Here is a 72089-nt window from a genome sequence, read left to right on the forward strand (position 1 = left end):
TAATGCCGAAGAAGTGTTGGAGGGTTCGTGGTCCTTCTCGATTGAACTCCCACATGCGGAGAGGCCTACACAGGCACGACAAAGCTCGGCGGACTAGCATTACTTGAATCACGTCGACAAGATCTATGTCCTTCTCAAGGAGGGTTCAGATGCGGCTCTGTAGAGTATGCACTTAATCGACTGACCCCCAGTCCAGCCCTTTTATTGATCCATGATGCAAGCTGTAACGGAGGACCAAAACGGAATGCGGGTATAGCTTCCCACTTGGTGCTACGGGGTTCCGTGATGTAAAACCACTCTCGCTGCCATTGGTTGGAAGTTTCTGTGAAGGAGCCTTTTGGCCAGAGAGTGTTGGTAAGCTTGCTTACTACAGCACCGCCACACTCCGCCTGTTCCCCATCGAATACCTTCGGCTTCACACTAAAGGTCTTGAGCCATAGGCTGAAGTGTGGGGGGATTCCGAGGAAGGCCTCGCACGTGATGATGATAGCCGAGACATGGAGGAAAGAATCCAGAGCTAGATCGTGAAAGTCTAGTCCATAATAAAACGTTAGCCCCTAGACAAAGGGGTGGAGAGCGAACCCTAGCCCTTGAAGGAAGTGAGATATGAATATGACTCAATCGCCAGATCTGGGGGTCGGAATAACCGGTCCTTGAGCAGGAAGCCTGTGGGGGATCTCCGCGGTCAGGTATCTGGCCGCCCGAAGCTTTGCGATATCCTCCTCTGTAACGAAGGAGGCCACCCATCGACCTTGAGGGCTGGGTCTGGACATGATGGGGAAGCTTGGAGAGATGGAGTCGAACCTTGGGTGCTAGAACTTGAGGTAGGAAAGACTGAGGAGAGGCTTTGCATAAAAAGACGGCCCTTGGTTCCTTTATAAAGGCACCAGGTATTGAACGCCTCCTCCTGAGCCTGAAGACTTGCCTATCCCTAAGGAATCTTTCCAACAGAACGGTTGGGTTACCCATGGTCGTATTGATGAGAATCCCGCAATAAGGGGACACGATCTCTGCTTCAACAGGACGTGCCAATAACAACCATGCCTTGAAACGTGGAATGGTGGGATAGGAAACGGTTCAAAATAAATAGCCGGGCGAGCGTGATGTCACGTCATAAAAATTATCAGTATATTGGACTCGTAAAATAGTATGCTCTATGGCGGCGGTTCTTATGTTACAGGTCCGGACACGATCATTACGTTCAAAGACTATCTTGGAGTTCGGAAGAAGGAACCCGCCTTGCAATGCCGGAGACAGATATACACGCCGGATACCTTGTCATTGAAGCCAGGTTCAGGGGCTACTGAGGGAGTCCTGGACTAAGGGGTCCTTGGGCGTCCGGCATGTTAGCCATGGGCCGGACTGATGGGCTGTGAAGAACACGAAGACCGAAGACTCCACCCGTGTCCGGATAGGACTCTCCTGGGCGTGGAAGGCAAGCTTGGCGACCAACTATGAGGATTCCTTTCTTTGTAACCGACCTTGTGTAACCCTAGATCCCTCCCATGTCTATATAAACCGGAGGGCTAGGTCCGTAGATAGGCTGAATCCTGATAATCGCAGCTAGACTATACTTTTAGGGTTTAGTCATTACGATCTCGTGGTAGATCAACTCTTGTATTACTCATATTCATCAAGATCAATCAAGCAGGACGTAGGGTATTACCTCCATAGAGAGGGCCCGAACCTGGGTAAAACATTGTGTCCCCTGTCTCCTATTACCATCGATCCTAGACGCACAATTCGGGACCCCCTACCCGAGATCCGTTTGTTTTGACACCGACAGTTGGCACACATTTTCGCCTTGAATCTCCGGTAGAAACTTTGGGGCACTCTTTGATGTTCTTTGTGTTGGTTGAATAGATGAATCTGAGACTGTGTGATGCATATCGTATAATCATACCCACGGATACTTGAGGTGACATTGGAGTATCTAGGTGACATTAGGGTTTTGGTTGATTTGTGTCTTAAGGTGTTATTCTAGTACAAACTCTATGATAGATTGAATGGAAGGAATAGCTTCGTGTTACTTTACTACGGACTCTTGAATAGATCGATCAGAAAGGATAACTTTGAGATGGTTTCGTACCCTACAATAATCTCTTTGTTTGTTCTCCTCTATTAGTGACTTTGGAGTGACTCTTTGTTGCATGTTGAGGGATTGTTATATGATCCAATTATGTTATTATTGTTGAGAGAACTTGCACTAGTGAAAGTATGAACCCTAGGCCTTGTTTCAACGCATTGCAATACCGTTTGTGCTCACTTTTATCATTAGTTACCTTGCTGTTTTTATATTTTCAGATTACAAAAATCAATTTCTACAATCCATATTGCACTTGAATCACCATCTCTTCGCTGAACCAGTGCACCTATAAAATTTACCATTGTATTGGGTGTGTTGGGGACACAAGAGACTCTTTGTTATTTGGTTGCAGGGTTGTTTGAGAGAGACCATCTTCATCCTACGCCTCCCACGGATTGATAAACCTTAGGTCATCCACTTGAGGGAAATTTGCTATTGTCCTACAAACCTCTGCACTTGGAGGCCCAACAACGTCTAGAAGATGAGGGTTGTGTAGTAGACATCAAGCTCTTTTCTGGCGCCGTTGCCGGGGAGGTTAGCACTTGAAGGTATATCCTTAGATCTGGCAATCAAATCTTTTAGTTTCTTGTTTTATCACTAGTTTAGTCTATAAAAGAAAACTACAAAAAATGGAGTTGACGATACCTCATATGCTTCATCTTTTTTATGTCTTTCGTGAAAATAAGGATTCCGATAATTGTGCCAAAGTGTTAGAAGAAGAGTGTACTGAAATGTTTGGCACTAAATATTTGGATGATGAGCATGATTGCAATGTTGTTAGTATGAATTCCTTGAATATCTATGATGCTAATGTATGCAAAGCCACAAGCTTGGGGATGCTATGTTTGATGAAGATGATATTTTTTGTCCCCCATGTTTTGATGAGAAAATTTATTTTGATGATAGCATGCCTCCTATTTATGATGATTATATTGATGAAAGTGGGTTTGGAAGAGTGTCAACTTTAAGAAGTAATGATCCCACTAGTTTGGAGGGTGTTGAATCTTATTATGATAATTATGAAAGTGGGTTTGGAGAGGTCATGACTTTAGTTAATATTAATCCCACTATTTTGGAAGAGTGTCTGTCAGCGTTCTGGGAACGGGGGTCCCCAGACTTGCCTGCCTAGGGCCTGCGGCGTGGCTCAAAGGGGGGCCCAGCACGGCCCATCTTCACCAACACAAACCCAAGACCCTCGCGAGGGGCCAAGCCTCGCGGGGCGTACGACGCGGAGCTTCCTCAGGCACGGCCTCATCAGGATGGCTCACGAGGGGGTGGAGAGATCAAGGCGGGGTACCTCACGAGGTGCCCTGACGCAAGCCATGATGATTCAGGGCGCCAGGCGGGTGCCAGCCCGCGCAGCGTCCTCCTTCCCTCTTTGGTGCTACGGGGGCAAGCGCAACCGCGGAGTACCAAGGCATCAGGCAAAGGTTGCCATTTCGGTGCAACGAGACCAAGACCAGGAGGACTACGAGACGGAGGTCACCGTGGAGCCCAGGACGGCGTCATCACCAGAGCTTTGCACAGGCGAAGACTGCTTTTGTCAGGATAGCTGATACTTGTTGTCCCCCTTCAAATTAGCCCGCCATTGTTGGCTCCCTTCCCGCTCAATATTTGGGGAGAGGACCATGGCCTCTATAAATAGGACTAGCCACCCCCAGGGTAGAGAGGATCGAGAATCAGCCAACCCAGAGACAAGCTGGGGTCGAAATCATGGTCGGTCAGTTGGAGGAAAGCAGAGAGAGAGAGAGAGAAAGGTGATAGAACTCCTCCGAGCAGTTCATCGCCCCAGCCAAGAACATACCCTCGCGAGGCTGTTCTTCCTTGTATTGTTCATCATCATCAGCCCAAGGGGCAATCCACCACACCACACACTGGAGTAGGGTATTACACCACAACGGTGGCCCGAACCAGTATAAACCCTGTGTCTCTTGTGTTGTTCTTTCCTTAGTTTAGATCCTAGCATGGCGGAGGGGTGCAGGTAGGTAGGGGGCGAAATCTCCGTGCGCACCCCAGTGTTCGAACCTCAAGTGTCTGCCGGAACCCGAAATCCGACATTTGGCGCGCCAGGTAGGGGTGTGCTGGAATTCGTCTTCCACTGCCCCATTCTCCTCCGACCGTCACTCCCATGTCTGACGCTCATCGGGCCCGCGTCGAGCGCCGGGCCGCACTTGCTTCCCGCGTCGCCCAGACGGCCCCTGTCGGCGGGCATCCACGCCGTTCCCCATCACCTGCCGTCAACGCCGCCACCGGCCCGACGGGGGACGAGCGGCAAGCATCGTCCTAGCATCCGTCCGTGCGGCAAGACGGCCGCACCGCAACTCCCTCGCTCACCCCAGCTGGTTCTTCGTCCCGCGCGCTCCGCGCGCCCATGGAGGCTCGAGCTGCACTCACTGCGGCAAACGAGCTCCTGCGCTACCGTCCCGTCGACGACGTCTACGAAGAATGGCTCGACCGCGTCGCCGAGCTCGTCCGCGCCGCAGGGGGCTCTCCTGCGCCGTCCGTTCCACTGCACAGCACCCTGCCCCGCGCGGGTGACGAGGCTCTGGTGGCGCCCCGGCCGCCTCCTCCTGAAGAAGACGCCATGGCCCCAAGGCGCGTGGCCCCTGGGGGGAACTCGCTCCGTCAGGCGCCAACACGGCAAGAGCAGAGCTGCCAGGAAGTCCCTCGCCCGCAAGAAGCTGTCCGGGCGCTCCCTGCTCCAGCACGTCTCGACCATGCTCCTGCTCCCGCGCGTCAAGACCCCGCGCTGCTCCTAGCTGCAGCGCGTGGGGACATGCAAGACCAGGCTCTCCGTCACCCAAGGCCTCCCGTGGCCACAGCAGGCTGCCACGCCTTCACCACCGAACTATGCAGCGTAGCGTGGCCCGGCAAGTTCAAGCCAGACCTGACTCCACGCTACGATGGCACGTCTGACCCTGTAGAGTTCCTCCAGCTCTACGAGCTAGGCATCGAAGCTGCCAACGGAGACGAGAAGGTCATGGCGAACTGGTTCCCCATGGCACTCAAGGACGGGGCCCGCACCTAGCTCCTGAACCTGGTTCCAGGCACAATCTCCTCCTGGGAGGAGATGCGCACCCGCTTCATCGCCAACTTCCAAGGCACTCGCGACCGGCCACCCGCCGTGAGCGACATGCGCCGGATCAAGCAATAGCCCGGGGAAACCGTGCAGAAGTACATCCAGCGCTTCAACAACGCACGCCTCAAGATTCCCAAGGTGACTGAGGAGGCCATCATCTCGGCCTTCTCCGACGGCGTGCGCGACGTCAAGATGAAGGAGGAGCTGGCGATGCATGAAGACCTGTGCACTTCCTTGGAGCTGTTCAACTTGGCAAACAAGTGCGCCAGGGCTAAGGAAGGGCGTCTCTCCCTCCTCGAGCTGCCTGCCACGGACCCATAAGAGAAGAAGCCCAAGGCCAAGGACGTGAAGCGCAAGGGGGCTGTCGTGCTCGCGGCAGAGCCAGACACCAAGCAGGGCAGAGATCAGCCCGAACCCTCCAAGGGCAGCCGGTACTGTGTGTACCACGACCTCCACACCCACAACACCAACGAATGTCAAGAACTCCGAGCCGTGCGAGAAGGAAGGATCGGCCGTCGCCCCGACCGCAGTGACCGGGGCTACGGCCGAGGAGGGGGAAGAAATGCAGGACGCTGGGAAGTCCGTGGGCCGCGCCAAGGGTGGCGCGACCAATCTCGCGAGGATCGCTGGCAAGACCCGCCTCGCGAGAGAGGATGGAGGGATCAGCCTCGCGAGGGAGACTGGACGGATCAGCCTCGCGAGGATCGCCCGCAAGGCAATGCAGGCCTCCCACCGCTGCCGCCGCAACAAGGAGAAACGAGGACCGCCACCAGGATGAGGAGGCTGGGGGCTTCCAGGAGCCGCACGCGATCGCTTGCATCTTGGGCGGAGCACAAGCCCCAGCCTCTTAGCGCATCTTCAAGCAGTTCGCCCGCGAGGTGAATGAAGTCCTCCCCAGGCTCAAAGCCACGCGCCCATCAGGTGGTCGGCGTGGGCCATCATGTTCAGCTCAGCAGATCAGCTCAAGTGTGCGGCTACAGCCGGAGTCCTCCCGATGCTTTGTTCCCCAATCATCAGCAACGTGGTGGTCACCAAGACCCTCATCGATGGAGGGGCAGGGCTCAACGTCCTATTCGTGGAGACGTTCAACAACCTCCAAGTGCCCTACAACCAGCTTCAGCAAACTAAGCCCTTCTCCGGTATCACTGACGGCTCCATGGTCCCGATTGGGCAGGTCCGCCTCCCTGTCACCTTCGGGGCACGCGACAACTACCGCATCGAGTTCATCGACTTCGACGTCGCTCACATTCGCCTGCCGTACAACACCATCCTTGGGTACCCAGCGCTGGCCAAGTTCATGGCCGTAACTCACCACGGCTACAACGTCCTCAAGATGCCAGGAAGCAGCGGAGTCATCATGGTGCCCTGTGAAGAGAAGGACGCGGTGTGTTCCCTGGAACGAGCCTTTCAGGCTGCGTCACAGGAAGACCCGGATCGTAGAAGCAGGAGGCCTCCCGAGACCACCCCTAAGAAGAAGAAGACATCGTCCGGCTCGACCACTCAGGAGGCAGGCCCCTCTGGGCCCGCGCCTGCCCAGGGGGAGCCTCCCTCCATCGCATAGGAAAGCGCGCCCGGCGCACTCCTCAGGCAGGGCTCGGGGACTCTCCCCTGGAGGGCCACCGACCTAGCTAGGGTCGCAAGGGAGGCGCTTGGGCACCACATGGAGGCGTGTTTTGAAGCACGTTTCCCTCGAGAAGGAGCAAGGCAAGGAGATCCAGATCCTCAAGAGTTCGTCAGCAAGGCCATTCAGGAGCTACATGAGTCAAGAGTCATGAAAGGCAGCCGCCGCTTGCCAGCAGTGCCCCCCCATCCAGGCGAGGATGGTGGGCTGAGCATCTGCATCGACATACTAGGGCTCAACCGAGTCGCCTCTCTAGAGCGTCGTTGGCCCTCGCGAGTGGGGCGCTGCAGAGGTCCACCCCACAGCTATGTTCGCATGCCTTACGGCTTGCCAAACGTGGCTGACGCGTACCAGCGCCTCATGAGGGGCATCATGGAGGCACGAGAGGCCAGGCGTCCCGCAGCCCTGGCAGAGATGGAGATGGCCCGCGAGGAGCCGCCGGCGCCGCCGGAGCCTCCCGAGGCCCCTGGGCCTGGGGGCTCGTGAGGATCGGCTCCCGCAGCCCACCGAGCCTGCTACACCAACACCCCTTCGTCCTCAACATCATCAGGTGACATCTTTCGAGTTTTACTTCCAGCTGGGAGCGCCCCCAGGGCTGCATTATTCCCAGGCCGCGTGGGTCCGTCCCTACGGCGTGTATCCCTTTATTCCATGTTGTTAGCTTACCTTGTTGGGGGCGCCCCTCAGGCTGCATGATCCCCAAGCCGCTCGGGCCAGGCCTAGTGGCATGTATCCCATTTGCGTTTATTTCCGATTATGCGTTAGACCCATCATGCTTGATTATTTGATGTCGGTCCACGGCACCTCTTCTCCTCCATGCCGACCACTTGCACGTTAAAGGGGGGGCACCTGAGCATCGCGACTCAGGGCTCTTACTGGCTCTCCAGCCCTCACCCTCTGGCCTTGTCCATGGCATCGCGACCTGGCATACCAGCGACGACTGAGACCAGCTCGAGGGCCGGGACCCGAGGACGTAGAGTGCCGACATCTAACCAAATTTGCAGGGACACATCACAAGATAAGGCCCAGTGCCAAGCGCAACCCGCCTAGAGGTAGGGCCCCGTGAGTCCCGCGTTGGCTCATGGGTGCCCAAATACACCTCGCCAGGCCCTACCGTGCCAGCCACATGTCAAGGCGGGGCTGTACACGCCCCGGGGGCTCCTCCCGGAGGGGGGCCCCCTCCCACGTACCAGTGGAAGCACCATGCTCCGCGCTGGCTGACGACACTGCTGAGGAGCGGCTATGCCCGTACGCATACGGTAGCACTATGCTCCGCGCTGGTGATAAACAACTGAGGGTGGCCCCCGGGCCGCATCAACCTCAGGGAGCCCAGAGCTCAGTGTCTAGCCTCATCGTAACGCCTCCCCTCGGGAGTGCCGCGCGAGGGGGCTGGGCACGGGGGCTGCGCCTGGGTCACACCCAGACGCACGCCACCCAGCCAGGTCCCCCCGGGCCTGGTTCGTCGCGCGTCTCTCCCCGAGCGGAGCCAAGGTATGAAGGCCGTTTGAGCGTCAAGGGGGACTGCTGCGCATCGCGACTCAGGAGCCTAACTGGTCACGTAGCCCCTCACTCTGTGGCCCCGTCCTGGTTTCCGGTCGGGACCATCGCTGGGTGAGGCACGCGCGCGGCCGGGCTCTGCAGACGTAGAACGGTAGATCCACCCGCATCACACCTCCCTACTTGCTGTTCGTGCGCCAAGCGGGACTCCTGAGCATCGCGACTTAGGAGCCTAACTTGTCACGTAGCCCCTCACTCCTTGGTCCCGTCCTGGTTTCCGGTCGGGACTATTGCTGGGTGAGGTACGCACGGGGCCGGGCTCTGCCGGCGTAGAACATAAGCAAGTAGGAAGGAACAACACTAATTTCAAGGAATTCAAAAGCAAATATTACAGTCCACTCTGTTATCTCAATGCCAAACACAAGTTTAAACGCCTCCCCGAGGCATGATACGTGTGCAGGAATTAAAAGCAGGACAGGAGCCATGACGGAGTCACTTGGCGGCGGGGGAGCAGCGCGGAGCGGGTTCGCCTCATAGAGCGGCGGGGTCGGCAGCGCCTTGCTCCGGCTTGGTGCTGAAGGCCCGGAACTTCCCCAGCAGAGCCTTCGCGTGACCCTTCATGGCCTCGGCAGCGGCAGTGGCACGCTCACCACTCACTGGCTCCAGCAGGCTGTCGAGGTCGACGCTGGGATCGCGAAGGTAGATGTGGGTGAGGACCCGCGTCAGTGCTGCAGAAGACAGGACACGCGCCTCGGCCTCGGCCGTGGGGCCAAGGCGAAGGGCGACATCTTCAAGCGCGTGAACCAGGAAGGGAAGCAGCTTGGCGGGGCCATCCTCGGCGCCAGCCAGCGGGCTCTCCAGGCCGCTGTCGTAAAGCGCCCTCAGCGAGGAGCGAGCCTTCGCCTCCAACTCCGTGAAGGCCGCGCGGTCCTCGGCAAGAACCAGGGCCTTGCCGTCCAGCTTGGCCTTCCTCGTCCCCAACTCCTGCTCCAGCGCGCCTAGGCGGTCACGACGCTTCCTGAGCTTGGCCTCCCGGCCCTCGACGGCTACCTCGCGAGCCTTCACGCCTTCTTCCTGCTCTTGGCGAAGGCGGACATCTTTCGCGAGCTGATCCCACAGGCCTTGCAGCTCATCCTCCAGCGCCTTGCAGCGACCGCGGACGTCGACCATCTCCCCCCAGGGCTGCATCACGAGCAGCCTTCGCCTCCAGGACGACCTACTTCTCCTTGTCGCATGCTGTCGAGGCCTGGACCAGCGCCGCCCGAATCAAGGCGTCGGAGCGAACCCATCCAAAAGCCAGCTCCAAACGCCCGGCCACCAAACGGGGGTCGGTGCCAAGAAGATCCTTCCGCAGTCGGTCCAGCTCAGCAACACCACGATCTAGAACGGCAGAAGGAGTCGGAGAGACAGCGGCCGATTGATTAGGAGGAGAAGGCGGCAGCGCAGCCGCAACATCCTAAGGCGGAGTCTGCCGCGCCCGACAGCTGTAGTGGTGGCGGCAGGCAAGAGCACCTCGGGAGCCACTTGGGCCATGGGGGCTGAGCTCGCCCCAGCCGGCTCAGCCAAACCTCGCGAGGACGACCGGGCAGGAGAAGCCTGTGCGTCGCGGTCACCCTCCTTCGTGGGCAGGAGCGCCGCCACGAATGGAACCTCGGGAGCCCCCTTCGGCTTCTTTGCTGCGGGCGCCAACCTATCCAAAGATGCGGACGTCAAGCCTCAGAAGCAGAGCAAGAGATAAACACAAGAATCGAATGCTTACGGGTCATCGCCAGTGAGCTCAAGCGGCCTCCAGCCAAATTTGAAGCCTGAAAGCCGGCTGGAAGGGTCAACCTCGGGAAGCTTGGAGGCGGAAGGTGCGTCTGCGGTTTGCCCCGGGGCCGGGCGAGACCCGCGAGAGATCAGCCTGGTCCTGTCCTTCTTCGGGATCGGGGGCGAGCTCCTGCTGTCCTGCTCATCGTCATCCTCATCGTCATCGTTCGGAGAGAGGCGGAGAACGCGGGACCTGCGCCGGGGGAGGGGACCCTCGACTCCCCGTCAGTCGCCTCGGAGTCAGGCCCTTTTCCTCGCTCCCCTCCTTCTTCCTCTTCGCTGGAGTCGCCGGAGGGCACGTCCACCGGTTCCTCGGGAGCTTCCAGGGGCACTGGCCCATCCCCGTTGAAGACGGGCATGGACTTCACCACCCGCTCCCAGTCGTTGCGGAGGAACAAGGGCGTAGGAGCGCCCTCCAACCTCGCCACATTGCCCCCGACCAGAGATTGGAGAACCGCAGCCAGGTCTCTGTCGGCCAAGGCCGCGGGGCTCGGACGGGGCCTCCACATTGGAAGCGAGTACTGCCGAAGCCGAGCCAGCCGGTGCTCCAGGAACTCCCTCAGCAGCGACGCGCCGGTCAACTTCGCCGCCGCCATGTCGGTCGGCCTCAGATCCGCGTCCATCTTCTCCAACAACATCTTCATGTGGGGATCCGCGAGCTCCGCTCGACCCCAGTCGCTGGAGCTCGTGGGCTGCTCCGTGGGCAGGATCAGCCGAGGGTGGATGCGCCCAGCATCCACCAAGATCCACTTGCTCCTGAAGCCCTCAATCCTCTTCCCAGAGTTCGAGATGGCAATGGCGCCGCCGTACGCGACGAAGCTCGCGCACGCGGAAGCAGTCCCACGAGAGGTCTGGAGGTAGAAGTAGTGGCGCAGCAAGGCCACTGAGGGCTGCACCCCAACATGTGCTTCGCAATAATAAGCAAAGATTGCCAGGAGAAGGACGGAGTTGGGATGGAGATGCAGAGCCTGTAGCTTGTAATGGCGGAGGACAGAGAAGAAGAACTCGGAGAAGGGAGGCACCAAGCCAGCAACAATGGCACTTACGAAGAGCGGATAGAAGGTGCTCCTTTGACCCTCAGGGGTGGCGGAGCCGGCCTTGAACGCCTTTGCCCCGTCGATGCCCCACGTTGTCGCCACCCGGCGCAACCGGGCAAGGCCCACCTCCGACACGTTCGGCGAGTCTAGGGCAGACGAGTACCAAGCTGCGGCTGGGGGCTGACGAGGCGCCATGGCTCCCTAGGTCGCGCGGTCAGAGCAGACCTGGAAATCTCGGAGGAAGGAAGGAGAGGCGCAAGAAAGGGGATCTGAGCAGCAATCGGAGAAAGCAAGAAGCAGGGCCTAGGCAGATGCCACTCCTTTATCAACTCGCGTGGTTGCTAAGGCGCCCATGTCCAGTCAACCGCCACGCGGCGCCCAAGGCCGCAGGCTGTTAGGGCCCGCGGCGCTTCGCTCTTGCCCTTCCGCCTCCCTGCATGGCCAAGTCCGGGCGCACCTTGGGCCCGGGGGCTACTGTCGGCATTCTGGGAACAGGACTCCCCAGACTTGCCTGCATGCGGCCTGCGGCGTGGCTCAAAGGGGGGCCCAGCACGGCCTGTCTTCACCAACACAAACCCAAGACCCTCGCGAGGGGACAAGCCCCGCGGGGAGGACGACGCGTAGCTTCCTCAGGCACGGCATCATCAGGCTGGCTCACGAGGCGGTGGAGAGATCAAGGCGGGGTAGCTCACGAGGTGCCCGTGACGCAAGCCATGACGATTCAGGGCGCCAGGCGGGTGCCAGCCCGCGCAGCATCCTCCTTCCCTCTTTGGTGAAAAGGGGGCAAGCGCAACCGCGAAGTACCGAGGAATCAGACAAAGGTTGCCATTTCGGTGCAACGAGACCAAGACCAGGAGGACTACGAGACGGAGGTCACCGTGGAGCCCAAGACGGTGTCATCACCAGAGCTTTGCATAGGCGAAGACTGCTTTTGTCAGGATAGCTGATACTTGTTGTCCCCCTTCAAATTAGCCCGCCATTGTTGGCTCCCTTCCCACTCAATATTTGGGGAGAGGACCAGGGCCTCTATAAATAGGACTAGCCACCCCCAGGGTAGAGAGGATCGAGAATCAGCCAACCCAGAGACAAGCTGGGGTCGAAATCAGGGTCGGTCAGTTGGAGGAAAGCAGAGAGAGAGAGAGAGAGAGAGAGAGAAAGGTGATAGAACTCCTCCGAGCAGTTCATCGCCCCAGCCAAGAACAGACCCTCGCGAGGCTGTTCTTCCTTGTATTCTTCATCATCATCAGCCCAAGAGGCAATCCACCACACCACACACTGGAGTAGGGTATTACACCACAACGGTGGCCCGAACCAGTATAAACCCTGTGTCTCTTGTGTTGTTCTTTCCTTAGTTTAGATCCTAGCATGGCGGAGGGGTGCAGGTAGGTAGGGGGCGAAATCTCCACGCGCACCCCAGTGTTCGAACCTCAAGGGTCTGCCGGAACCCGAAATCCGACAGTGTCAACTTTGTATACATGTGGATCGTGTTAAGAATAAGTTTTGTGATAGCTATATTGTTGAATTTTCTTATGATCCTACATGTAATTATTATGAGGGAGGAACTTATGCTTGTAGGAATTGCAATTATATCAAGTTTCCTCTCTATGTGTTGAAAATCTTGAAGATTTGCTTGTTTTACCTTCCTATGCAAGTTGATTCTTGTTCCCACAAGTTGTTTTCTCACAAAATCCCTATGCATAGGAAGTGGGTTAGACTTAAATGTGATAGTCATATTCTTCGTGATGCTCTCTTTACGTTTCAATTGCTATCTTTTATGTGAGCATCATTGAAATCAACATGCCTAGCTAGGGGCGTTAAACGATAGCACTTGTTGGGAGGCAACCAATTTTATTTTTGTTCCTTGCTTTTTGTTCCTGTTTAGTAATAAATAATTCATCTAGTCTCTGTTTAGATGTGGTTTTATGTTTTAATTAGTGTTTGTGCCAAGTAGAACCTTTGGGGAGACTTGGGTGAAGTCTTTGTGATCTTGCTGTAAAAACAGAAACTTTAGTGCTCACGAGATTAGCTACCATGTTTTACTGGAGAGTGCTATTAAGTTGATTCTTTTTGAAGATGACTAATAGACAAATTACTCATGTCCACCAATTTATTTCAGAATTTTATAAGTTCCAGAAGTATACGTTTGATACAGATTACTACAGATTGTTCTGTTTTTGACAGATTCTGATTTCTATGTGTTGTTTGCTTATTTTGAGGAATCTATGTGTAGTATCGGAGGGTATGAACCAGAGAGAAGTTGTAATACAGTAGATATTACACCAATATGAATTTAGAATGAGTTCACAACAGTACCTCAATGGTGATTTATTTTCTTATACTAACGGAGCTTACGAGTTTTCTCTTAAGTTTTGTGTTGTGAAGTTTTCAAGTTTTGGGTAAAGATTCGATGGACTATGGAATAAGGAGTGGCAAGAGCCTAAGATTGGGGATGCCCAAGGGACCCCAAGGTAATATTGAAGGACAACCAATAGCCTAGGTTTGGGGATGCCCCGGAAGGCATCCCCTCTTTCGTCTTCGTTCATCGGTAACTTTACTTGGAGCTATATTTCTATTCACCACATGATATGTGTTTTGCTTGGAGCGTCATTTTATTTTATTTTGTTTTTCTTTATGTTTGAATAAAATACCAAGATCTGAAATTCTTAAACGTTACAGAGTCTTCACATAGTTGCATAATTATTCGACTACTCATTGACCTTCACTTATATCTTTTGGAGTAGTTTGTCATTTGCTCTAATGCTTCACTTATATCCTTTTAGAGCACGGCAGTGGTTTTATTTTGAAGAAATAGATGAACTCTCATGCTTCACTTATATTATTTTGAGAGTCCTTTAGAACAGCATGGTAATTTGCTTTGTTTATGAATTTAGTCCTAATATGATAGGCATCCAAGATCGGTATAATAAAAACTTTCATAAAAAGTGCATTGCATACTAGGAGAAGTTTGATACTTGATAATTGTTTTGAGATATAAAGGTGGTAATATTAGAGTGTGCTAGTTGAGTAGTTGTGAATTTGAGAAATGCTTGTGTTGAAGTTTGCAGGTCCCGTAGCATGCACGTATGATGACCGTTGTGTAACAAATTTGAAACATCAGGTGTTATTTGATTGTCTTACTTATGAGTGGCGGTCGGGGACGAGCGATGGTCTTTTCCTACCAATCTATCCCCTTAGGAGCATGCGCGTAATGCTTGGTTTTTGATGACTTGTAGATTTTTTCAATAAGCATGTGAGTTCTTTATGACTAATGTTGAGTCCATGGATTATACGCACTCTCACCCTTCCATCATTGCTAGCCTCTTCGGTACCGTGCATTGCCCTTTCTCACCTTGAGAGTTGGTGCAAACTTCCCCGGTGCATCCAAACCCCGTGATATGATACAGTCTGTCACACATAAACCTCCTTATATCTTCCTCAAAACAGCCACCATACCTACCTATTATGGCATTTCCATAGCCATTCCGAGATATATTTCCATGCAACTTTCCACCATTCCGTTCATCATGACACACATCATCATTGTCATATTGCCTTGCATGATCATATAGTGGACATCGTATTTGTGGCAAGGCCACCATGCATAATTTATCATACATGTCACTCTTGATTCATTGTCCTTCCCGGTACACCGCTGGAGGCATTCATATAGAGTCATATTTTGTTCTAGTATCGAGTTGTAATCATTGAGTTGTAAATAAATAGAAGTGCGATGATCATCATTAATAGATCATTGTCCCCAAAAAAGGAGAAAGGCCAAATAAAAAAAGGCCCAAAAAAGAAATAAAAAGAAAAATAAATAAAAAGGGACAATGCTACTATCCTCTTTTTCCACACTTGTGCTTCAAAGTAGCACCATGATCTTTATGATAGAGAGTCTCTTGTTTTGTCACTTTCATATACTAGTGGGAATTTTTCATTATAGAACTTGGCTTGTATATTCCAACAATGGGCTTCCTCAAATGCCTTAGCTCTTTGTGAGCAACCAAGCTGGATGCACACCCACTTAGGTTCTTTTGTTGAGCTTTCATACATTTTTGTCTCTAGTGCATCCGTTGCATGGCAATCCCTACTCCTTGCATTGACATCAATTGATGGGCATCTCCCTATCCCATTGATTAGCCGCGTCAATGTGAGACTTTCTCCTTTTTTGTCTTCTCCACACAACCCCCATCATTATATTCTATTCCACCCATAGTGCTATGTCCATGGCTCACACTCATGTATTGCGTGAATGTTGAAAAAAGTTTGAGATTACTAAAGTATGAAACAATTGCCTGGCGTGTCATCGGGGTTGTGCATGATGAGAGAATTTTTGTGTGACAAAAAATGAAGCATAGCTAAACTATATGATTTTGTAGGGATAAGCTTTCTTTGGCCATGTTATTTTGAGAAGACATAATTGCTTACTAATTATGCTTGAAGTATTAGTATTTTTATGTCAATATTAAACTTTTGTCTTGAATCTTATGGATCTGAATATTCTTGCCACAATAAATAGAATTACATGGATAAATATGTTAGCTAGCATTTCACATCAAAAATTCTGTTTTTATCATTTACCTACTCGAGGACGAGCAGGAATTAAGCTTGGGGATGCTTGATAAGTCTCCAGCATATCTATAATTTTTTTATTGTTCCATGCTATTATATTATAAACCTTGGATATTTTATATGCATTTATATGCTATTATATATGATTTTTGGGACTAACGTATTAACCTAGAGCCCAGTGCCAGTTTCTGTTTTTCCTTGTTTTTGAGTTTTACAGAAAAGGAAAATCAAACGGAGTCCAATTGACCTGAAACTTCACGGAACTTATTTTTGGACCAGAAGAAGGCCATGGAGTAAAAGAGTTGGGCTAGAAGTGTCCCGGGCTGCCCACGAGGGTGGGGGCGCGCCTCCCTACCTCGTGGACAGCCCGGAGACACCCCTGACTTGTTCTCGACGCCAAAACCTCTTATATATACTGAAACTTCCAGAAAGAAACCTAGATCGGGAGTTCCACCGCTAGAAGCCTTCACAGCCACCAAAAATAAATCTAGACCCATTCTGGCACCCTGCCAGAGTGGGGAATCCCTCTTCGGTGGCCATCTTCATCATCCCGGCTCTCTCCATAATGAGGAGGTACTAGTTCACCCTCGGGGCTGAGGGTATGTACCAGTAGCTATGTGTTTGATCTCTCTCTCTCTCTTGTGTTCTTGATTTGGCACGATCTTGATGTATCGCGAGCTTTGCTATTATAGTTGGATCTTATGATGTTTCTCCCCCTCTACTCTCTAGTAATGCATTGAGTTTTACCTTTGAAGTTATCTTATCGGATTGGGTATTTAAGGATTTGCGAACACTTGATGTATGTCTTGCATGTGCTTATCTATGGTGACAATGGGATATCACATGATCCACTTGATGTATGTTTTGGTGATCAACTTGCGAGTTCCGTGACCTCGTGAACTTATGCATAGGGGTTGGCACACAATTTCCCTTCTTGACTCTGCGGTAGAAACTTTGGGGCACTCTTTGAAGTTCTTTGTGTTGGTTGAATAGATGAATCTGAGATTGTGTGATGCATATCATATAATCATACCCACGGATAGTTGAGGTGACATTGGAGTATCTAGGTGACATTAGGGTTTTGGTTGATTTTCGTCTTAAGGTGTTATTCTAGTACGAACTCTATGATAGATTGAAAGGAAAGAATAGCTTCGTGTTATTTTACTACAGACTCTTGAATAGATGGATCAGAAAGGATAACTTTGAGGTGGTTTCATACCCTACAATAATCTCTTCGTTTGTTGTCTGCTATTAGTGACTTTGGAGTGACTCTTTGTTGCATGTTGAGGGATTGTTATATGATCCAATTATGTTATTATTGTTGAGAGAACTTGCACTAGTGAAAGTATGAACCCTAGGCCTTGTTTCAATGCATTGCAATACCGTTTGTGCTCACTTTTATCATTAGTTACCTTGCTGTTTTTAAATTTTCAGATTACAAAAACCTATATCTACCATCCATATTGCACTTGAATCACCATCTCTTCACCGAACTAGTGCACCTATACAATTTACCATTGTATTGGGTGTGTTGGGGACACAAGAGACTCTTTGTTATTTGGTTGTAGGATTGTTTGAGAGAGACCACCTTCATCCTACACCTCCCATGGATTGAAAAACCTTAGGTCATCCACTTGAGGGAAATTTGCTACTGTCCTACAAACCTCTGCACTCGGAGGCCCAACAACGTCTAGAAGAAGAAGGTTGTGTAGTAGACATCAGCCATCCTCGTGAGGCTGGTTGTGCCTGCCCTGACGAGGGTTGCGGTTGTCCCTGCGGTCTCCTCCACGGCCTAAGCCTCGGTCGCCACGCTCGGAGAAGCGGCCCAGACGCTCGTCCTGGAGAACCCTGAAGTCCTCACAGTCGTTGATGTTATGGGTGTGAACGTTGTGGAAGACACTAAATGGGCGATTATCCTTGGCGGGCTTGTCGCGATCACGGTCACGCTTCAGCTCGGGCTCTGCTGCCAGCATGGTGGAGCCCTTGCACTTCGCTTCCTTGGCTTTGGCCTTCTTGTCTTCAGGGTCGATGTTATGATGCTTGAGGAGAGAGAGGCGGCCCTCTTCGGCCCTGGCGCATCTGTCCACCAGGTTGAACATCTCCAGGGCCGTGGACAGATCATCGTGGATGGCGAGCTCCTCGCTCATCTTGACGTTCGTGACGCCCTCGGTGAACGCCGAGATGATGGCTTCGTCCAAGGCCTTCGGGATCTTGAGGTGAACATTGGTGAAGCGCAGAATGTACTTACGGAGGGTCTCACCCAGCTGCTACTTCAAGTGCCGCAGGTCATTGATGGTGAGGGCGCGTTCATGGGTGCCTTGGAAGTTGGCAATGAACCGCTCACGGAGCTCATCCCATGAAGAGATCGAGCCCTCCGGGAGGTGCAAGATCCATGAGCGCCTGCCTTCCTTGAGGGACATGGGGAGCCAGGAGCGCGTGCCGTCCTTGAGGGCCATGCTCAGTGAGTAGAGCTAGAGAAACTTGAACTTGCTTGTCGGTGTCAAAAGCGGCGGATCTCAAGTAGGGGGTCCCGAACTGTGCGTGTAAGGCGGATGGTAACAAGAGGTAGGGGACACGGTGTTTACCTAGGTTCGGGCCCTCTTGATGGAGGTAATACCCAACGTCCTGCTTGATTGATCTTGATGTTATGAGTATTACAAGAGTTGATCTACCACGAGATCGTAGAGGCTAAACCCTAGAAGCTAGCCTATGGTATGATTTTTGTTGTCCTACGGACTAAACCCTCCGGTTTATATGGACACTAGAGAGGGCTAGGGTTACATAGAGTCGGTTACAAGGGAGGAGAACTACATTTCCGTATCGCCAAGCTTTCCTTCCACGCCAAGGAGAGTCTCATCCGGACATGGGACGAAGTCTTTATTTTTGTATCTTCATAGTCTAACAGTCCGGCCAAAGGATATAGTCCGGCTGTCCGGAGACAGCCTAATCCAGGACTCCCTCAGTAGCCCCTAAACCAGGCTTCAATGACGATGAGTCTAGCGCGCAAAATTGTCTTCGGCATTGCAAGGTGGGTTCTTCCTCCGAATACTCCATAGAAGATTTTGAACACAAGGATAGTGTCCGGCTCTGCAAAACAAGTTCCATATACCATCGTAGAGAGAATAATATTTCCAAAAATCTAATCTGCCGACACGTTTTAGCAACATGACATCATGTCATGGCCCGGTCATTATTCGAACCATTTTCCTCAACCAGCACCGCGCATATCGCGAGGCGGTTTTCTTGACACGTCTTGTCGAAGCAGAGATCATGTCCCCTTATCACGGGATTCTCATCAATATGGGTATGGGTAACCCAACCGCGCCATGAATTACGGCGCTCGGGGAATAAGCGATTTTACCAGGTAAGTGGGGAGGCGCATCGCCTCCTCCACCCTTATAAAGGGACAAAGATTCACCCTTTTTACCCACGCCTTCTTCCCCCTTGCTTATCCATTCTCATGCACTCGAGCTCCAGCGTCCAAGTTCACGTATTTCTCCTCAAACCACTCCAATCATGTCCGGAGCGGGAGGCAAGTGGATGGTCTCTTCCTTCACGGAGGAGAACATCACAAAGCTACGGGAAGCCGGATATCTGGCCGCGGACATCGCGCATCGGCTGCCAGATGTGGGGCAGATCATTCCTACGCCCAAACCCTATGAGAGGTTAGTTTTCCTTACGCACTTTGTTCACGGACTAGGATTTCCTCTTCACCCGTTTGTCCGCGGGCTCATGTTTTACTATGGGCTGAATTTTCATGACCTGGCCCCCAATTTCATGCTCAACATCTTGGCGTTTATCGTCATGTGTGAGGCCCTCCTCCGCATTCGGCCCCACTCAGGCCTGTGGCTGAAGACCTTCAATGTTAAACCGAAGGTGGTGGTCGGCCAGCAAGCAGAGTGCGGAGGCGCCATGATGGGCAAAATGCCTAACGTCACCTGGCCCGAAGGCTCCTATGTGGAGACCATAAAGGGGTGGCAATCGGGGTGGTTCTACATCACCGAGCCGCGCGACACCAACTGGGTGGCGGCCCACGAATTTCGATCCTGTATCCCCACGCGGCTCACCTCCTGGAAAGAGAAGGGCCTATCCTGGGGTTCCTTGATAGAGCTGACCGGACTCCAGACCTGCATCAAGAACATGATGAGCAAGAAAAACAAGCTCTTCAATGTGGTCCAGGTCATGCTCTTCCACCGGATCCTCCCGTGCCAACGATGGGTATTCAATTTGTGGGAGTTCGACCCGACCAAGCACCAGACGCTACGAGAGCTCTTCGACACGACGCACAAGGAAGTCTGGAAGGTGCTGTTCAAGGGCGCCGAGGTACCTCCTCCCCTTACCGAAGACCGCAGACTCAGCGCCAAAGCGCCATGCCAATCCGGTAAGTTTCTATATCTCGCAGGATATTTATTTGCCCAGTCTAATCATATGCGGAATCTAAGTTTCCATGCCATTAACAGGACTGGGTAGAGACAGCGGAGCAGATCGATTGCCCAGCCCCCCTGCCCGAAGATCCTGCAGATTCTCTCCTAACGGATATGTTGGTTGCGGCGCCTTACGAGGTGCCGGTGAAGAAGGCCAAGAAGAAGGCCACGGGGACCCGAAAGGGTCTCCGGTGCAAGGTTATATCGGACTCCTCATTTGTTAACTCCGAAGCGCACTCCTCCAACCAAAATGAGGAGGAGGAAGAGGAAAGTTCTGCCCCCCCCCCAGCCGGGGGAGACAAGAAAAGGAAGGCCACCCCAACCGGGGAGGTCGAAGGGTCCAAGAAGGGAAGTACCCTCCTTCCGGACTGCTCCACGACGGTCGCCCACAGCGATGATGAGTGGTTACCCAGGGACATGCCCCTAGCGAAGTTGTAAGTATCCGGATACCATAGTAATTCATGGTATGTTTTATTGCACTGCTTCTCCTTGCGCCGAATATGATTATGTAGTCCATCTCGAGCCCGTATCAATGTATCCTCGTCGGACGGTTCTTTGGACTCGTCGGATATGAATAGCGATTCACTTCCGACCGCCTCCACCCCTTTCCCTACGGACAATGTCGAGGTGTTGTCTCAAAAGGCACCGAGTCGAGGGGAGGTAGTCCTGGGGGCGCCTCGAGGCGACCGTACGGACCCTGGGCGCCAAGGGAGCAAGACTCCCACGGGCTCCAAGTTCGGCCCCCAGCCGAACACTGCGCCGGAACCTTCAGTGGTTCCGGACTCCGGCGGGCGATCCACCGTTAAGAGGGGCAAGCCACCCATGCCAGTGGCCTCTGTCCATCCAGAGGCACCGGATAACTTGCTGGAAGCGCTTCGCGGCGCTTCCATCGACGAAGAGCACCGCACTGTCATGAGTGCGATTATCGAGAAAGTTCAGTCCGCCAAAAACTGACTAACCGAAGCTTGTGCCAGCCTCCTAACAGCCTTTCAGGTAAGCAATCAAAATATAGGAGAATATTACTATCGGTGTCAAAATTGGTGGATCTCGGGTAGGGGGTCCCGAACTGTGTGTCTAAGGCGGATGGTAACAAGAGGCAGGGGACACGATGTTTACCCAGGTTCGGGCCCTCTTGATGGAGGTAATACCCTACTTCCTGCTTGATTGTTCTCGATAATATGAGTAGTACAAGAGTTGATCTACCACGAGATCAGAGAGGCTAAACCCTAGAAGCTAGCCTATGGTATGACTGTATGTTGTCCTACGACTAAAACCCTCCGGTTTATATAGACACCGGAGGGGGCTAGGGTTACACAAGGTCGGTTACGAAGGAGGAGACATACATATACATATTGCCTAGCTTGCCTTCCATGCCAAGTAGAGTCCCATCCGGACACGGGACGAAGTCTTCAATCTTGTATCTTCATAGTCCAACAATCCGGCCAAAGGATATAGTCTGGCTATCCGGAGACCCCCTAATACAGGACTCCCTCAATTACCGCATAGACAGTAGCCCCTGATGCTCTGTTTGGCGTTCGTGAAGAAAAGCCGAATAGAGGATCAAATAATGACCCAGGAGTCTAATCAGAATATGTCTATGTGCATATGCAAGGACCTTGAGCGGTCCGAGGACGAGCTCATCCTTACTGTCGTGGGTTAGTCACGGCAGATGTCCTTGTGAAAGGACTTAATCGTGGAGCCATCGCAACATGTTAGCTTAAAGGGGTTAAACCGGACAAGGGACACGAGGGATTTTATACTAGTTCGGCCCCTTCGATGAAGGTAAAGCCTACATCTAGTTGTGATTGGTATGGCTAGGGTTTCGATGACCAGGGAGCGAATCCGCTTTGCCTGGCTCTCGAGTTGTTGTCCGTCCTCCCTAAACCGCAGTCTGGCCGTCCCTTTATATACATAGGCTGACACCCACCGGTTTACAGAGTCCCGAGGCCGGATCATAAACGTGTCCGGCTTGGTCTCTATTCCTCTAACTTACAATACAAGTTACATGAACGAGTCGGTGTACATCTACAGGCCTTAACCCGCCTTTGGGCCTTGGGCCTTCGTAAAGCACCACCATCCTCACATCTTCATGGGCTTCTATCATCATGGAGCTAACCCGGCCACTCCTAGCCGGTTTACCTCCAGTAATCATATCCCCAACATTAGGCCCCAAATTGATTTGAACTTGTTCATGTCAATCTTTAATACTTAGAAAAAATTCTTGCCCTGGTACCTTCGCATGAATCTGGTAAACGGTCGTGATGTCATCCTTTAGATCCGTAGTAAACCGTCATGACGTCATCTATCCGTTGAAGCCGAAGATACCCTTCATTAATGAATATCCAACCCTCGAGGCGACATCCTTATTAACTATCCATTTTAAGCTCCTCGATTTCCGCACTTGTCACTTATCGGTTCATCTTATAAATAGGCCCACGGGCCATTCTCTTTTTTTCCCCTTCGCCTCCTTCGCTTCTTTCTTCCTCCATGCAACGTCTTTGCACCTGAGCGCCACCGCCGTCGCCGAGCTTCGCCTCCGCCTCTCCATTGGCCACTGCATCAACCTGATTGCACCAGAGAACTACAGCGTGCCTCCATTGCTTCAACAGTCGCTATAAGTCCCTTCCTTTCCCCCTTTGTAGATCTGTCTAGGGTTTCCTTGTTCTTCGCAGTTCATCGATGTTCATTAGGGCTCCAGTGCTTATCTTCCCTGTTCCTCCTTAGTCTATGGATAAAAAACCTCAAGCTTGATATATTCCGCGTAATGGTTTATCTTCCGCTACCACAACAAACCTTTGTATGCATAAAACCTGATCTGAACCTTTATGAACTGCTTCAGGACCAACCCTTTTAGGTCAAAATATTTTTGCTTTCCTTTCTTTCGGTAGATCCAAAATTTCCATGTCCCCTTGTGGAACCTATTTTACCTTACTTAGTTGTTTTTGCCTTAGATCTGTTTCTTCTGCATGACACAGATGGTTTACCCTTGTAAAAGGAAATCTATTATATACCATTAGTCCCCTCGTAAACCGGCAGTCCCTTTGTCTTTATCATCATACTCCAGTTTAATAGCATGTGTACACCTCTGCTTCTGCTTATTGCTGCCATTTGTAATTGTATCAGCCTCCGGTATACCAATTTCATATACTTGGACTCTTTGTTTTATTGTACCTTATGCATCACTATGAATAAATTGTAAATTGGTATTTCTCCGGTATACCAATTGCAACGGCCAAGCAGTTCTATTCCTACAACTGGGTCCCCTCCCGGGTTACAGAGGAGCAACCGAATGGAATGGTCTGGATCGGCACCTTACCAAAGAAAAATGAAATCCGGTGGCGTGCTCCTGGACCGGAAAATCCTCCCACCCCTAAGAAGGGTGAGGTAGTGGTGTTTGTTGACCACATAGGCCGTGGCTTCAAACCGCCCGGCTCAAAGTTTTTCCGGGATGTTCTTGCCAGCCTTCAACTCCACCCTCAAGATATTGGACCCAACTCGGTATCCAATATATGCAACTTTCATGTTTTCTGTGAAGCGTACCTACAGGAGGAGCCAACTGTTGAGCTGTTCCGGGATTTCTTTCATCTGAACCGGCGCACTGAATTCGTAGATGGCCCCAATACTAAGCTCGGCGGCGATACCATTCAGAAAAGGAAAGAGGTTGAATTTCCTCATGCCAAGCTGCACAGTCACCCAAAAAAATGGAATCAAACTTGGTTCTATTGTAAAGACACCTCCCCTAAAGATGAGAACCTCTATCGGGTTACCGTGCCCACCAGAAAAAAACAGAACACGAAAAAATATAACACAGAGCACTTACCTGGCGCCACTTACCTGGCCCAGCTCCATCTGGCCGGCCCAGCCCACCACTTCCCCCCCCCCTGTCGCCTTCCTCCTCGCGCCAGTAGGCGCAGGCGCGTGGCCGGAGCGCGCGGGCACACGCCCAGGCCACCTCCTGCCTCTCTGCCTGTTTCCCCGTCGCCCTGACGATGCCACGCACCCCCTGGACCGCTCTCACTCCCCCCTATTCCTTCTTCTCTCTTCTCTGGCTCTCTCACTGGCGCGACCGAGGACCGCCGTCGCCGCCGCTCGTCGCAATCGTAGCCACCACCGTCGTTCCACCCCACCAGAGTGACCAAAGGCTCCGTCTCGACGCCCCCGACCTCTCCATGGAGCTACGCAACGTCGGGAGCCCTGCATCGCCGCCCACGCCGTCTTCCCCATCTCCGGCCGCCCGGGATCGCTGTCGTTGATTCGTCGTCACCAAGCCATCCCCGAGCCCACTAGTCTGCTCTGCGAGTTCACCGTGAGCACCGGAATCTTTCCCCTCTCTCCCCTGCCTCGTTTGCACCGTGTAGCTATCAAATCCGCCGGAGCCGCGAGCTTACCACCGCCGGCGATGTCGCCGCCGCCGCGCTAGTCGCTGGAGCTCGTGTCCGAGCACTCCATCGTGCTCAGCACGCTCCCAGTAGCACATATCACCCCACCACCGTCCTCCCCGTGCACCCTAACGCAATCCTGTGCACAACCGAACTCCGGCCACCGCCTTTGAGCTCGTGGCCGTCCACTCCGGCCACCCCCGGCCCGGCTACTGCCACCAGCCGACGCGCTGCAACACCAGCTACCCGTAGAGATCAACCGCGGCTCAAACCGCTGTCTGTACGCGAAACCCGAGCAACTCCGGCGTGTTGCCGCCCCGGGTTTGGTCGCCGCCGGCTGAACTCCGGTGACGCCGACGTGCCGCACTTACTTAGTCACTAATGACCCTGCTAACAGCCCTATCTCTCACTGACATATGGGCACCACGCCCTTAACTAACCACGGTTAACCCCTGTTTAGTTTAAGTTAACCACAGTGGCCCCACGCGTCGGAGTTGACCTGGCTGATGTGGCCGTTGACCGGTCCCACCTGTCAGTGAGTGAAACAGCCCTGTGTCACTGACGTGTGGCCCCCACACGTCAGGTTTGACCAGCAGCAGCGTCTGCTGACCTGCTGACTTCACGGTGACGCACTACTGACGTAGTAAATGTTTCTGGAATTTAAATAATTCTTAAATGATTTATTATTTCAGAAAATGCCCTAAACTTCAATAATTCATAGAAATTCAACCGTAACTCCAAATTAAATAATTTATATATGAAAAATTATCAGAAAAATTCAAGGAATCCATCTGTACCATTTTCATGCATGTTAGAACAACTTATAGCTGCTGTTTAGCACAATTCAATTAAATGGCATTTGAATAATCACATATGGAGTTTGAATTTGAATCTTGTATTCAAACCAACTTCATTTAATCTGTTGCTGGTTGCATTAGCCCAAAACACATTCATTTTGCCATGTCATGATCATGCATCATATTGTGCATTGCATTGATTGTGTTCCCTTCTGTGTTGCCGGTATTTGTCCCCTCTCGATAGACGTGATACCGATGATGCGATCGTTGACACTGATGAAGACTCAATGCTATCTTCAGAAGTGCCAGGCAAGCAAAACCCCCTTGTTCATTCCGATAAAATCCCACTCTCTCGCTCCTGCTCTCTTTTACTGCATTAGGACAACAACGACATATTTGATACTTGCTGCGGTAGCTGAACCCCTTTATCCTCTGCATGACCTGTCATTGCCACAGTAAATAGATGAAACCCACTAGCATGAGTAGGAGTTGTTTGAGCCCTGATGTGCCTACTCATTCATGCTTATTTGTCATGCCTGCTACTGCTTAGAGTTGAGTCAGGTCTGATTCATCGGGGATGAATCAGAGGCGTGTGAACATGTCCTACTGTGTGTGAGCTAAGTGTGTGAACACGATTTGGTAAAGGTAGCGGTGAGAGGCCATGTAGGAGTACATGGTGGGTTGTCTCATTGCAGCCGTCCTCAGGAACTGAGTTCTGTGTTTGTGATCCATGATCAGTTACTACCACACATTGGGCTCCGGGCGCTCCAAGCTCTCTCGACTTATTAATCAACTTGATCTCTGTCCAGAAGTTGCAACTAGTTTCTGGTGTTTGTAGGTAGTGTTAGTAGTCTACCAAGTGGCACCCGGTACAGGTGGGCTTGGGACAGACTAGGCACAGTGGCACGGTGTACCAAGTGGCACCCGGTTGGTGGGCTTGGGAACCCTGCACACATCGTTTGGGGCCGTGAGCGACACCCCGGCCGGATCTCCTTGCGGATGGAACCCGAATAGGCGATAAACCTGGACTAGAGACTTGTTCGGTTAGTCAGGTCGTGGCCGACTCCCTCGCCCGGCTTCCACTTGAAGGTTGCCGAGGTACAAGACGTGTACAGGGCGGTAAGTGGCGAAAGCGTGTGTGAAGAAGTACACCCCTGCAGGGTTAACATCATCTATTCGAATAGCCGGATTCCTCGGATATGGAAACTTGGACCCCTTGTACAGTTCATAGACAAGTGAAAGTGGATACTCTAAAATACGCAAGATAAGCGTGAGTGCTATGGATGGCGTTCTCGTAGGGAGACGGGAGCGGATCCATAGTGGTGTATTGATATGGTGAATATGTGGACTCGTGTGCGCCACCTCAAAAGAGTTACTTGCAGTCGTAGTTCAGGTTAGCCACCGAGTCAAAGCTGGCTTGCTGTAGTCAAACTCCACCATCCCCTTTGTTGATAATGATGCATATGTAGATAGATCTGATGTAAGTCTTGCTGGGTACATTTGTACTCACGTTTGCCTATTTTATGTTTTTGCAGAGAGACTTCAGTCTCACTAGTAGTTCCACGTGGACTTCGACGTTTAGCTTGTTACCTCAGCTACGATCTTGTGCCCTCGGCAGGATCTGGTAGATAGTCAGGCTTTCAGCCTTTTTCATTATAGACGTCTGTACTCAGACATGATAGCTTCCGCTTGTGTTTTGATTTGTATTCTCTGAGTGTTGGGTCATGAGACCCATGTTTGTAATATCTCGCTCCTCGGAGCCTATTGAGTAAACTACTTGAGTCGTAGAGTCATCTTGTGATGCCATGTTGTATTGCACATATCGAGCATATTGTGTGTATGTTTGAAATGCTTGGTATGTGTGGGATCTAACTATCTAGTTGTTTATCTTTAGTAGCCTCACTTACCGGGAAATGTCTCCTAGTGTTTCCACCGAGCCATGGTAGCTTGCTACTGCTCCGGAACACTTAGGTTGGCCGGCATGTGTCCTTCTTCGTTCCTGTGTCTGTCCCTTCGGGGAAATGTCACGCGATGAATACTGGAGTCCTGTTAGCCCGCTACAGCCCGGTTCTCCGGAGTCCTGCTAGCCCAGTGCTACAGCCTGGATTCACTCGCTGATGACCGACACGTTCGATGCTGGGTCACGGATGCCTGTCCCTGTAAGTTAGTGCCACTTTGGGTTTACGACTAGCCATGTCAGCCTGGGCTCCTTATCATATGGATGCTAGCGACACTATCATATACGTGTGCCAAAAGGCGCAAACGGTCCCGGGCAAAGGTAAGACGACACCCGTGGGAATACCGTGCGTGAGGCCGCAAAGTGATATGAGGTGTTACATGCTAGATCGATGTGGCATTGAGTCGGGGTCCTGACAGCGTTGGTATCAGAGCTTGACTGCCTGTAGGATTATCAAGCCAAACTGGTCGAAGTTGAGTCTAGAAATTCTTTAATTATAAAAGGGAATTGATTGTGGGATGGAACGTAAGGCTCTTTTTACTCCTTATACCTTTTGCCTTCTGATCTGAGTCATCTTATCTTTCCTACGGGGATTAAGAACTAGGCTATCTCTTCTTTCTATCAGGATCACGTGTTACTAATCCGTAGACTTATAGATTGATGGATTAAGCCTCAGTTCAGTTTCTACCGCCGTATGTTAGCTGTTGATCTCGAAACCTTGATATTGTGCTTCTGAGTGGTTATGCCACCATTTTGTGAATGTCTCAAATCTGTTCTGAGCATTTACAGCTGTTATGTTGTCCGAGTCATCCCAGGTTTCCAAATAGTCGGATGCATTTGCAAATCCCTTCCTCCTGATTCCGATGTGCCTTTGGTCAGATTAATCACACAAATCAGTGAGTTGAGGTACTTTATTGCCTTGACATATATGTTGGAGCTAGTATTATGACCCTAGGTGTCTTAGGGGATCATCTAGTAATTTAGCCATGATTTGTGTTCCCAGTGTGATGATTCTGGCCATCATTCTCGAAAGCATCCCGTGATGCTACTTAGTAGTAGGTATTCTATTCCTGGGTTCTTGAACCCGAGATTCACTCTACTTACTTCATGTTGATAGTAATTGCTAGCGCCTTTAGGATATTAGTGACCTTTGCGATAGTCCTTGAAGTCCATGGTATCTTCTTCTTCCAGATACCATGAACTACTTATGGCAGAAGTTCCTCGTTGAACTGAAATATCACAACAGGATTATTCTTGAGGAGTTCTCCATTCATAAATCGTGACTCTGCCAGTTCTACCTTTCTGCATGGGTTATCCGGAAGAAATATGTTGAACTTGGTTCGACATACTAATCTATGCATCCACAACTCAGAAAATTATATGTTCCTTTGAGTTGTTCTCTTTAGTTGCATTCTGACCCTCGTCTGTCAATTGATAGTCAAGAGTATGTGTGCGTTCGTTTATCGATGCCTATTACTCTTGTGGTCCGTCAAGCCATTCTATCGCAGAATGACTAGGAGAAACAAACTCCAGTACCTCATCCATATCTAGGATTGGGTCAAAGTAGTTGTATTCCGCAGATCAAATGCCAATCCAGCTTTTGGTTTTGTTCTACCTTGGAGTATTACCCCCTTTATGTCAGAATTGTCATGAGAACTGCACCAACTCTCATGAATTTTGACGTAGTGATACTTCTCACCATCATTAGTCATTCCTCGGCCCTCGTGTTGATGCAACCGGAATACCGACAAATGAATTGTGATGTGTGAAATCAATACTCCCAGCAACCTCGTTCCTTGGTAGTTAAATGGACGATAACCTTATTCTTAGCGTGTTGGTTTTTGAATCATCCTTCTAAGACTAATCGTGCTACCTAGTCCTTATTTCGGTGCACCCCTCGATTGATGAGTTAGGATCTTGTCAAGTCCTCACTCATTTGATCATATCGTCTTGCCCTCAAAAGCGAGATTGTTCTCGAGCTTAGTAACATACCGGTGGTTCATGATTTTCTGAATATCTTCTCGGAAGTATCACCAGGTCGTCACCTGACCGTTATGTTGAGCTCGTGATCAAGTTGGTTTCTTGTGAACCACCTTCTCTCCAAGAATCGGTGTTAGATATCCCTGAGCTAGTTGGTTAAGCTAGACAACAACCTGGAGAGTTGGAGGATAAAAGCTTGCCTGACTTAGTTCGTTCCAAAGGGATAATCTTGTGTAGTGTGTGTTGAAGAAAGATGATATCTTCATCGATTGGTCCCTGTGATCAGTTGCTGGACTTATTGTCTTATCAATCCTTTGATTTGAGTATGGGCTATCATCCAATCAGACCAGAACCAACGATATTCGTAATGTTGTCTTACTCGTGGTTGATCCCTCGAGCATACACCATTATATCTTTTGGGTCTGACCAATGCTATCACTTGTTCACTTAACTATGAAATTCCTTTTAAAAGGAAACCCAGATGAATTGTTGTTGTGCCCATTGACAACATCCTTGTCTTCTCCATAATTTTACTGAACATTAAGCTAGTGTTGGAAACTTTTGAAAGCATTTGCTCATGCTAGCTCGTGAAGCATATGTTCGGATGTAAGAAGTGACTTCCTCTAGTTCGTGTGCATTTGATGCAAGTTGCCGCCGTGGACTCGAGAAAGTCAATGTTGCTTCCTCTGGAATCATCGCAAGTCAGTCATGCACATGTGCGAAGAATTCTGTGGTTTGAAGACTTGCAACCTTCAATCTATATGTATCCCTAGCACACCAAGCCACTGATTGATTTGTTCAAGGAGAAGAAGTTCCTTCTTAAGAGTATACCTTATGCAAGGATTTTGATATCCTCGTTGATGGTTCCCCACCTGAACTCGGTAGTGTTTTATTATAAGACTACCACGTGGTCATGCTTGTCTGGGACAACGTGTTCACATGTTTGTAGCAGAACCAGCTCATGTTTTGGAGCTTGCTATCATAGTTCATCTCCCGAGAATCCCGCAACGTCATCTCGTCGATTTGTGTTGCAAACTTTCATTTTTCTTCCTAGACTCGATGAGTCTGGAATATCCTGACACCAACCAGATCTGAATCTCAGGCAGATATGATGGTTGGAACATTTCTCCCAGAACTATAATATTGGTCCCTCGATAACTGGTAAAGTGGATGTCGTGGCCAGCACCACCCAGCCGAAAGACCTATTATTATAGTATCTTGATCAAAGAAGTTGGCCACCTCCCCATAAGGATTTCGTAGGGTTTACTTCCTAGTTGCCCCTATCGATTTTTGTGTTCCCGAAGTCTGACCTTTTACTTGATGTTCTAGTTATCAAACCATATTTATGAATGGGATACACTAGCACGTCAAGGAGAACATTAGAAGCGGAGTGCTAAATGTCTCTCGGCCGATCATCCAGATTTTATTTCCTTGGCCCTGCCAAGGGTGAAATCTGAGAAGGTGTTTTCTTCCTTTGCATCTGCATCCTCCATCACCATTCATCATGGTAGTAAGTTGTGTTACCGGACCCTTGACACGGATGTTGGTAAAACCTTGATGATTATGGAATTGCTCAAGTTCTTGAGAGCATGCACAAGCGCTAGGTATTATCGCCGGCACTAACCGGGATTGCTCCTAGTCTCGTCGGTTATGCTATAACCACTCCAACAGTGGATTCACTCTCTATTGTTGGGTTCTTCCCCAGTTACCAGAATCATTCCCATCATTTGCATTTTGTTCCCAGCTTGCACTGCCAATGTGCCATTCTACCATGGTTCTCTTCCATTTCCGGTGATAAGCAAATTCATCCATTGCGTTGTCTTCAACAAGGTAATCCACATCATCCAAGTCCGAGTATGCCATTCTACCGACCCCCTCCAAACGATCGTTGTGAATTGCCTTAGGCTGGTATGAAGAGTTTCAATGATCTTTGAATCAAAAGTAATTCTTTTTGCCACTTAAGGAAATAATCTACGAATCACCCTCCTCCAGGATGTTTCGTCGTGGTATCATAGCAACTCAACTCCTCGCTACGTTGACAATCGATTACCACCTTCTTAAGCGTGAAATTGTGGTCTACCTAGTGAACCTTCGTCATCTGCTTCACTCCATTCCTATGGATGTGTGCTCGTGTCTCAACCCGAGAGATGGTCCTATGTCTCATTCCGTGGGTTAATCCTGAGTTGTTCGACCTTCGAGAAGAACAATTCTTTTAGGGTCTTTCCTTTCCTCTCGTTGTCATGATAGTTGGAGTTCTCAGAGCAAGACATCAAGACAATGATGGTGAATGAATCAACGTTCAACTGAAGTGCACCCTGGGTCGTGAAGATTATACTAGTCTGCGTTACCCTTCACCTTACCCTACGCTTGAATCTCGAGACGAGATTCTTGTTTAGTGGGGGTGAGTTGTCACATCCCTGTTCCTGTTATGCACTAAGCTAGACCTCATGTGTGCATCATGTCTATATTTTCGAAACTTGAACTGAGGAATTTTTGGAAGCCTCAAAAACTTAAATAAAAGAGGGGCAAAGAACCCTGGAAAATGCATTCAATGTTTTCAAAATGGCCTTAAATAATGTTGGTTATATTTTGGCAAGGGTTTTGCACCAAACCAAAAATAATGAACATTTTTGAGGAATATTTTGAGCACTGAATTTAAATCATTACTTTATTTGCATTTGGAACTATATTCATAACTTATATAGAATATATTTCCAAATACCCTGAAACATTTTTATGTGCTTTTGGAAAAGTCCATTAAGCAGCATAAATATTTTCAGAGGAGTTTTTGGCATTGTTTGAATTATTTTTAAATTCAAAACAGTGGCAAAACAGATTAAATAAAATAAAACAGAACAGGAAAAAAATATAACACAGAGCACTTACCTGTCGCCACTTACCTGGCCCAGCTCCATCTGGCCGGCCCAGCCCACCACTTCCCCCCCCCCCTGTCGCCTTCCTCCTCGCGCCAGTAGGCGCAGGCGCGTGGCCGGAGCGCGCGGGCACACGCCCAGGCCACCTCCTGCCTCTCTGCCTGTTTCCCCGTCGCCCTGAGGATGCCACGCACCCCCTGGACCGCTCTCACTCCCCCCTATTCCTTCTTCTCTCTTCTCTGGCTCTCTCACTCGCGCGACCGAGGACCGCCGTCGCCGCCGCTCGTCGCAATCATAGTCACCACCGTCGTTCCACCCCACCAGAGTGACCAAAGGCTCCGCCTCGACGCCCCCGACCTCTCCATGGAGCTACGCAACGTCGGGAGCCCTGCATCGCCGCCCACGCCGTCTTCCCCATCTCCGGCCGCCCGGGATCGCTGTCATTGATTCGTCGTCACCAAGCCATCCCCGAGCCCACTAGTCTGCTCTGCGAGTTCACCGTGAGCACCGGAATCTTTCCCCTCTCTCCCCTGCCTCGTTTGCACCGTGTAGCTATCAAATCCGCCGGAGCCGCGAGCTTACCACCGCCGGCGATGTCGCCGCCGCCGCGCTAGTCGCTGGAGCTCGTGTCCGAGCACTCCATCGTGCTCAGCACGCTCCCAGTAGCACATATCACCCCACCACCGTCCTCCCCGTGCACCCTAACGCAATCCTGCGCACAACCGAACTCCGGCCACCGCCTTTGAGCTCGTGGCCGTCCACTCCGGCCACCCCCGGCCCGGCTACTGCCACCAGCCGACGCGCTGCAACACCAGCTACCCGTAGAGATCAACCGCGGCTCAAACCGCTGTCTGTACGCGAAACCCGAGCAACTCCGGCGTGTTGCCGCCCCGGGTTTGGTCGCCGCCGGCTGAACTCCGGTGACGCCGACGTGCCGCACTTACTTAGTCACTAATGACCCTGCTAACAGCCCTATCTCTCACTGACATATGGGCACCACGCCCTTAACTAACCACGGTTAACCCCTGTTTAGTTTAAGTTAACCACAGTGGCCCCACGCGTCGGAGTTGACCTGGCTGATGTGGCCGTTGACCGGTCCCACCTGTCAGTGAGTGAAACAGCCCTGTGTCACTGACGTGTGGCCCCCACACGTCAGGTTTGACCAGCAGCAGCGTCTGCTGACCTGCTGACGTCACGGTGACGCACTGCTGACGTAGTAAATGTTTCTGGAATTTAAATAATTCTTAAATGATTTATTATTTCAGAAAATGCCCTAAACTTCAATAATTCATAGAAATTCAACCGTAACTCCAAATTAAATAATTTATATATGAAAAATTATCAGAAAAATTCAAGGAATCCATCTGTACCATTTTCATGCATGTTAGAACAACTTATAGCTGCTGTTTAGCACAATTCAATTAAATGGCATTTGAATAATCACATATGGAGTTTGAATTTGAATCTTGTATTCAAACCAACTTCATTTAATCTGTTGCTGGTTGCATTAGCCCAAAACACATTCATTTTGCCATGTCATGATCAGGCATCATATTGTGCATTGCATTGATTGTGTTCCCTTCTATGTTGCCGGTATTTGTCCCCTCTCGATAGACGTGATACCGATGATGCGATCGTTGACACTGATGAAGACTCAATGCTATCTTCAGAAGTGCCAGGCAAGCAAAACCCCCTTGTTCATTCCGATAAAATCCCACTCTCTCGCTCCTGCTCTCTTTTACTGCATTAGGACAACAACGACATATTTGATACTTGCTGCGGTAGCTGAACCCCTTTATCCTCTGCATGACCTGTCATTGCCACAGTAAATAGATGAAACCCACTAGCATGAGTAGGAGTTGTTTGACCCCTGATGTGCCTACTCATTCATGCTTGTTTGTCATGCCTGCTACTGCTTAGAGTTGAGTCAGGTCTGATTCATCGGGGATGAATCAGAGGCGTGTGAACATGTCCTACTGTGTGTGAGCTAAGTGTGTGAACACGATTTGGTAAAGGTAGCGGTGAGAGGCCATGTAGGAGTACATGGTGGGTTGTCTCATTGCAGCCGTCCTCAGGAACTGAGTTCTGTGTTTGTGATCCATGATCACTTACTACCACACATTGGGCTCCGGGCGCTCCAAGCTCTCTCGACTTATTAATCAACTTGATCTCTGTCCAGGAGTTGCAACTAGTTTCTGGTGTTTGTAGGTAGTGTTAGTAGTCTACCAAGTGGCACCCGGTACAGGTGGGCTTGGGACAGACTAGGCACAGTGGCACGGTGTACCAAGTGGCACCCGGTTGGTGGGCTTGGGAACCCTGCACACATCGTTTGGGGCCGTGAGCGACACCCCGGCCGGATCTCCTTGCGGATGGAACACGAATAGGCGATAAACCTGGACTAGAGACTTGTTCGGTTAGCCAGGTCGTGGCCGACTCCCTCGCCCGGCTTCCGCTTGAAGGTTGCCGAGGTACAAGACGTGTACAGGGCGGTAAGTGGCGAAAGCGTGTGTGAAGAAGTACACCCCTGCAGGGTTAACATCATCTATTCGAATAGCCGGATTCCTCGGATATGGAAACTTGGACCCCTTGTACAGTTCATAGACAAGTGAAAGTGGATACTCTAAAATACGCAAGATAAGCGTGAGTGCTATGAATGGCGTTCTCGTAGGGAGACGGGAGCGGATCCATAGTGGTGTATTGATATGGTGAATATGTGGACTCGTGTGCGCCACCTCAAAAGAGTTACTTGCAGTCGTAGTTCAGGTTAGCCACCGAGTCAAAGCTGGCTTGCTGCAGTCAAACTCCACCATCCCCTTTGTTGATAATGATGCATATGTAGATAGATCTGATGTAAGTCTTGCTGGGTACATTTGTACTCACGTTTGCGTATTTTATGTTTTTGCAGAGAGACTTCAGTCTCACTAGTAGTTCCACGTGGACTTCGACGTTTAGCTTGTTACCTCAGCTACGATCTTGTGCCCTCGGCAGGATCTGGTAGATAGTCAGGCTTTCAGCCTTTTTCATTATAGACGTCTGTACTCAGACATGATAGCTTCCGCTTGTGTTTTGATTTGTATTCTCTGAGTGTTGGGTCATGAGACCCATGTTTGTAATATCTCGCTCCTCGGAGCCTATTGAGTAAACTACTTGAGTCGTAGAGTCATCTTGTGATGCCATGTTGTATTGCACATATCGAGCATATTGTGTGTATGTTTGAAATGCTTGGTATGTGTGGGATCTGACTATCTAGTTGTTTATCTTTAGTAGCCTCTCTTACCGGGAAATGTCTCCTAGTGTTTCCACCGAGCCATGGTAGCTTGCTACTGCTCCGGAACACTTAGGCTGGCCGGCATGTGTCCTTCTTCGTTCCTGTGTCTGTCCCTTCGGGGAAATGTCACGCGATGAATACTGGAGTCCTGTTAGCCCGCTACAGCCCGGTTCTCCGGAGTCCTGCTAGCCCAGTGCTACAGCTTGGATTCACTCGCTGATGACCGACACGTTCGATGCTGGGTCACGGATGCCTGTCCCTGTAAGTTAGTGCCACTTTGGGTTTACGACTAGCCATGTCAGCCCGGGCTCCTTATCATATGGATGCTAGCGACACTATCATATACGTGTGCCAAAAGGCGCAAACGGTCCCGGGCAAAGGTAAGACGACACCCGTGGGAATACCGTGCGTGAGGCCGCAAAGTGATATGAGGTGTTACATGCTAGATCGATGTGGCATTGAGTCGGGGTCCTGACAAGAAGACACTAAAGCTGTTAAGAAAATCCTGAATGAACCGGAAGCTACTTGTCGCCAAACCGGACTACTCCCATTTTACACGCAAACCAAGCCGCCTACTGTAAGTATTGTTCCTCCGCTTTACCCTTGATATCTTTAGACTGTACAATCCTTTGAATACCCATCCTTTTATTTTTAAACAGGGTGATGATCCATTTTGGAAGAAGAAACCTCAACAGAAAGCGGGAAAAACTTCCTGCCCTAAAACCAGAGCCGTCAAGAAGACCACAAAGCGGAAAGCCCCTGAACGCATTAGCATGGAACTGGACGATGAGCCAGATGAACCGGAAATTGACATTGCTGCTGAGGTAGAACTTGATTCACTTGGTTCCCTTTTCATGCATTTCATTGACAATGATACTTATCAGGAGGATGTGGAGGGCAGTCAAACTGACGATACAGAGGTAATTATCCTTTCCTCCGGTTCAGACTCTATGCCAACACAAAAAATCCGTCAAGCGGTCCGGAAAGTAAGCTTTTCTGATCCTCTTGCTGACTTGGACCCAACATTTATTTTGAAGACGCAGCAGCACGAAGCTCTCCGCACCACCTGGCACAGCGGCCAAAAGGTCACTTCGGCTGGTTTATCTGACACCCCGGTTTGAAAGCATCGATCTGAGGTCTCACCCACTTCTGACAATTCTTATCCCAAGGCAGGTTATTTCCTACAACCTCTTAATCCGTCCGATTCAAATTATCGGGTGACACCTCCCTCATCCTCTGGCGAATCAACAGCGACCCAGCTTCCTCCTCTCAAAACAGTAGCTGGGTAAGTATTTAAACCCCTTCCTTGAATGTTTCCATACTGTGTATGCTTATGCTTTAACTGTTGCATCATTTCCTGTTTTCTAGAGCCAAAGCCAGACCCAGCAAAAAGGCTCGGGTAAACAATCCGTCCGAAGACCAGGGGGTTCTTGAGCTGGAGAAAATGGCTGGACTGGGACAAACTGTTGAACCAGAAGGCCCCAACCCTGAAGCCACTTTTGATGAGCCACCCCCTCAAGATATTACTGTGCCTGATGCTGAACCGGCAGACCCAACCCGGGCTGATGATAGGTCTTCTAGTCCAGTGAGAGCCACTGACACCCCATCAACTCCAGAAAGGGCTGCCAGAGATAAAGAAAGCGATGTTATCATTACCAGTATGAGCCACAGCTCTCCTGGCCATCTTGTAATCTTGGCCAAACATAGTGCCAAGGAGGAGCGTATTGCCATGGCAGAAGGCAAATGGAGCACTGATTTGTCAAGCTATGCCCATCCCAGCGCTGAAGAACCCCACTCCGGTTTTCTAAACCGTCTGCACTCAAACCGTGATTATGAAGCCGGTTTGGTGAACCTGATGAAGGAACGTTATGAGGTATTCTCATCCCTTTTTCTTTCTTGATTCCAAAGTATAGACATCAGCCCAAGTAGCCCCCAAGGGCCGGCTTATGATGTTAATCGTAAGCCGGGACTTTGTAATATCTGAATCCTTGCATGCTGATCCTCCATATGTCAAGTCATCGTTAGAGACAAACCGGTACTTTGTCATTGTATTCATGTAGTTTTCATCGGTGTAGCCCCCAAGGGACGGTTTAGCTTTGCGAGGTAAACCGGGTCTTGAATCAATGCGTCAACTTTGACCAGATGTACATTAGCCCCCAAGTGTTAAGGAAAATGCTTGCATTGTACTTGAGACTTGTGAAAAAATATGTTGATGATAGAGCAAATAGGCATTAGCCCCCAAGTACAAAGTGCATAACTCGTTATACGCTTGGTACTTCATAACCTATTTCTGATGACATACCTCACCTTTGTAGGCTGAGTTGAGTAAGAAGGTGCTCAAACCGCAGACCTTCAGGAGAACATCAAAACTCAGCAAACAGAGGCTGCCAAAGCCAAAGAAGAGGTGACCAATGCCTAAGCAGCTATGGAGAAGCTGAAAGCAACTTTTGATAAGGAGCATGCAGCATGGGAAACAGAGAAGGTCGGTTTAACAAAGAAGGTCGAGGACGCAGAAGCAGCTCTGAAAGCGGTGGTTGATGAACTGACCGGCTTGAAGCAGCAAATTAACGCCATGACTTCCGCTGTGTTTGGTAAGTACCTCCTTGTGCAGTTTGTCTAAGTCATAAGATCTTATTATCGACCGAATTACTAACGTTCAACCATGACAGGGACCCGCATTGCGCATCTGGGCTCTGACATGCGGATGAAACTTAAAGCGTCCTACACCTTAATAGAACAACTGTTCTCTGGATCCCAACGTGCCATTTGCACTGTAGCCTATAACAAGCCGACAGCATCGTTGATAATGGAGACAATTGAGAAGCTGGCCATGCTACCTGCCCGGATCAACGAACTGAAGAAATCAGCCGCAAGATCAGGAGCGCTGACCGCTCTAATCCGGGCCAAGGCATGGATTCCGGATCTTGAACCGGCAGATATCATCAACGGGTATCCCGGCGTGAAAGAAGATGGCTCTGACTTCAACAATGACGATCTGCGAAGGCTGACAAAGGAGATGCGGCCAATAGCAAGCAAACTGGTGGATGACACAGATTTATCTCATTTCCAACCGGTTTATGATGCTGAGGGAAAGAGACATCCCACGGTGGTCCATGATGTTGAAGATCTTGTGCCTCCAATTCGTAAGCATACTTACGCTCCTGACATTAACCCCTCCAGCCTTATCCATGAAGAGGCTGTGTTTCAAGCTTTAACTGGAATCGATTGGTTGACGGTTGATTTCCAGCGTCTGGGGAGGGATGAAGAGGATGTAACCGCGCAAGATGACCCTCAATCGTCAAGCCATCCCAATGACGAATCCTAAACCGGCGGCCGGTTTACCAGCTACAGTTTGCCACTTCTTGAAAACAATTATATTCAATTTGGGCCGTTCTGAAACGCCTTGTAATAGGATAGCAGAAACACCTTTGTCTGCCATGCCATCGAGCATGTTTGGGTTGCTTGATACCTTGAAAACTTGTTTCACTTTTGGGATCTATTTATGCATAGTCCATTATGATTTGTGTTCCTGCATACAATAACTTGAAAGCATCCTAGTGGTTTACTACTGGACGGGTCATGATGCCCAAAAATATATACATAACTTGGATGAATAACCAAGATTTGTATTTACCAGATAAAATGAATAATATCTGTAACATACCTCGTTGGCTGACCAACTGCTTGTATGGTTCATATAGAAACCATATCAGGCTATAACAGCCGTATAATGCTGGTGACATCTAGTCAAAACCAGACCGGAGGAATATACTACCGGTTTAAAACTGATCATGTACTAATAACTAAGCGTTGAAAGTCATGCCGGGTTGTAATGAACACCGGTTTATCAGAAATATGCAGAAATCCCTTAGCAAAAAAGAAATATACAAGGCTTTTTATGGGCTGCCAGGCCCTAAATCGAGGCTTTTCATGGGCTGCCAGGCCGCTGAGTTAAACCATTTTGCAAAGCCTTTTAAGATGGACCTCAGTCTTTAACCAATCATCGTTTTAACTTTGACAAGTTCAGGGTCCATGGGATTGACTTGTCAAACGTTGGATGGGTCATACCAGGTTTACCTAGACAGAGTGGCTTACTTAAAGAGGCAGGATAACCCAGGGTTTTAGGTGAATACACCTAGCTTCCAAGCCTGGCTTGATAGCCTATTACAAGGGTGCAAGCTCATTGTTCTTTGAGAAGCAATGAGCCCCCAGGTAATATTTGAGCTGTGCTCAGTGGTTACTATCGGATTTCGGGTTCCGGCAGACTCTTGAGGTTCGAACACTGGGGTGCGCGTGGAGATTTCGCCTTCTACCTACCTGCACCCCTCCGCCTTGCTAAGATCTAAGCTATGGAAAGGACAACACAAGAGACACAGTGTTTATACTGGTTCGAGCCACCGTTGTGGTGTAATACCCTACTCTAGTGTGTGGTGTGGTGGATTGCCTCTTGGGCTAATGATGATGAACAATGCAAGGAAGAACAGCCTCGCGAGGGTCTGTTCTTTGCTGGGGGGGACGAACTGCTAGGAGGAGTTCGGTCACCCTTCTCTCTCTCTCTCTGATTTCGATCTGATCCTTGATCCTCGATGCTTCCTCTCTCCTCTCTCCCTGTGGGTGCCTGGTCCTATTTATAGGCAATGGCCCTGGGCCTCTTCCCAAATATTGAGCGGGAAGGGCGCCAACAATTGTCCATTTTGAAGGGGAACATCTGGTACACTTATCCCTACTAAAGTTGGTCCTCGCCTGCACAAAGCTCTGGTGGTGACGCCGTCTTGGGCTCCACGATGACCTCCGTCTTGCAGTCCTGCTAGTCTTGGTCTTGTTGCACTAAAATGGCAACCTTTGCCTGATGCCTCGGTACCCCGCGGCTGCGCTTGCCCCCTTTGCTCCAAAGGGGAAAGGAGGACACTGCGCGGGCTGGCGCCCGCCTGGCGCCCTTGGTCGTCATGGATTGCGTCACGGGCACCTCGTGAGGTACCCCGCCTTGATCTCTCCGCCTCCTCGCGAGCCAGCCTGGTGCGGCCGTGCCTGAGGAAGCTCTGTGTCGTCCGCCCCACGAGGCTTGGCCCCTCGTGATGGTCTTGGGTCTGTGTTGATGAAGATGGGCCGTGATGGGCCCCCCTTTGAGCCACGCTGCAGGCCGCAGGCAGGCAAGTCTGGGGACCCCCGTTCCCAGAACACCGACAGTAGCCCCCGTGCCCAAGGCACGCCCGGACATGGCCGTGCAGGGAGGCGGAAGGGCAAGAGCGAAGCGCACCTGGCCCTATCAGCCTGCGGCCTTGGGCGCCGCGTGGCGGTTGATTGGACGTGAGCGCCTTAGCAACCGCACGAGTTGATAAAGGAGCGGCATCCGCCTAGGATTTGCTTTTTTGCTTTCTCCGGTTGCTGCTCAGATCCCCTTTCTTGCTCCTCTCCTTCCTTCCTCCAAAATTTCCAGATCCACTCCGACCGCGTTACCTAGGAAGCCATTGCGCCTCGTCAGTCCCCGGCCGTAGCTTGGTACTCGTCTGCCCTGGACTCGCCGAATGTGTCAGAGACGAGCCTCGCCCGGTTGCGCCGGATGGCAGCGGCGCGGAGCATTGACGGGGCGAAGGTGTTCAAGGCCAGCTCCGCCACCCCTGAGGGTCAAGGGAGCACCTTCTATCCGTTCTTCGTAAGCTCCATTGCTGCTGGCCTGGTGCCTCCCTTCTCCGAGTTCTTCTTCTCTGTCCTCCGCCATTATAAGCTACAGGCTCTGCATCTCCACCCCAACTCCGTCATTCTCCTGGCGATCTTCGCCTATTACTGCGAGGCTCATGTAAGGGTGCAGCCCTCAGTGGCCTTGCTGCGCCACTACTTCTACCTCCGGACCTCTCGCGGTCCTGCTTCCGCGTGCGCGAGCTTCATCGCGTACGGTGGCGCCATTGCCATTTTGAACCCCGGGAAAAGGATTGAGGGCTTCAGGAGCAAGTGGGTCTTGGCGGATGCTGGGCGCATCCACCCTCGGCTGATCTTGCCCATGGAGCAACCCACGAGCTCCAGCGATTGGGGTCGAGCGGAGGTCGCGGACCCCCGCGCAAAGCTGGTGTTGGAGAAGATGGACGCGGATCTGAGGCCGGCCAACATGGCGGCGGCGAAGCTGACCGGTGCGTCGCTGCTGAGGGAATTCCTGGAGCACCAGCTGGCTCCGCTTCGGCAGTACTCACTTCCGATGTGGAGGCCCCATCCGAGCCCCGCGGCCTTGGCCGATGGAGATCTGGATGCGGTCCTCCAATCTCTGGTCGGGGGCGATGTGGTGAGGTTGGAGGGCGCTCCTATGCCCTTGTTCCTCCGCGATGACTGGGAGCAGGTAGTGGAGTCCCTGCGTCTTCAACGGGGACGGGCCCGTCCCATGGAAACTCCCGAGGAACCGGTGGACGTGCCCTCCGACGAATCCAGCGAAGAGGAGGAAGGAGGGGAGCGGGAAAAAGGGCCTGACTCCGAGGCGACTGACGGAGAGTCGAGGGCTCCACTCCCTCAGCGCAGGTCCCGCGTTCTCCGCCTCTCTCCGAGCGATGACGACGAGGATCATGACGAGCAGGACGGCGGGAGCTTGCCCCCGATCCCGAGGAAGGACAGGACCGGGCTGATCTCCCGCGGGTCTGCCCCGGCCCCGAGGCGGACCGCAGACGCACCTTCTGCTTCCAAGCTTCCCGAGGTTGACCCTTCTAGCCGGCTTTCGGGCTTCAAATTTGGCCGGAGGCCGCTTGAGCTCACTGGCGATGACCCGTAAGCACTTGATTCTTGTCTTTATTTCTTGTTCTACTTCTGAGGCTTGACGTCCGCATCTCTTGGATAGGCTGGCGCCCGCAGCAAAGAAGCCGAAGGGAGGTCCTGAGGTTCCATCTGTGGCAGCGCCTCTGCCCGCGAAGGAGGGTGACCGCGACGCACGGGCTTCTCCTGCCCGGTCGCCCTTGCGAGGCCTGGCTGAGCCGGCGGGGGCGAGCTCAGCCCCCATGGCCCAAGTGACTCCTGAGGTGCCTTTGCCTACTGCCGCCACTACAGCCATTGGTGCGCAGCAGACTCCGCCTCAGGATGCTGTGGCCGCGTTGCCGCCTTCTCCTTCTACTCCACCGACTGCTGTCTCTCTGACTCCTCCTGCCGTTCTGGATCGTGCTGCTGCTGAGTTGGACCGGCTGCGGTAGGATCTTCTTGGCGCCGACCCTCGCTTGGTGGCCGGGCGCTTGGAGCTGGCTTCAGGATGGATTCGCTCCGACGCTTCAATTCGGGCGGCGCTGGTCCAGGCCTCGACGGCTTGCGATGAGGAGAAGCAGGCCGTCCTTGAGGCAAAGGCTGCTCGTGACGCAACCCTGGGGGAGGTGGTCGACATCCGTGGTCGCTGCGAGGCACTGGAGGACGAGCTGCAAGGCCTGTGGGACCAGCTCGCGAAAGAGGTCCGCTTTCGCCAAGAGCAGGAAGAAGGCGTGAAGGCTCGCGAGGCGGCCGTCAAGGAGAGGGAGGTCAAGCTCAGGAAGCGCCGCGACCGCCTAGGCGCGCTGGAGCAGGAGTTGGGGGCGAGGAAGGCCGAACTGGACAACAAGGCCCTGGTTCTTGCCGAGGCGAAGGCTCGCTCCTCGCTGAGGACGCTTTACGACAGCGGCCTGGAGAGCCCGCTGGCTGGCGCCGAGGACGGCCCCGCCAAGCTGCTTCCCTTCCTGGTTCGTGCTCTTGAAGATGTCGCCCTTGGCCTTGGCCCCACGGCCGAGGCCGAGGCGCGTGTCCTATCTTCTGCAGCGCTGACGCGGGTCCTCACCCACATCTACCTTCGCGATCCCGGCGTCGACCTCGACAGCTTGCTGGAGCCAGTAAGCGGCAAGCATGCCACTGCCACTGCCGAGGCCGTGAAGGGTCGCGTGAAGGCTCTGCTGGGGAAGTTCCAGGCCTTCAGCACCAAGCCGAAGCAAGGCGCTGCCAACCCCACTGCTCGATGAGGCGAACCCACTCCGCGCTGCTCCACCGCCGACAAGTGACTCCGTTGTGGCTCCTGTCCTGCCTTTAATTCCTGCACATGCATCATGCCTCGGGGAGGCGTTTAAACTTGCGTTTGGCATTGAGATAACAGTGTGGACTGTAATATTTGCTTTTGAATTCCATGAGATTTACGCTTTTCCTTCCTACTTGCTTATGTTCTACGCCGGCAGAGCCCGGCCCCGCGCATACCTCAGCCGCCGTTAGCCCCGACCAAAAACCAGGACGGGACCAAGGAGTGAGGGGCTACGTGACAAGTTAGGCTCCTGAGTCGCGATGCTCAGGAGTCCCCCTTAGCGCACGAACAGCAAGTAGGGAGGTATGATGTGGGTGGATCTACCGTTCTACGTCTGCAGAGCCCGGCCGCACGCATACCTCAACCGCCGTTAGCCTTTCGGAACTAAGGAGTGAGGGGCTACGTGACTAGTTAGGCTCCTGAGTCGCGATGCTTAGGAGTCCCCCTTGGCACACGAACAGCAAGTAGGGAGGTATGATGTGGGTGGATCTACCATTCTACGTCTGCAGAGCCCGGCCGCGCGCATACCTCAACCGCCGTTAGCCTTTCGGAACTAAGGAGTGAGGGGCTACGTGACCAGTTAGGCTCCTGAGTCGCGATGCTCAGGAGTCCCCCTTGACGCTCAAACGGCCTTCGTACCTTGGCTCCGCTCGGGGAGAGACGCGCGACGAACCAGGCCCGGGGGGCCTGGCTGGGCGGCGTGCGTCTGGGCGTGACCCAGGCGCAGCCCCTGTGCCCAGCCCCCTCGCGCGGCACTCCCGAGGGGAGGCGTTATGATGAGGCTAGACACTGAGCTCTGGGCTCCCTGAGGTTGATGCGGCCCGGGGGCCATCCTCAGTTGTTTATCACCAGCGCGGAGCATAGCACTTCCGTATGTGTACAGGCATAGCCGCTCCTCGGCAGTGTCATCAGCCAGCGCGGAGCATGGTGCTTCCACTGGTACATGGGAGGGGGACCCCTCCGGGAGGAGCCCCCGGGGCATGTACAGCCCCGCCCTGACATGTGGCTGGCATGGTAGGGCCTGGCAAGGTGTATTTGGGCACCCGTGAGCCAGCGCGGGACTCACGGGGCCCTACCTCTAGGCGGGTTGCGCCTGGCACTGGGCCTTATCTTGTGATGTGTCCCTACAAATTTGGTTATATGCCGGCACTCTACATCCTCGGGTCCCAGCCCTCGAGCTGGTCTCAGCCATCGCTAGTATGCCAGGTCGCGATGCCGTGGACAAGGCCAGAGGGTGAGGGCTGGAGAGCCAGTAAGAGCCCTGAGTCGCGATGCTCAGGTACCCCCCCCCCTTTAACGTGCAAGTGGTCGGTATGGAGAAGAAGAGGTGCCGTGGACCGGCATCAAATAATCAAGCATGGTGGGTCGAACGCATAACCGGAAATAAACGCAAAAGGGATACATGCCGCTGGGTCTGGCCCGAGCGACTTGGGGATGATGCAGCCCGAGGGGCGCCCCCCAACAAAGTAAGCTAACAACATGAAATAAAAGGGATACATGCCGCAGGGACGAACCCACGCGGCCTGGGAATAATGTAGCCCTGGGGGGGCGCTCCCAGCTGGAAATGAAACTTGAAAGATGTCACCTGATGATGTTGAGGACGAAGGACTGTTGGTGTAGCAGACTCGGTGGGCTGCGGAAGCCGATCCTCACGAGCCCCCAGGCCTAGGGGCCTCGGGAGGCTCCGGAGGCGCTGGTGGCTCCTCGCGGACTATCTCCATCTTCGCCAGGGCTGCGAAACGCCTGGCCTCTTGTGCCTCCATGATGCCCCACATGAGGCGCTGGTACGTGGCAGCCGTGTTCGGCAAGCCGTAAGGCATGCGAACGTAGTTGTGGGGCGGACCTCCGCAGCGCCCCACTCGCGAGGGCTAGAGGCGCTTCAGAGAGGCGGCTCGATTGAGCCCTGGTATGTTGATGCGGACGCGCAGCCCATCATCCTCGCCTGGATGGGGAGCCACTGCTGGTAGGCGGCCGCCGCCTTTCATGACTCTTGACTCCTGTAGCTCCTGAATGGCCTTGCTGATGAACTCCTGAGGGTCTGTCTCTCCTTGCCTTACTCCTTCTTGAGGGAAACGTGCTTCGAAACACGCCTCCATGTGGTGCCCAAGCGCCTCCCTCGTGACCCTAGCCAGGTCGGTGGCCCTCCAGGGGAGAGCCCCCGAGCCCTGCCTGAGGAGGGCGCCGGGCGCGCTTTCCTATGCGATGGAAGGAGGTTCCCCCTGTGCAGGCGCGGGCCCAGAGGGGCCTGCCTCATGAGGGGCCGGGCCGGACGATGTCTTCTTCTTCTTGGGGGCGGTCTCGGGAAGCCTCCTGCTTCCGCGATCCGGGTCTTCCATTGACGCGTCCTGAAAGGCTCACTCTAGGGAACACACCGCGTCCTTCTCTTCACAGGGCACCGTGATGACTCCACCACTTCCTGGCATCTTGAGGACGTTGTAGCCGTGGTGAGTTACGGCCATGAACTTGGCCAACACTGGGTACCCAAGGATGGCGTTGTACAGCAGGCGAATGTGAGCGATGTCGAAGTCGATGAGCTCGGTGCGGTAGTTGTCGCGTGCCCCGAAGTTGACAGGGAGGTGGACCTGCCCAATCGAGACCGTGGAGCCGTCGGTGACTCTGGAGAAAGGCTTCGTTGGCTGAAGCTGGCTGTAGAGCACTTGGAGATTGTTGAATGTCTCCATGGACAGGACATTGAGCCCTGCCCTGCCATCGATGAGGGTCCTGGTGACCACCATGTTGCTGATGATTGGGGAACAAAGCATCGGGAGGACTTCGGCTGCAGCCGCACACTTGAGTTGATCTGCTAAGCTGAACGTGATGGCGCACGCCAACCACCTAAGAGGGCGCGTGGCTTCGAGCTTGGGGAGGACTGCATTCACTTCGCGGGGGAACTTCTTGAAGATGCGTTGAGAGGCTGGGGCTTGAGCCCCGCCCAGGATGCAGGCGATCGCGCGCGGCTCCTGGATGCCCCCAGCCCCCTCTTCCTGGTGGCGGTCCTCGTTTCTCCTTGGCTGCGGCGGCAGCGGAGGGAGCCTGTGTTGCCTTGCGGGCGATCCTCGCGAGGCTGATCCCTCCAGTCTCCCTCGCGAGGCGGATCTTGCCAGCGATCCTCGCGAGGTTGATCGCGCCACCCTTGGTGCGGGCCACGGTCTTCCCAGCATCCTGCGTTCCTTCCTCCTCCTCGACCGTAGCCCCGGTCACTGCGGTCGGGGCGACGGCCGATCCTTCCTTCTCGCACGGCTCGGAGCTCTTGACATTCGTTGGTGTTGTGGGTGTGGAGGTCGTGGTACACACAGTATCGACTGCCCTTGGAAGGTTCGGGCCGATCTCTGCCCCGCTTGGTGTCTGGTTCTGCCGCGAGCACGGCAGCCCCCTTGCGCTTCACATCCTTGGCCTTGGGCTTCTTCTCTTCTGGGTCTGCGGCAGGCAGCTCGAGGAGGGAGAGACGCCCTTCCTCAGCCCTGGCGCACTTGGTTGCCAAGTTGAACAGCTCCAAGGAAGTGCACAAGTCTTCATGCATCGCCAGCTCCTCCTTCATCTTGACATCGCGCACGCCGTTGGAGAAGGCTGAGATGACGGCCTCCTCGGTCACCTTGGGAATCTTGAGGCATGCGTTGCTGAAGCGCTGGATGTACTTCTGCAGGGTCTCCCCGGGTAGTTGCTTGATGCGGCGCATGTCGCTCACGGCGGGTGGCCGGTCGCGAGTACCTTGGAAGTTGGCGATGAAGCGGGTGCGCATCTCGTCCCAGGAGGAGATCGTGGCTGGAGCCAGGTTCAGGAGCCAGGTGCGGGCCCCGTCCTTGAGCTCCATGGGAAACCAGTTCGCCACGACCTTCTCGTCTCCGTTGGCAGCTTTGATGCCCAGCTCATAGAGCTGGAGGAACTCCGCAGGGTCGGCCGTGCCGTCGTAACGAGGAGTCAGGTCTGGCTTGAACTTGCCGGGCCACGCGACGCTGTGTAGCTCGGTGGTGAAGGCACGACAGCCTGCTGTGGCCACGGGAGGCCTTGGGTGACGGAGAGCTTGGTCTTGTGTGTCCCCACGCGCTGCAGCTGGGAGCAGCGCGGGAGCAGGAGCATGGTCGCGACGTGCTGGAGCAGGGAGCGCCCGGGCAGCTTCTTGCGGGCGAGGGACTTCTTGGCAGCTCTGCTCTTGCTGCGCTGGCACCTGACGGAGCGGGTTCCTCCCAGGGGCCACGCGCCTTGGAGCCATGGTGCCTTCTTGAGGAGGAGGCGGCCAGGGCACCGCCGGAGCCTCGTCGCCTGCACGGGGCGGCGTGCGGTGCAGCGGAACGGACGGCGCAGGAGAGCCCCTTGCGGCGCGGACGAGCTCGGTGACGCGGTCGAGCCATTCTTCGTAGACATCATCGACGGGATGGTAGTGCAGGAGCTCGTTTGCCGCGATGAGCACAGCTCGAGCCTCCATGGGTGCGCGGAGCACGCGGGACGAAGAACCAGCTGGGGTGAGCGAGGGAGTAGCGGTGCGGCCGTCTTGCCGCACTGACGGATGCTGAGATGATGCTTGCTGCTCGTCCCCCGCCGGGCTAGTGGCGGCATTGATGGCAGGTGACGGGGAACGGCGAGGACGCCCGCCGACAGGAGCCGTCTGGGCGACGCGGGAAGCGAGAGCGGCCCGGTGCTCGACGCGGGCCCGACGAGCGTCAGACATGGGCGCGATGGTCGGAGGAGAACGGGGTGGTGGAAGACGAATTCCGGCGCACCCCTACCTGGCGCATCAAATGTCGGATTTCGGGTTCCGGCAGACCCTTGAGGTTCGAACACTAGGGTGCGCGCGGAGATTTCGCCTTCTACCTACCTGCACCCCTCCGCCTTGCTAAGATCTAAGCTATGGAAAGAACAACACAAGAGACACAGGGTTTATACTGGTTCGGGCCACCGTTGTGGTGTAATACCCTACTCCAGTGTGTGGTGTGGTGGATTGCCTCTTGGGTTGATGATGATGAACAATGCAAGGAAGAACATCCTCGCGAGGATCTGTTCTTTGCTGGGGGGACGAACTGCTAGGAGGAGTTCGGTCACCCTTCTCTCTCTCTCTGATTTCGATCCGATCCTCGATCCTCAATGCTTCCTCTCTCCTCTCTCCCTTTGGGTGGCTGGTCCTATTTATAGGCAATGGCCCTGGGCCTCTTCCCAAATATTGAGCGGGAAGGGCGCCAACAATTGGCCATTTTGAAGGGGAACATCTGGTACACTTATCCTGACTAAAGTTGGTCCTCGCCTGCACAAAGCTCTGGTGGTGACGCCGTCTTGGGCTCCATGATGACCTCCGTCTTGCAGTCCTCTTGGTCTTGGTCTTGTTCCACCGAAATGGCAACCTTTGCCTGATGCCTTGGTACCCTGCGGCTGCGCTTGCCCCCTTTGCACCAAAGGGGAAAGGAGGACACTGTGCGGGCTGGCGCCCGCCTGGCGCCCTTGGTCGTCATGGCTTGCGTCACGGGCACCTCGTGAGGTACCCCGCCTTGATCTCTCCGCCTCCTCGCGAGCCAGCCTGGTGCGGCCGTGCTTGAGAAAGCTCCATGTCGTCCGCCCCGCGAGGCTTGGCCCCTCGTGAGGGTCTTGGGTATGTGTTGATGAAGATGGGCCGTGCTGGGCCCCCTTTGAGCCATGCCGCAGGCCGCAGGCAGGCAAGTCTGGGGACCCCCGTTCCCAGAACACCAACAGTTACCTATGTTTGAGCTGTGCTTAATGCAACAGACTCTCTTTGGTTCCACATAATTTCCTTTTGGCTTGAAGCCTATCAAGAGGTGTAGCTATGGTGTGAAGACAACCAAGCCCCCTAGTGATATCCCTTTTTGGTTTTAAACTGATCCAGAGGTGTAGCTATGGTTCGGATACGACCAAGCCCCCTAGTGATTTTCATTATATCTGTGTGACCGTATAGGCCGGTTTAATAAAACACAGCTTTGTCAGTAGAAGCTCTTGTAGGCTCACACATGATGTAAAAAGAACAAAGACCCCGCTTTATTCGAGGCTCCGGCTTATTATATAATATATATACATTGTCATAAGTATGTACATAAAAAGAGCCTGTGGCTCAAGTATAGTAAGGCTGAAGAAGAGCTATATTCCATGGCCGCTTGGTCTCCTCCTCCGATTTACGTGAGTCCTTGTGCTCTCGAACATCAATGAGGTAGTATGACCTGTTGTGCAGATTTTTGCTGACCACAAAAGGTCCTTCCCAAGGTGGGGATAACTTGTGCATATCAGTTTGATGTTGGATGAGCCGGAGCACCACATCGCCCTCTTGAAAAGTTCTGGTCTTAACCCGGCGGCTGTGATAACGTCGGAGATCTTGTTGATAAATCGCCGAACGTGCTGCTGCGAGATCATACTCCTCATCTAACAGGTCCAGTGAGTCCTGACGTGCCTTCTCATTATCAGCTTCAACATAAGCCGCCACACGGGGCGAGTCGTGACGGATGTCACTAGGAAGAATCGCCTCTGCTCCATAAACCATGAAGAAAGGCGTGTAACCCGTAGGTCTGTTAGGTGTGGTGTTGATGCTCCATAACACGGAAGGTAACTCCTCCAGCCAACAACCCGGCGTCTGCTTTAAGGGAACCATAAGCCGGGGTTTAATACCTCTCAAAATTTCTTGATTCGCCCTCTCTGCTTGACCATTAGACTGGGGGTGAGCCACTGATGCTACATCAAGCCAGAAGTGCTCACGTTGGCAAAATTCCTCCATCTTACCCTTTGACAGATTTGTACCATTATCAGTTATAATACTGTGTGGGAAACCAAACCGGAATATCACCTTTTTGATGAATTGAACCGCCGTGGTTGCATCACACTTACTGACTGGTTCTACTTCCACCCACTTGGTAAACTTGTCAACTGCCACTAATAGGTGGGTCTTTTGTCTTTGGATCTCTTAAAGGGTCCAACCATATCAAGCCCCCAAGTTGCAAACGGCCAAGTTATTGGAATCATCCTCAACTCCTGAGCTGGAATATGAGCCCGGCGTGCAAATTTTTGACAACCATCACACCATTTGACTAAACCCTCAGCATCAGCATGAGCTGTCAACCAATAGAAACCGTGACGGAAAGCCTTAGCCACCAAGGATTTTGAACCGGCGTGGTGACCACAATCCCCTTCATGGATTTCTCACAAAATCTCACAACCCTCTTGAGGAGACACACAATGCTGAATTGCTCATGTGATGTTGTAACGATGTAACTCCCCATTGATTATGGTCATTGACTTGGAATGCCGGATTACCTGTCGGGCCAAGGTTTCGTCCTTTGGTAACTCGCCCCAGCTCATGTAAACCAAGTACAAGACTGTCCGATCCGGTATAACATGCAAAGCTGCTACCAACTGGGCCTCTGGGTCAGGAATAGCCAACTCCTCCTCTGTTGGTATCTTGACCGACGGATTATGTAATACGTCAAGGAAGACATTAGGTGGTACCGGTTTACGCTGAGAACCCAGGCGACTTAAAGCATCCGCCGCTTCATTCTTGCGCCGGTCTATATGGTCAATTTGATAACCCTTGAAATGACCAACCATGATGTCAACCTCTCGTCGATATGCAGCCATGAGTGGGTCCTTAGAATCCCAAGTGCTAGATACCTGTTGAGCCACCAGGTCCGAGTCACCGAAGCACTTAACCAGGCTTAAGTTCATCTCCTTAGCCATCCGAAGACCGTGGAGTAAGGCCTCGTACTCGGCTGGATTGTTAGTAGAAGGGAACATTAAGCGAAGTACATAACAAAACTTGTCACCTCGTGGGGATGTTAATATGACTCCAGCCCCTGAGCCCTACAATTGCCTGGACCCATCAAAGTGAATAGTCCAATAAGTATTATCTGGCTTTTCCTCTGGTGCCTACAACTCTGTTCAATCATTGATGAAGTCCACGAGTGCTTGCGATTTGATCGCTGTGTGAGGTGTATACTTGAGCCTGTGAGGTCCAAGCTCAATGGCCCACTTTGCAATCCGGCCAGTTGCTTCTCTGTTTTGAATGATATCTCCCAGAGGGGCTGAACTGACCACTGTGATAGGATGACCCTGAAAATAATGCTTGAGCTTCTGGCTTGCCATAAACACCCCATACGCAGCTTCTGCCAATGTGGATACCTCTGCTTTGATTCGATAAGCACCTCGTTGATATAATAAACTGACCATTGAACCGGATATTCCTTTCCAGCCTCCTTGCACTCCACCACAATAGCCACACTAACAGCCCGGGCATTAGCACCCACATATAGCAGTAAAGGCTCTTTATCAATCGGAGCCGCAAGGACAGGTGGTTCAGCTAACTGCCTCTTCAACTCCTCAAACGCTTTATCAGCCGCGTCACTCCAGACAAAGTTATCCATTTTCTTCAGCATCTGATATAAAGGGATAGCTTTCTCCCCGAGACGACTGATAAGCTGGCTCAACACCGCAATCCGGTCGGCTAAACGTTGAACATCATTGATGCACGCCGGTTTAGCCAAGGACGTGATTGCTGATTTTTTTTCGGATTAGCCTCAGTGCCCCTGTTTGACACCAGAAATCCCGGGAGCTTGCCAGCTGGAACACCAAAGACACATTTGTCCGGATTAAGCATCATCTTATAAACCCGGACGTTGTCAAAAGTCTCCCTCAAGTCACCTCTCAATGTTTCCTCCTTCTTGGACTTCACCACAATATCATCCACATATGCATGAACATTGCACCCGATATGTTTGTGAAGACAATTCTGAACACAACGCTGATAAGTCGCCTGGGCACTCTTGAGCCCAAAGGGCATGGAGACATAGTAGAAGGCTCCAAAGGGAGTTATAAAAGATGTCTTCTCCTGGTCCTTAACTGCCATTTTGATCTAATGGTAACCAGAGTAATCATCCAGAAAACACCAACGATCACAACCCGCCGTAGCATCAATAATCTAATCAATACGGGGAAGGGCAAAGGGATCTGCTGGACAAGCCTTGTTCAAATCAGTGTAATCCACACACATACGCCAAGTGCCATTTTTCTTAAGAACCAACACCGGATTAGCCAGCCACTCCGAATGAAAAACCTCCATGATAAACCCTGCGGCCAAAAGCCGAGCTACCTCCTCACCAATAGCCTTACGCCTTTCTTCGTTGAAACGGCGAAGAAACCACCACACTGGTTTAAACTTAGGATCTATATTAAGTGTGTGCTCAGCGAGTTCCCTCGGTACACCTGGCATGTCAGAAGGCTTCCATGCAAAGATGTCCCGGTTCTCATGGATGAACTCGATGAGCGCGCTTTCCTATTTAGGATCCAAGTTAGCGCTGATGCTGAACTGCTTGGATGAATTGCTAGGAACAAAATCAACCATCTTAGTGTATGTAGCCGATTTAAACTTCAACGTTGGATCATGCTCTGTAGTTGGTTTTTTCAAAGAGGACATGTCTGCTGGATCAACCTTGTCTTTATAAAACTTCAGCTCCTCTGTGGCACAAACCGACTCAGCATAAGCCGCATCTCCCTCTTCACACTCCAAAGCAATCTTCCTGCTCCCATGTACTGTGATGGTCCCCTTATGACCCGGCATCTTAAGCTGCAAATAAACATAACACGGCCTCGCCATGAACTTGGCATAAGCTGGCCGCCCGAATAGGGCATGATACGGACTCTTGATTTTCACTACCTCAAAAGTCAACGTCTCTGACCTTGAATCATGATCATCTCCAAAAGCCACTTCCAGGGCTATCTTGCCAACTGGGTACGCCGATTTACCAGGCACCACTCCATGAAAGACCGTATTCGACCGTTTAAGATTCTTATCTGTCAAGCACATACGGCGGAAGGTATCATAGTAAAGGATATTGATACTGCTTCGCCCATCCATAAGCACCTTGGTGAACTTATACCCCCCAACTTGAGGTGCCACCACTAAGGCCAGATGACCCGGATTGTCAACCCGGGTGGGTGATACTGTCGACTCCATAAAATTGGTTGTTCAGACCAGCGCAAATACTGAGGCACTGCCGGTTCAACAGAATTCATGGCCCTTTTGTGCAGCTTCTGATCACGTTTACACAAGCTAGTGGTGAAGACATGATACTGCCCACTATTCAACTGCTTCAGATGGCTTTGATAACCCGACTATTGTTGCAGCTGATTTCCTTCATGGTTATAACCTCCCTGATTACCCTGATTACCTTGATTACCATGACCGGTTTGATTGCCCTGGAATCCTGAACCGGAACTGCTACCTCCATAACCCGGGCCATGGAAACCTCCTCCTGAACCGCCAGGAGGGCCATTGCCATATTGAAGTTGATTGGAATTTTTGAACTCCCGCATAATGTAACAATCCTTCCAAAAATGTGAAGCTGGCCTCTCCTCCGATCCATGTTTTGGGCAAGGCTGATTTAGCAGGCGTTCCAGACTGGGACCTGACCCTCCACCCCGCTGGGGCTGTTTACCCTTGCGGCGCTGACCGTTATCCTGATCATTGGTATTAGCCACAAAGTCCAAACTGTTGTCTGCCTTGCGATTACCATTGTTCCCCTGCCCTACCGGATTATGTTGTTGCCCCTTGGCTCCGCCGTTCTTTTTCCCCTTCCTCGGTTTTTCATCCTCAGACTCAGGGTCCTTGGTACTATCTGAATCGGCATACTTCACCAAGGCGGCCATAAGGGTTGACATGTCATTGCAATGACGTTTGATCCTTCCTAACTTCTGCTTCAATGGCATAAACCGGCAATTGTCTTCCAACGTCAAAACTATTGTATCCGCATTGATGCGGTCCGACGAATGCATAATAGCTGAGACTCGCTTCACCCAATGGGTTGTGGACTCCCCATCTTCCTAAACACAAGCGGCCAGGTCCACAATTGACATAGGCTGCTTACAAGTGTCTTTGAAATTCTGGACAAATTGGTATTTCAACTCAGCCCATGACCCAACAGAGTTAGCCGGTAAACTTTCTAGCCAAGTATGAGTTGTCCCCTCTAACATCATGGTGAAGTACTTAGCACACACCACTTCATCCACATCTAGCATCTCCATTGCCATCTCATAACTCTCCACCCATGACTCAGGAGGTAAATCAGCAGTGTAATTGGGCACCTTACGAGGGCCTTTAAAATCCTTGGGCAGTCGTACATTACGCAAAGCGGGGGTGAGACACGGCACCCCTAAAGAACTGAAGACCACGCCTGGCTCCACTGAAGCGGTAGGACAAACTGGAGTGGGCTGGCAGGCCTCGTGTTGTGCCGCTAACTCAGCTTCTCGACGTGCACGACCGTGATCCACCACATCCTGCACATTAGCACCACCGTCCGGGTTATGCGCTCGCGGTGAGTTACGGCGACGTGTGCTGTTTGACACGGCCAGTTCATCCTCAACGTGTCTGTTGTAGCTCCGACTCGGATAAGGGGTGAAATGAATCCTCTCGCGACTATGCAAATAAGCTTGTTGTTGGTTTAAGGCCGTTTGAAGGAGCTCTCTGGCCCGTCGTGTCTCGATCGCTACTAGCGACTCGCCGTCAATCGGGAGGGCTGCTAATCGTGAAGCGAAAGCTACAATGTTATCCAACGGGTTGGAGTTATGCCCCGAGGGTGTCGGAACATACTGTGGCACAATGTTATTCTGACGAGGCGGGTCCATCACACGCGGCTGAACCGGTGCTCCTCTCACCGGTGCCTCCGTCCGGTTTACGACCGGTTGGTTACTGGTTCCTGCTCCTGGCATGTTGAAGAGATTTTTTGCTTCGTAGTTCGGCGGGAGGTGTGATCGGTACCTTCTCCTCATGACATCATCTGAGGCGTTCTGATCCAGCCTAAGTCGGTAAGCTTGAGTCTCCAACTCAACCCGCTCAGTAGCCATCCTGGCGTTCTCCGCCACCAAGTCCACTTTAGCCTGAGCTATCTGATCCTTCACCTTTACAATTTATGTATTGTGCTGATCTCGATTTGCTGAATTAATCTCCGCCGCTAGGAACGTTGCCAAAGCGTCAAACAAATCGGACAAAATCTGAGCCGAAGGCGGCGCAGAGCCCCTGCCCCTGCTGGCGTTGCTGTTGCTGAACAGGAGATTACTGCCTCGGCGGTAGAAGAGGTGTGAGCCGGCTGTGTTCCGGCTATGAAGATCGCGACCCGGTTTGGCAGATCGAGGGGGTCCAGAATACTGTCGCCATCGGAGCCTCCGCTAATCCAGCCTTCCTGTAGCTGATACAGCGAATCGGTATCTCCAGTTGAAGATTCATCATCAGAGCAGACAACGGTCTCCGCATCATATGCCGCTCCTTGGATGACACCTACAAAAACATGCCTTGCTGCGGGCTGAACAGGGGAAGGGCTTGCACGCTGAGCCATCTCAATGATGTCGGTGCAGGTGTCCGGCTCAGGGCCCGGCTCGCCGATTTTCTCGATGAAGACCTGAATCCCACCAAAGGGGACCCGGTACCCGTATTCGATTGAACCAGCCTTGGGACCCCATCCTGCGTTGTCAATGTAGAGCTTGCCGCGATGACTCTTCGTCATCCAGCCCACAGTGTATCCCTTGAGTCCATCAAAGTTGCCCTTTAAGAACTCCAAACCGTCGTGCGATAGCCCCACGGTGGGCGCCAACTGTCGTGGGTTTGTCACGGCAGATGTCCTTGTGAAAGGACTTAATTGTGGAGCCATCGCAAAAGGTTAGCTTAAAGGGTTTAAACCAGACAAGGGACACGAGGGATTTTATACTAGTTCGGCCCCTTCGATGAAGGTAAAGCCTACGTCTAGTTGTGATTGGTATTGCTAGGGTTTCGATGACCAGGGAGCGAATCCGCTTTGCCTGGCTCTCAAGTTGTTGTCCGTCCTGCCTAAACCGCAGCCGAGTCGTCCCTTTATATACATAGGCTGACACCCGCCGGTTTACAGAGTCCCTAGGCCGGATCATAAATGTGTCCGGCTCAGTCTCTATTCCTCTAACTTACAATACAAGTTACATGAACGAGTCGGTTTACATCTGCAGGCCTTAACCCGCCTTTGGGCCTTGGGCTTCTATCATCATGGAGCTAACCCGGCCACTCCTAGCTGGTTTACCTCCAGTAATCATATCCCCAACACTTACCAAGAGGCAACTCGAGGAGAGCAAAGGTAAGCAATACCTTGTCTATATATTAAAAAGAAATTGGGTTGTAAAATAATAGGATCATCATGAATTTGCCAGGGGCCACGACTGAGGTGGTGACCCTGAAGAAGGCATTGTCCGAGGCCGAAGACAAAGCGGCCAAGGAGCGCATTGAGCGGGAAAAGCAAGAAGCCTGGGTAGGCGAGGTGCAGCAAGAGCTCGAGGCTCTCGCCAAAAAACACGAATCCTTGAAGCTTGACTCTAAGACGCGAGAGTCTGAGCTTGTGAAGGCGCTTGAAAGCACACAGAGCGCCAAGGCTGAAGCCCACAAGGCCCTCCAGGAGATTGATGCGGTGAAGAAGATAGCAGCGGGTAAGGCATTCATTATGCAGAGCAAGTATGTGAAGTATACTTTCCTTTTACTTACCCGAATTCGGAGCTCTCTAGGAGCGTTCGCAGATCTTCCCCGCATTGTATTGGATGCCGCTGAGTTTTACCGAGCTGAGGAGGGGAGCTCGACGAAAAAGTTGTTCTGGTCTCAGTATACTGGGACCGAACACCCAATGCCCGTGAGCGACCAGCTGAAGCAACTGGTCAAGCTTCACACGGCGGTCAAACAGGCCATGAAGGGTCTTATAGTCCGGATGTGGCCTGGCGATCCCCTTCCTAGCAGCTACTTCGGTCTGGTGAGGCGTCTTGTGGATGCTTGCCCATGGCTTGAAATCATAAAGCGGTCCGTCTGCATCGAGGGTGCGTGCAGGGCTTTTGCTCGGGCGAAGGTGCACTGGGCGAAGCTGGACGCCGTGAAGATGGTGAAGGAGGGGCCACCGGAGGGCAAGGAGCATCGCCGCCCTGAAATGTATTATGATAGTGTCCTGAAGGGTTCCCGCCTTGTGGCGGACGAATGTGCTAGAGATGTAATTTTTGAATGAACATGCTCATGTGATCCTCTAATGTGAAACGAGTTCATTTGCGCTATGCACCGCTTTTTGAATTTAAAATATTACCTTCTGTGTGGCCGTTTACAAAATCTGAGAGTTGGCCAGTCGTCGGCTTCTGCCCCCACGTAACTAGTACTAAGGTGTTCGGGATAAACCTGAGCACTCTTTATCCCAATTTTGGGTCCTTCGAGGGAGGTGTTCAGCGCAACGAACCAGGCAATCGGACTATAAGGCTTTATCACTCTCTCTTAGCCATAGAAGTCTATTTTAAATTTTGGCGAAGCCCCTAGTATTCGGAAGACCGAATTTGGGGCGCTATATACGCCTAAGTCGAGCAAGGCCGACTCCTCGCCCGAAGTGCAAAAAGTCTTTAAGGACTTGAGACCTCTCGAACAGTGACCAGCTCTCGCCTTATCATGACAGTTGGTTTTCGACTTTCTCTACTGAGGTGCTCGTCCGGAAGAACCGGGACACAATCGCAGTAGTTCTCCCAGCGCTACCTTAGCTGATATAGCAGAACGTAAGGTACTAAAACATGGGAGCCGGGCAAACCCAACTATTGACCCAAGACATGATTCGGAGCTAATGCATATAATGCTATAAGTTTGGGGTGCCGCACTGTCAAAAGTGTTCGGACTTCTCACGCCGTATTATGGGGTAAACAAAAGCCCCTGGCATACTAACCGTACCAAAATGTATGGGTGCAAGTTGTCGTAAATGAACATATAAGAAAAAAAAGATGGATAATGCAATAATAGACTAATGCTATGCATTGTTATTTAAATAATACGTCGAAGCGTACTGATACAAGTAGTGCAATGAGCAAAAAATAGGACTATTTGACATGTCCTATCCAAGGGCAAGCTGCGTATGGGTAATAAAAAGCGGGTATGTCGATTGTTATTAGAGACCACTTGGGGTTCCCTTATACGTCTTAGCTTCTTGCCTCCTTGGTTGTTCCTTCCCGTAATTGTCCAGCAATCATACTGCCGGAAAGGGCTTCCAGAGACTAAGGTCCTGAAAGGGAAAAATGATAAAGGTATGCGGCCCCTGGGGCGGTTAAGCCCCATTGCGGGGCGTGCCCTGACCGTGCCCCCTCCTGTGCCCATGGTTTTTTCAGTGCGTAATTATGTACGTGCAGCACGGATTTTGTTGCTTGACTGGGACTGGGACGGGGGCCGAATTGCTAAGCAAGCTCTGAACGTGCCAAGCGATCCTGTTGCAGGTTACTCCGGACTCGCTTGACGGTGTTCGGGGGCTGTATCGCCGCATTGGTGGTTTGCCTTAAAAGGCTGCTTTGTGCTTCTGCTGCAAGGGCCGTGGTGTGCTCTTCAGTGCGGAGTGAGTGTTCTGTGTTTCCATTGACTGTTATGAACCCCCTAGGTCCTAGCATCTTGAGCTTGAGGTATGCATAATGTGGTACCACATTGAATTTTGCAAATGCGGTTCGCCCGAGCAGTGCGTGATAGCCACTGCGGAACAGGGCGATATCGAAGATTAACTCCTCGCTTCGGAAGTTGTCCGGGGATCCGAAGACCACTTCCAGTGTGATTGAGCCCATGCAATGGGCCTCTACACCTGGGATGACGCCCTTAAAGGTGGGTTTGGTGGGTTTGATCCTCGAGGTATCTATTCCCATTTTGCGCACTGTATCCTGATAGAGAAGGTCCAGGCTGCTGCCGCCGTCCATAAGGACTCGGGTGAGGTGAAATCCGTCAATGATGGGGTCTAGGACCAATGCGGCGGATCCGCCATGACGGATACTAGTGGGGTGGTCCCTGCGATGAAAGGTGATCAGACAAGAGGACCATGGATTGAACTTTGGGGCGACGGGCTCTATCGCATAGACGTCCCTTAGTGCACGCTTCCGTTCCCTCTTGGCAATGTGGGTTGCATATATCATGTTCACCGTCTTCACTTGTGGGGGGAACCTCTTCTGTTCTCCCGTGTTCGGCGGCCGGGGCTCCTCCTCGTCATCACTATGCAGCCCCTTGTCCTTGTTTTCGGCATTCAACTTGCCGGCCTGCTTGAACACCCAGCATTCTCTGTTGGTGTGATTGGCTGGCTTATCGGGGATGCCGTGGATTTGACACGAGCGATCGAGTATGCGATCCAAACTGGACGGGCCCGGAGTACTTCTTTTGAATGGCTTTTTCCGCTGACCGGATTTAGAGCCTCTGAATCCGACATTGACTGCCGTATCATCGGCGTTATAGCCATTATTGTGGCGCTTGTGTCTGTTACGACGTGGTCTGCCGTTGGCATCTTTAGTTTCCGAAGTGCCCGAATACCTTTGTGTGTTGTTGCTGCGAGCCAGCCAGCTATCCTCGCTCGCGCAAAAGCGGGTCATGAGTGTCGTGAGGGATTCCATGGACTTTGGCTTCTCCTGGCCCAGGTGCCGGGCCAGCCACTCATCACGGATGTTATGCTTGAATGCCGCTAAGGCCTCTGCATCTGGACAGTCGACAATTTGGTTTTTCTTAGTTAGGAACCGTGTCCAGAATTGCCTGGCCGATTCCCCTGGCTGCTGAGTTATATGGCTCAAGTCATCAGCATCCGGTGGTCGCACATAAGTGCCCTGGAAGTTGTGAAGGAATGCATCTTCCAAATCCTCCCAACTGCCGACGGAGTCTGCTGGCAAGCTATTCAGCCAATGTTGAGCTGGTCCTTTGAGTTTTAGTGGGAGGTACTTGATGGCATGCAGGTCATCACTGCGAGCCATGTGGATGTGGAGGAGGAAATACTCAATCCATCCAGCGGGATCTGTTGTACCATCATATGATTTGATATTTACGGGTTTGAAATCCTCCGGGAATTCGTGATCCATAACTTCATCCGTGAAGCATAGGGGTGTGTGGCGCCTTTGTGCCGGGCTATATCACGACGCAGTTCATATGAGCCTTGTCTACTGTATTAGGCCCGGCCGTATTTACTTTTAGTGTATCCGGCGTGACGGTCATCGTCCCGCATTAGCGCGCGTCCCCGTGACCCGTATATCGACCTTGCATGTTTTGCCCTACTTTCCAGTATGTCTTGCAGGTCCCGCGTGTTTCCCCGGGCCTTGGTATTTTTGTTTGAGTGGCGGCGGGGTGCAGGCTGAACTTTAGGCTGAAACACCTCTCTATCTCGGCCACGAGGTGGCCGGTCAGCCGCATCGTACACTGGTGATGTGGGTTTCAATGCTTCCTCCTCGAGGTGAGGAAGCAACCTGAACTTTGGGTAACTCTTGCAGGGGCGCTCGAGTTCATATTCCTCGGCCGCAAGGACTTCGGTCCATCTATCTTCTAGCAAATCTTGATCAGCTCGAAGCTGTTGTTGTTTTTTCTTCAAGCTATTTGTTGTGGCTATAAGCCGGCGCTTGAAGCGCTCCTGCTCGACGGGATCCTCGCACACGATAAATTCTTCGTCGCCGAGGCTCACCTCGTCTTCGGAGAGAGGCATGTAATTGTCCTCCTCCGATTCTCCATCTGTTGCCCGCTCTGAGGGCGAGCTTGTTCACCCTCCCGCTCTAAATCGTGCTGGAGGGGATTGTTGTCGTCTTCAGCGCACTATCCGGAGTGTCAATGTGTCTTGTGCCGGTATCACTACTTTTGCTATGGCGGGACTTAGAGCAGCGCCGCTGACGTCGGTGTTTGGGTTGCTTCTTGGAGGGGTCATCCTCCATTGTCTCGTCGCCATTGCCTTCTTTGGGGGTGTCCACCATGTATATATCATATGATGAGGTGGCGGTCCAGCGCCCTGTGGGCGGTGGTTCCTGTTCGTCTCCTGCATCATCGTCCATACTGTCGATGTCTTCGGAGTCGAAGTCGAGCATGTCGGTTAACTCATCGAAAGTGGCTACTAAGTGGGTGGTGGGTGGGGAGCGAATTTCTTCATCGTCTGCATCCCATTCTGGACGAACATAGTTCGGCCAAGGTTCTCCTAACAAGGAGAGGGACCTTAATGAATTAAGCACGTCGCCGAAAGGTGAGTGCTGAAAGATATCCGTGGAGGTGAACTCCATGATCGATGCCCAATCAGATTTGATAGGCACGAACGTAGGCGGCTCGGAGTCCGTGGCCGGAGATGAACCCAGTGGTTCGGCAACATGGCTCTCGTAAGAGGTGAAGTCAGTATCCGGCTCTATCGCCACTAAGAGTGCGGCCTCTATGGTGGGGTCTATCCGCCCGTCCTCGGATGGCGCAATTTGCTCCGGATTTAGGGCCGGAGTAGTTGCAGGTGTGATCTCCCGAACACTGTCTAACAGCAGAGCTAAATCATGCTCATCGTGACTGTGCGGCGCACCTGACATGGGATCGAATCCGTCAAAGATCAAGTCTCTATGGATGTCGGTAGTGTAGTTTAAAATTCTGAACCTGACCTGATGGCCAGGGGCGTAGCTCTCGATCTGCTCCAGATGGCCAAGCGAGTTGGCCCGCAGTGCGAAGCTGCCAAATACGAAGATCAGTCTGGGTAGGAAAACCTCACCCTGGACCGCATCGTTATCGATGATCGAAGGAGCCATCAAGCCTTACGGTGACGGCACAGTGGAACTCTCAATGAAAGCACCAATGTCGGTGTCAAAACCGGCGGATCTCAGGTAGGGGGTACCGAACGGTGCGTCTAAGGCGGATGGTAACAGGAGGCGGGGGACATGATGTTTACCCAAGTTCAGGCCCTCTTGATGGAGGTAATACCCTACGTCCTGCTTGATTGATCTTGATAATATGAGTATTACAAGAGTTGATCTACCACGAGTTCGTAGAGGCTAAACCCTAGAAGCTAGCCTATGGTATGATTGTTGTTGTCCTACGGACTAAACCCTCCGGTTTATATAGACACCGGAGAGGGCTAGGGTTACATAGAGTCGGTTACAAGGGAGGAGATCTACATATCTGTATCGCCAAGCTTGCCTTCCATGCCAAGGAGAGTCCCATCCGGACACGGGATGAAGTCTTCAATCTTGTATCTTCATAGTCTAACAGTCTGGCCAAAGGATATAGTACGGCTGTTCGGAGACCCCCTAATCCAGGACTCCCTCATTGCTAGTCTGGCATGAACTTGCTGGGCCAAACAACGTGGCACAGCTTGCGGGTGAAGGCGCGGCAGCCTACTGCGCTGACGGGCACGGCCCGCATGAGGGGATCATGATCCTGACACCCATGCGCTGCCGCTCCCAGATCGGATCGGTCCTGGTGCTGACGTGGTGGTGTGGGGAGTGCACGTGCGCCCTACAGTGGCTGCTGCACCACTTGGCAGCTGGCCCCATCTCGCGACGGCGCTGGCGCCCTGCTCGGCGGGTCGCGCGGACGTGCCTCACGCCTGGGCTCAGCGTCGGCCCTGTGCAGAGGAGGAGGAGGTGTGCCATGAGCTACGTCACCCGCATGAGAGGGCAAGGGACGGAGCGAATGGAGGGCGCCGAGGCCTCGCCGTCGGCGTTGACGAGCTCGGTGATATGACCAAGCCAGTCGTCGTAGCCTTCATTGGCAGGGTGGTAGTGTAGCAACTCGCACGCCATGAGAAGCACAGCCTATGTGTTCGCCGGCCCGCGACGAGCGTGGGAGGACGACACTGTGGAGTGGGTGAGGGAAGGTGTGGCGTTGTGGCCATCACGCTGCACGAAGGGTGGCAGCAAAGAGTCCCTCTACTCATGGGCAGCAAGGTCGGTGGCAGCGTTAGCTGCGGGAGAAGTGGAGCGACGAGGAGCACCGCGTCCTAGGGGTGCCATCTGGGCGACGCCAGCAGCCCAATGCTCGGCGCGAACTCGGCGGGCATTGGCCATGGGAGTGACGAAGCAGGGACGAAGAGAAGCATAAGGGAGAGCTTCGACAAGCCCCTACCTAGCGCACCAAATGTCGGAATCGAGGCTCCGCATACCCAAACAAGGTTCAAACTCTGGGGCATGTGCAAAGATCTAGCCTAGCTGCAGCCCCAAGCTCACTGCCTCATGGCTTGGCCTCATCGAGTTCGTGTAAGTGGGGAGAAGAGTGAACTCGGTCACTTACCTAGGTTCAGGCCACCTTGCGGTGTAGAACCCTACAACCTTCTTTGTGGTGGATTGCCTCGCGAGGAGGATGAGTATGAATTAGTACAAGTGATGAACTACCTCGCGAGGGCTCGAGAATCCTCCCCTCTCTATGGTGGATAGTAACCTATATTTATAGTGGCCTTGGTCCTCTTCCCTCATAGCTTAGGCGGAAGGGATTCCACAATGGCCAATTCAAAAGGGGCCTGGAGTACACCCTGTCCTGACTAAAGGTGGTCTTCGTCTGGAAAGCTTCTAGTCGTGACGCAACACTGGGCTCGGCGATGACATCCGTCCTGCCGAGCTCATGGTCTTGCTCTCGTTACACGGGAACGGACACCTTTGGGAGATTTCTTGGGAACCCGCGTACGTCCTTGCCTCCTTAGCACGAAATAGGAAATGGTCCTAGACTGCACCCGCTGGCGCCCGCCTGGCCTTGGTCATCATGGCTCACGTCATTGCGTGCCTCGCGAGGTGAGGTACTTGCATAGAGATCTCCGCTCCTCGGGAGGCAGGCTCGGGAAGCTGCTCCTCATGAGGTCTTGGTGTCATTCTCCTCGCGAGGCTGGGGCCCTCGTGATGGTCTTATCTATGAGGTCTTGTAGCTGGGTCGCGTCGGGCCTTCAAGGAAGCCATGTGCTGGGCCGCAGGTGGGCGGGCCTGGGTACCCCTGATCCCAGAACGCGAACATACTCTATGTGCCTCACTTATATCTTTTAGATCATGCCGGTGGTTATATTTTATGGAAATAGTTGCACTCTCATGCTTCACTTAAATCTTTTTGATCGTTTAATAAATAGTAATGGCATTTTGCATGGGTTATAAGACTAGTCCATAAAGGATAGGGATTCAAGGGAGATATAATAAAAACATTCATGTAGATCATTGAATATGATATGTTTGATTCCCTGCAATAGTTATGCGACATTAAGATGGTAATATGTGGGGGTACTAGTGGATGATTGTGGTTTAGTAAAAATATTGATGTTAAGGTTTGTGATTCCCGAAGCATGCATGTATAGCCTCTAGTTCTGCGATGAAGTTGGAGCATGATTTATTATTGTGTGACTACCTTATGAGTGGCAGTTAAGCACGAGCGGTGGTCTTTTCCTACAAATCTACCTCCTAGGGGCATGCGAGTAGCCCTTTCTTAGAGGGCTAATAGACTTTCACAATAAGTATGTGAGTTCTTTATGACTAATGTGAGTCGATGGATTATATGCACTCTTACCTTTCCGCAATTTGATAGCCTCTTCGGTACCGTGCATTCCCCTTTCTCGCCTTAAGAGTTGGTGCAAACTTCGTCGGTGCATCCAAACCCCATGGTATGATATGCTCTATCACACATAAGCCTCCTTATATCTTCCTCAAAATAGCCACCATACCTACCTATTATGGCATTTCCATAGCCATTCTGAGATATATTGCCATGCAACTTCCACCGTTCCATTTTCACGACATATGCGTTCATTGTCATATGGCTTTGCATGATCATAGAGCTAACATGATGTTTGTGGCACAGCCACCATTCATCATTATTATACATGTTATGTAGAATCATTGCACGTCCTGGTTCACTGCTAGAGGCATTCGTATAGTCATATCTATAGTTTTATCAAGTTGTAAGTAAAAAAGTGTGACGATCATCATTATTAGAGCCTTGTCCCAGTGAGGAAAGGATGATGGAGACTATGATTCTCCCAGAAGTCGGGATGAGTATCCGGAAAAAAGGAGGCCAAAAGAGCCCACAAATGAGAGAGAAGGAGAGAAGGAGCAATGTTACTATCCTTTTCAACACTTGTGCTTCAGAGTAGCACCATGTTTATCATATAGAGTGTCTCTTGAGTTGTCACTGATGACCCAGAAGTATAGGGGATCAATCTTAGTCCTTTCGATTAGTAAGAGTGTCGAACCCAACGAGGAGCAGAAGGAAATGACAAGCAGTTTTCAGCAAGGTTTTTTCTACATGCACTGAAATTATCAGTAACAAATAGTTTTGTGATCAGATAATTCGTATAGGGTAAGAAGTAACAAGTGTAGAAACGGTGGAGCAAGGTGGTCCAATCCTTTTTGTAGCAAAGTATAAGCCTAGACGATCTCTTATATAAAGCAAACTACTCCCGAGTACACATGGGAATTATTGTCAAGCTAGTTTTCATCATGCTCTTACGATTCGCGTTCGCTACTTTGACAATTTGATATGTGGGTGGATCGGTGCTTGGGTGTTGTCCGTACTTGGAAAATCCTCTCCCACTTATGATTAATCCCTCTCGCAAGCATCCGCAACTAAGAAAGACGAGTTAATATAAATCTAACCATAGCTTGAAACATGTGGATCCATATCAGCCCCTTACGAAGCAATGGATAAACTAGGGTTTAAGCTTCTATCACTCTAGCAACCCATCTTCTACTTATTACTTCCCAATGCCTTCCCCTAGGCCTAAATCATGGTGAAGTGTCATGTAGTTGACGTTCATATAACACCAGTAGAGGAAAGACAACATACATTTCACCAAAATATCAAACGAATACCAAATTCACATGATTACTTATAACAAGACTTCTCCCATGTCCTCAGGAATAAATGTAACTACTCACAAAGCATGTTCATATTGAAGATCAGAGTGGTAATAAGTATCATTAAGGACTTGAACATATGATCTTCCACAAAATAAACCAACTAGCATCAACTACAATCAGTAATCAACACTACTAGCAACCCACGGGTACCAATCTGAGGTTTTGGGACCAAGATTGAATAGAAGAGATGAACTAGGGTTTGAGAGGAGATGGTGCTGGTGAAGATGTTGATGAAGATTGACCCTGCCTCGATGAGAGGATCATTAGTGATGACGATGGCTTTGATTCCCCCCTCCTGGCAGAATAGCTCCACCGGAGCCCTAGATTGCTTATGTCCAGGTTCTGCCTTGAGACGGCGGTGCTTCATCCCGAAAGCTTCCTTCTGATTTTTTCTAGGACAAAATCCTCCATATAGAAAAAGATGGGCACCAGATGATGGCCAGGGGGCCCACAAGCCCTGGGGGGTAGGGCACGCCCCCAAGGCTTGCGGCCTCCTGGTGGGTCCCCTTCTGTTGTTTCTTCGCCCAATATTTTTTATATATTCCAAAACAATTCTCCATATAGTTTCAGGACATTTGGAACTGTGAAGAATAGGTATCTCAGATTTGCTCCCCTCTGGTCCAGAATTCCAGCTGTCGACATTCTCCCTCTTCATATAAATCTTGTAGAAAAAGAGAGGAAAGGCATAAGTATTGTACCATTATGTGAAATAACAACCCATAATGCAATAAATATTAACATAAAAGCATGATGCAAAATGGACGTATCAACTGCCCCGAGCTTAGACCTCGGTTGTCCTCAAGTGAAAGCCGAAATCGATAATCGTGTCCACATGTTTTGAGATAGAGGTGTCAAGAAAATAAAATACAGACATGAAGGCATCATGATCATCTTTAGAACAACGATATATTATCATATACTTCTTATGCTAAAGTGATAACTTGTTCACAAGGTAAAGTATGAATCAAAAACTTTATTGAAAACTAACAAACTATGATCTCTGTCATTGAGGCAATTGCAATTTATCATAACATCGGAAAGAGTCAATGTAAGATCTTTTATGTACCAAGTTCACATACTCAACCATAATTTAATCTTTCATAATTGCTAACACTCACACGGTACTTATGAGATTCCACTACTGCAGGATGCTGCTAACGTGACACTACGATGAGAGACCCTTTGACAAAACTGTGTGCGATTGATTAATCACAAACGGGGATGTAAAAACCGTCAAAAAAGATGCAAAACGTTTGCGATGGCGGAGACATCAAACATGGTTCAGATTTTAGTTACGTGTGCGATGCGGGGCATATGGTTGATCCAGAAGAACTGCTTGCGATGAGGCAGAACAATAGAAACGGGCAACCATATCAATGTGTGTGCGATATACGACATATAGTTCGCTCCGATGAACTGTGTGCTATTAGGGAATGCAATAGAGATGGTTAGCCAGATCAAGGTGTGTGTGATATACGGCATATGGTTCACTAGGACGAACTGTTTTCTATTAGGGAAGAAAACATAAATGGTTCAACTTAACAAGATGTGTGTGATATGCGGCATACATTTCACATAGATGAACTGTTTCCGATGAGCCAAAAGAACACAAATGATTCGTGTAAACAAGATGTGTGTGATATGCGACAAATAATCGACTCGGATGAACTGTTTGTGATGAGAAATTACAACACAGATGGTTACTACAACTAGTTGCTTGCGGTGGCTAGGTGTATCGCACATGATGCATCTGCGAGTACTCGTGTGAGATGATTAGTAAGTTACACATACGTTTCCTTATGTTAACACGCTTAAACTCAATGGACTGTGTACGATACTATACTTTCCTTGAAAATTTAAGAACTTGGCTAACAACATTTGAGTAACATTATATAGTGGTTACACTATTCGACAAAAGGAGGATCTTCATAACACGGTTTTGACAACCATATGGTCCATATCTAAATAGTAACAACTATCACATTTTAAGAGGCAGAGGGCCAACAACCATATGGTCCATATCTACATACTTAGCATAGTAACCACTAGCACATTTTAAGAGGCAGAGGGCCAACATGCACAACTATCCACTCGAAGCAGCTTGATCACGATGACTCGACATCTCGTCAATGAAAAGGAAGAGCCCTCCCGTGCCTAGGTAGAGCATGAGTAGTACAGTGTCTCCAATTTTCCAATATGGATGCATTGCCACGACAAGCGAGAACTTGTTAATTTGAATGGTTCCATTTCTATGGTAAATGCAGTACCTTGCAATCACTTTGGCATTATTAGCAGGCACAAGTGTAATTCGACCTTTTAAGTGGCAATTTCTATTAAAATAAAAAAGGGGCAGCCCCAGTGCATGTAGCTCCCGCTTGCGCGGGGTCTGTGGAAGGGTCCAACCACTTTGGGTCTATTGTCTGTTAAAATGTAGAATAAAAATCAATTGTAACATATCATTGAAGATATATATAGTTTATGAGCATCAACATTTAAATAAGACTTTTTACGAGCGTTTTGTGCACACAATTGGTCTTGTTCAATGTGTGCACCATAGGTATAATTAATCCCATCCAAAATCCAGTGTTCATACGTTGTGCTATCTCTTTCAGATTATCAACAAAGTTTATGACATGCTTGAAGTCTTTCCAGTGAAATTTGGTACGCTTAGTAACATACAAATCGTTCACTATGCATCCAACATATCCTGCTTAAAAGGTGGAAAGGTGTTATTTATTCAGAACATGGCAGAAGAATATATAGTGCACATAAATTGGTAAATAGAATTTGTTACTGCCTATGAATGGAGTCAGAAAATGAAATCAAAATTGGTTGCTTAAATAGTGATGAATTAGTTAGAACAAATACCCCGATTTTGCTAAGTAATATGCCAGCATGGAGAAAGTTGAAAGGACACTAACCTCGATTAGATTTTGATCAGCTGATGACGTTGGGAAAGTAAACATCCATGTTAATTAGACCAGGCTGTGGTGCACATACTAGAATTTTATTGCCATCTTCCAGTTCATAACACTTAGACATTTTTCTCCAAAGGTCCGCATCAAAATAGGAGTGACCATCTTTATCAAGTGTTACGCTAACCGTTATTGTAAATCCATGTTGCGTTGTCAATATGACATCCATGGAGTCATCAACAAAGTAAAACCCGAGATTTCCTTCTACTCCTGTTGTTGCAAAGCAAGGGATGTACTGCTTGAAATGAAAATTAAGATCGTAAAATAGGTATACTGAAATAACAAAGCAGGATGCAAATATGGGAGTAACTGATAGAACAGATCAATATGTAGATGAAAGCAAAGTACAAAAATATATAATTAAAAATAGATAATGTAACAAAGATTTGATGCAAATATGAGAGTAACTGAATGAACAATACATCATATATTTGCCTAATATATGGGGGAGGGGTAATTGGCTTCGACATCTAGGCTGCACGTGGCGCTGTAGCTTTTATCCAAATGTAGTAATAGACGTTATATGTTCACAAATTTAGTCCATGTAGACCATGGTAGGTTGAGACTGAACATACTGAGCGCTCCTTGAAGTCATCTGGAATGGTGAGATAGAACTTCGTTTCCTACTGGCCGTGGCCACACTTGCCCGATTTGTGCTTGCATTGTGGACACATGAATGAACACCCACGAATCAGCTAGAACAAAAATGAATCCATGGTGATTTCCGCCGGTTGGTTAACAGTGATGGACGGACTCTAATAAGAGATGAGTGAATATTTCGCTAAGTTGATTACCTTCTCCATGAGAAAAATCCCCGGCCCAATCCCGCAGAAAACCCCAATCGACCACAGTCTAGAATTTCGATGCAGATAGGCGGCGGAAAGCGGTAGGGGCGAAATCCCATGTCGTTTGGAGCGCAACCTCCGCCCGCCAACAACAATCGTCAAGGTTAGGGTGGCTGCCGCAATAGAAATTGATGAGGTGCAGAGTTGCGGAGGAGTCCATGGTGAGTGCGTGGGGATGAAGTGGGTGAGGGTTTTATTTTTTACTTTCACATGTGTGGGTGAACACACACGGTTCGCAGAGGCGACAGAGATGAATCGTGTGTGATAGTAGATCACCGAGATTGAAGGGGAATCCAAATTTCCCTTGTCCTTTGTCCATGAGTTTTTTTCTATGATGAACATAAACCCTGCAAATCACTGTGTTCAAATTTGGCACTTTTCCGGGTTCATTTAAAATATTTAGGGGATTATGTGCATTTTCTAGGCATTAGTGCACATAATTCAAATTCAAACAATCGGTGCATGAAAAGGTGCACGAGAACGGTCTGGAAAACCATGATTGTGCTATTTAGTAAATTCTCATGCCTTTTACAAGGAATGGGCAGATATTTCAAGGAAATGTGTCGCAATAGTCAACCATAAATGCGTCGTTTACTAGGTACTATACAAAAATGAAATACATGCTTGGAAAACATGACACCTGGCATGGTGCCATGGTATGGCCTCACCATGCCTTGGTAAAATTTTGAAAATGTTTGGCTTATGTCTTCATGCAGACCATTCATACACCGAAGCATCACCGAGGAAATTTCATGGTTTCAAGGGGGAAATCAGGAAGAATGAAGGGGTCGGGAAACCAAATTTCCTTCCTAGCTTGTCATTCAGTTTTTTATACAATCATCATACGCCCTCTAATGCAACGTGTTCAAATTTCACATTTTTCGGACTCATTTACCATATTAGAGGATTATGTGCATTTTCTAGGCATTAATCCACATAATTCAAATTTGAACAATCGGTGCATGAAAAGGTGCACGAGAACGGTCTGGAAAAACCATACTCGTGGCATTTAGTAAATTCTCAAGCCTTTTACAAGGAATGGGTAGAGATTTCAAGGGAATGTGTGGCAATAGTCAACCACAAACATGTCATTTACCGGGTTATCAACTACAGAAAAAGAAATACATGCTTGAAAGACATGGCATGGTGCCATGATATAGGCTCACCGTGCCCTGGTAAAAAGCCGAGAAGGTTTGATTTATGTCGTCATATACGCCCTTCATAAATCGAACCATCAACGAGGAAGTTCCATGTTTTTGTGAGGGAAATCACCAAGATTGAAGGGGAATCCAAATTTCCATCCTAGTTTGTGATTCAATTTTTTTCCAACGATCAACATACCTCCTCAAATGCAACGTGTTCAAATTTGACATTTTTCCGAGCTCATTTACCATATTTAGGGGATTATTTGCATTTTCTAGGCATTAATGCACATAATTCAAATTTGAACACTCGGTCCATGAAAAGGTGCACAAGAACGGTCTGGAAAACCATGCTCATGCTATTTACTACATTCTCATGCCTTTTACAAGGAATGGACATATATTTCAAGGAAATGTGTGGCAATAGTAAACCATAAACGCGTTGTTTACTGGGTTAAAAATTATTAAAAATTTAAATACATGCTCGGAAAACATGACGCCTGGCGTGGTGCCATGGTATGGCCTCACCGTGCCCTGGTAAAATTTTGAGAATGTTTGCCTAACATTGTCATGCACGCCTTTCATAAATCAAACCATTACTAGGGAAGTTTCATGGTTTTGAGGGGGAAATCACCAAGATTGAAGGGGGGTCCAAATTTCCTTTGTCCTTTGTCCATGAGTTTTTTCTATGATGAACATACACCCTGCAAATCACCATGTTCAAATTTGGCACTTTTCTAGGTTCATTTACCATATTTAGGGGATCATGTGGGTTTTCTAGGTATTAATGCACATAATTCAAGTTCAAACAATTGGTACATGAAAGGGTGCACAAGAACAACCTAGAAAACCATGCTCATGCCATTTAGTAAATTCTCATGCCTTTTACAAGGAGTGGGCATATATTTCAATGAAATGTGTGGCAATAGTCAACCACAAACATTTGTTTATTGGGTTTTCAACTCTAGAAAAAAATGAAATAATTGCTTGAAAACATGACGCCTGGCATGGTGCCATGGTATGGCCTCACCATGCCCTGGTAAAAATTTGAGAAGGTTTGGCTTATGTCATAATGCACACCCTCTATAAATCGAATCATCACTGAGGAAGTTCCATGATTTCGAGAGGGAAATCACCAATATTGAAGGGGAATCCAAATTTTCTTCATTCTTTG

This window comes from Triticum aestivum, chromosome 5A (genome assembly GCF_018294505.1).
Source record: "Triticum aestivum cultivar Chinese Spring chromosome 5A, IWGSC CS RefSeq v2.1, whole genome shotgun sequence".
Classification (NCBI taxonomy): domain Eukaryota; kingdom Viridiplantae; phylum Streptophyta; class Magnoliopsida; order Poales; family Poaceae; genus Triticum; species Triticum aestivum.